The sequence below is a fragment of the Urocampus carinirostris genome, chromosome 9 (assembly GCF_059441175.1).
Source record: "Urocampus carinirostris isolate Australia breed hairy pipefish chromosome 9, RoL_Ucar_1.0, whole genome shotgun sequence".
NCBI lineage: Eukaryota > Metazoa > Chordata > Actinopteri > Syngnathiformes > Syngnathidae > Urocampus > Urocampus carinirostris.
In genome coordinates, this window is record NC_142357.1 from 42,260,268 (window position 1) to 42,311,555 (window position 51,288).

At 41.4% G+C, this 51,288-nt stretch overlaps 2 protein-coding genes across 2 annotated transcripts; both read left to right on the forward strand.

The window, feature by feature from the left end:
- Window positions 1–5,661: 5,661 nt before the first annotated feature.
- On the forward strand, window positions 5,662–24,390 carry kdm2ab (lysine (K)-specific demethylase 2Ab). The gene is made up of 23 exons (XM_088343946.1): window positions 5,662–5,847; window positions 6,231–6,271; window positions 10,508–10,646; window positions 10,820–10,898; window positions 10,972–11,018; window positions 11,997–12,175; window positions 12,266–12,372; window positions 12,444–12,537; window positions 12,657–12,810; window positions 13,968–14,083; window positions 14,182–14,308; window positions 14,387–14,658; window positions 14,740–14,817; window positions 16,036–16,296; window positions 16,380–16,508; window positions 16,582–16,668; window positions 17,386–17,610; window positions 17,687–17,716; window positions 18,465–19,405; window positions 20,507–20,670; window positions 20,732–20,878; window positions 22,461–22,676; window positions 23,540–24,390. The coding sequence occupies exons 2-23, from the start codon at window positions 6,233–6,235 to the stop codon at window positions 23,719–23,721; spliced, it is 3,813 nt and encodes a 1,270-aa protein (XP_088200072.1). The 5' UTR covers window positions 5,662–5,847; window positions 6,231–6,232; the 3' UTR covers window positions 23,722–24,390.
- A 114-nt stretch (window positions 24,391–24,504) lies between these two features.
- Window positions 24,505–47,741, forward strand: ankrd13d (ankyrin repeat domain 13D). Its single transcript, XM_088343945.1, has 16 exons — window positions 24,505–25,015; window positions 25,085–25,223; window positions 25,289–25,413; window positions 26,656–26,701; window positions 26,997–27,140; window positions 27,268–27,457; window positions 29,098–29,164; window positions 32,107–32,188; window positions 33,417–33,478; window positions 39,559–39,689; window positions 40,891–41,048; window positions 41,137–41,250; window positions 42,539–42,711; window positions 42,776–42,855; window positions 45,516–45,737; window positions 47,322–47,741. Exons 1-16 carry the CDS (start codon window positions 24,932–24,934, stop codon window positions 47,383–47,385), a joined length of 1,881 nt encoding a protein of 626 aa, XP_088200071.1. The 5' UTR covers window positions 24,505–24,931; the 3' UTR covers window positions 47,386–47,741.
- Window positions 47,742–51,288: the final 3,547 nt, after the last annotated feature.

Below are 51,288 nucleotides of genomic sequence, written 5' to 3' on the forward strand. Positions count from 1 at the left end.
GCTACAATCAGGGTTGGGTTGGGTTACTTTAACTTGATTACATTCAATTACTTTTGGATTACTCCAATACCAAATATGCTAATAAAAGAAACTAAATATGAATAAAATGACTCAATTTTGTGCAGGCTCGGGGAGTAACGGAACACATGGAAGGGCAAAAATGATGTTGGAAAGCTGTTTGGATTTCTTTTTATTTTGTTTCCGTCGCATTTGATGTCCGTTTTGCCGGAGATCAAAGCCAGGAGAGAAAGCTTACCACGTGTTGTGAGTCATCATTTTATTCATATTTAGTTTTCTTTTGTCTTTTATTAGCATATTTGGTATTGGAGTAATCCAGAAGTCATTGAAAGTAATCAAGTTAAAGTAACCCGACCCAACCCTGGTGACTCACAAAGACGATTCCAAGCTAAAATGTGTATAATTTTCCACTAGAGTAGCATTGTTGTAGGCAGGACCGGCCCGCACCTTCATGGGGGCCTAAGTCAAATGAGATTTGGGGCCCCCACTTATATGATCATTTGCATATCTACTGTTGGGAATGTAAATATTAAAATGTATTGTTGACCAAATTGTTCGAATTAGTTATCTGACTCCATTAACCAAACACAACCTACATTCACCCAACAATGAGCGCTCGTTTCTTAATGGAAAAGATGGACAAGAGACTGGCATTTCCACACGGGGGCAGATTTAATTTCTTTAACCATTTAACTAAGTGAATTCCATCGAATATGGCAGAATTGGCCGAATTAGTGTCGCTCGGGTTTCTGTCAAGCCCCCTCTCTCGATCTTCTGCTTCCTTCTCTCTGACCACTTTTTTTCCGCAAGCTGGTGTGCCGGCTCCTCCCATGGGCGTGCCAGGAAAGCCCCCACGTGGGGTCCACTCCCTGGCCTCGATGTCTGGAAAAACTCAACAGCAGAGAGTTTATCAAAACAATGCCTGACGTCCTTCGTCAGAGTCCTGTTATCAAAATTCCCCAGCCAAAATGTTCCGCATTTGGAACAGCATGACCTGAAGCCCACTCAGTGAAAATCTTCATTGCACTCAAAAATGTAACTTATATTTAATTTTATAAAATCCTTTATAGTAAAATGTATAAAATCCTTCACTACCAGAACTCATTCCATGTTCCACTCTTGGGTTGGTCAACTATTTCGAGTAAGGGGCCGCATATGACATGTTATACATTCATTTGAATAGATTGGGTTCATTAAATTGGTTTTGAAACGACAAACAATTAGAGAAAAATTGTATATTATGTGTCACGACCGGTACAAGCAGGGGACCCAAATGCGTAACGTTTCACACAATACTTTATTAAGGGATCTGGGAAGTCAGGGGGAGAGGAAAAAGACAGAAATCTGGTGCTCGCTGGGCAGAATGAGCGGGAAGCCCTAGCGAACGAAGCGTGGTCTGACATTGGAACAAGTCGGGCAGCCGGGACGGGAGAATGGAGCGTGGTCGGAGATGGGAAACAAGTTGGACAGCCGGGATGGAGAACGGAGCGTAGTTGGAGATTGGAAACAAGTCGGGCAGCCAGGAAGGGAGAAAGAAGCGTGGTCGAAGATCGGAAAGAAGTCGGGCAGCTGGGAAGGGAGAAAAAAAGCGTGGTTGGAAATCGGAACAAGTCTGGTAGCCGAGACGAGCGAGAACCCAGGGATCAGGGATCGTTCCAGAAACAGAATTGGGCAGGATACCTGGGACAGGAGAATGGAGTTTGGATTGGGGATCGATACAGGAAACAGGTCGGGATCAAAACGGGAGCCAGAGTCAAAACTGCTTGCCTTGCATGCGTTGAGGTTCGCAGACGGACTGACCAGGAGTGAACAAAAACGACGTGTTTAAATAGGAGGAGGAGTAATTGGGGAACAAGTGGCAGCTTGGGGCTGAACGAAGGAGAGCAGGTGAGGGCAATTGGCAAATCATGACATGTGATCCCCATTTTAAGCACTTAATTCGTTATTCAGTTTTGAAGTATTACTGTAGGGTTTTTTCTTCTCCCATTGTGCTTTTAGCACTTATTTTTCGGTAACACAGCAGAATACAGCGACATCTCGTCTGCAAATGATGCACGCGGTCCCTTTTCGTATTAAGGCAGGGTTTGCAATTGGCCTCTGGACCCCCAGTATGAGACCCCTGATTGAAGGAGAACATTACTTGAATATTTTTCTAAAAAAAACAATTATAAAGTAGTACTTTCTTGTCACTTAGTGTTCAGGAAAAAAAAACAATCATGGTCTATGAAAGGAACACGTTTATTCAAGTAGATTTTAAGGACAAAGAAAAACAATTCATTATTGTATGGGGGTTAAAACGCACCTTATTACTTCTGGAAAGGAGAAAAATGGGCAAAAGAAAGCAGAGAAAGGAAAAAAATCCAAGATAAAGGGAACAAGATTAAAAGTAAAGTTTAAGAAAAAAGGAGGGGCAAAATGAAAAAAAAAAGTAAATTATAAAAAGAAAGATTAGGGATGGAATTTCATTTTTCTTTTTTCTTCTTTCTTTCTTCTTATACTTCCTCTTTTTCCTTTTATTCCCGGTCTCCTTTTTCATTAAACACTGTCCCTTTATGGAATGTTTTTTGTGGAAAAGCCCCTTTGGCCCTACCTCACCCGGACCCTTGTTTTCAAGGCCCCCCGACTCGATTGATTTAGTTCCTCGGCATCCGTGACGTCACCAGACATGAGTCTTCTGATTGGTCAATAAGCATTTTGTTGACTTTCAAGTATTGAGTACACAAAGCGTTAAAATGGTTTTGTTTATCATGTTTTATTTATTTGTAAACATTTTCATTTATGATTCCAGTGTTTTTTCAGGGTTAGATAAACATTAATACAATTAGCATTTAAAATTTTATTAAAACAAATAGTAGAAAAAAACGAATTAAAAATAATAGATTTTATCCATAATGTTGTTACTGGTAATATCCTTTTTAAAGGGATCCCCCAAAACCTTTCTTTTTTCTCTCCTTTTTTTTAACTTGTTTTCCGAACTATTACTTATTTTTTCTCGCTTTTTTTCTACTTTTTTCCTCCATTTTCCTTCTTTGCTATAGATTTTACTTTTGTTTCCTTTTTCCGAGAATTTCACTTCTTCTTTCTTGCTTTTCTATAAAAGTATTTTGGTCTTTATTTTCCCCTTTTTTTTATTGTCTTCTTTTATTTGTTTTTTTTTTATAGCGTTTTCGTTTTTCATGCTTTTTCCTGTTTTTGTTCACCTTCTACTCCCCCCTTGCTTTTTACTTGTTTTTTTTCTTGCTGTATTAGGCTTTTCTTTTTTCTCCCCTCACATTTTTCCATTTTGATTTTCTTCTTTTGTTTCGTTTTCATTATTGTCTTCGTTTTAATTTTTTTTGTAGCATTTACCCCCTTTTTAAGTCATTGTGTGCATAAGGATACTTAATAATTGGTAATAAATGGATTAGGGCAAAGGCAGCATGGCAGCTGAGTGGTTAAGACGTCTGTTACACAGTTCTGACGTCATGGGTTCAAGTCCAGCTACCAACCTTCCTCTGCAGGGTTTGCATTTCGGGTTAACTGTCCCTTGCTGTGAATGAGTGTCTCTGTGTCCCCCTGACCACTGTCCAAAGATGGCTGGAAAGAGCTCCTGCGACCCTGCTAAAAATAAACTGTTCAGATAATGGATGGATGGATTCAAGCAACAAAAACAGTCCGAGGAGCCAATCGGAAGCCGAAAGAGATAGCTTCTTTTTCCCAGCCTGAGCTGAAAGAGCTGCTTCTCTAAAAGGGACGGAATTCCCATCACTACCACAAAGGGATATACTGAGAGGAGGACAACTGAGGCACACACTGTTGCAGGAGAGTACACATGAGTGTCCGCTCAAAAACACATGACTGGGGATAGTATGTGCACTGCACAGACTGCTGTCACTACTACATCCCCTTTTCTTTGGGTGGGCAGAGAGTATCCGCGGGTGTGCTCTGCCCCCTTGACCCACCCTAGGTAACGCCACTGTTCTGCATTAACCATACCTGTCGCGCTCCAGGGCTCCATGCCCTTACAAACTGTCATATTTTCCCTTTCTAAATACAAAATAATCTTACACAAGATTTTTTTTCAAACGCGTTTATGTAGTTCAACATGTTATATCGTACATGTGTTTCGTTATATTACATATATTGTTAATTAACATTTTGTTGTGAGTAACTGAGTTGCTCGACATGAATGAGGTTGATTATAAAAAAAAGTTCAAAAATGAAGTCGCTTGGACGTTCACTGTAAAAGGAAAAAATACATGCAAATATAATTAAGTAGAATAACACATTTTCTTATTCAAATTTTGAATTCATGTTCTGCATTCAATTATTGTTGGTAATATACTGATTTAAGGGATAACCACTTCCCGTTTTGACAACTACACTATGGATAACTTCTATCCTATGGACATGGGTTTTAGCGCACAAAAATGCGTCTAATCAAGGAATCAACTCCTTGCCCTGAAGAATTCTCGTGCCGGCGTGATGAAGGGGCCTATCGTGGAAGAAGAGCCGGAGCTAGCGAAGCGGCTAGCGGCGTTATAAGTCTTCGGTACCATCCGTAATCATGGTAAATGCGAACTCACGACCAAATAAGATCATCGAGTGCTGGTGGAAAACATCGAAGCGCACAGGGAGCGCAGTTGCTGTGTTTTGCGGAAACGTGGCTCACGTTTAGCATTGCAGACGCTAACGTGTAGCCACCCGGAGTTACCCGGAGCTATCCGGCTTCAACGCTGCTATACAGAGACACGAAAGCCCGGGGGAATTGGAGAGGAGGCGGACTTGCTAACACGAGGTGGTGTATCCCTGGATTTTCACAAAGAAAAGATTTCCATCTGCCGCAGGGATGTCGAACTTTTGGACTAGCGTGACGTCATCCACTCCGCTACAAGCACCCCTAGGGCATCATGTTCATCTGTTAATAAACAACGGGGTAGACTGCTGGAAGTGTGAATTTCCCTACGGGGATGAATAAAATATCTAGACATCTATCTATCATGAATCTGTCTTTTTTTTCATTTTCTCCTTTTATACTTCCTTTTTTTCTTAACTTCTTTATACAACACAATAATTCGTAATATAATGCATCAAAGCAAGTGAGCCGCATTGAGAGCCAGCTCTCTTTAATGAGTTGAGCCGAAAAAGCCGCTTCTCTAAAAAGAGACGGACTTCCTTTCACTAGACAACTACCACAGAATGATGCGTGATGGGAAATCCCTAGGCGGCAGACGCATATGCACAGTAGCATCAAACTGCTCGCTTCGTTAGCAACGAAAAAAAGACACCGAGATAGAGGCTACCGCAGCGAACTCGTTTGACTTGATTGGTTTGCCGTTTGGTGATAGTCGGTGTATACCGGATGGTGCCCATCATTAACAAATTTGCGTTTTTCCGTACAGATTTTCTTGTACACGTCTTAAAATGCATAATAAACGTACTTTGTACGGAAAAAAACGTACAGGTTGACAGGTATGGGCATATTACGATCTATTTTTAAATCGTCGTCAACGGCACGGAACGACTCCCAAATCAAACGCACCTTTAGGGTAACACGTACTAATCTTCCTCAAACAGTACCAGCCCCGTCCAATAGGAGCACGCCTATGCAAATATATGCAAATAAGATCGTAAATAGGGGGTGTGGTCTGTGTTTTTTTTTCTTCTCCCGAGTTGTGTGTTTTATCGGACCAGCTGAAAATGGCGGCTCCAAGCGACGAATCCGTCTAACTTTATGGGGGAATAAAAGAAGGTGACCGTAAATCACATTTTCGCTTCCAGAACATGGAGACAAACTTAACCGAGAAGACTTAAAAGACCGCAGCGAGTAAACGACGTCCGAAGGCGGAGGTAAACAAAACCCTGAGAAAGCTTACAACTGCCGATGCTAACATTAGCTTGCTAGCTAGCCGCCGATCAAAGACATTTCAACTACGCTAGCTAACAACGCTTACTGCTAAACCAAATTTCTCGATTTTTTTTACGAAATAACTTTAGGCTTTTGGATATTAACACACGTAACTGTTTTATTGTACGCTATTTTTGATAATTTGATGCCAGGATGCTAGCTAGCTTTAGTTTCCTAGCGCAAACAACACTGTTGGCTAACAGTGGCTTCCTATGTATACAAAAATCCTCATTGTTCCTCTCTTCGGCACCGAACAGGGAAACTGTGTAAATCATATTTCGATTTTCCCATTTTAGTGTTTTCATGAGTTCTTCTGTCCTTTTAGAGATGATGGAGGATCCTCATACGCGATACAGCAAACGCCTGGTAAGTCAACCGATCAGCGACTTTGGTGGCAGGCAAAATCAGCTGATTGTAATAATGATCATGGGGATTTCCTATGAGATCGTGATATTATTTTAAGATCCATAGAAATCGTGTCCATGCGCTCTCGCTTGTTTGTTGTGGTCTGGGTCATAAAACTGCAGCAGTCAAGGCGTCTCAACGACTCCCAGTTCATCAAACGGTCAAGTTCATTGTCTATGACAGCCGTCAGGAACCTGAGAAATGCATCCCTATCGAGATTTGCATCCTCTAGCTACTATAACCACTTTTACCTGGTTTATCCCACTTTTATATCACTTTTCGGGAATGTAATGGCGAACATATAACCCAGTTTGTCTTGCATTTGTTGGGAATGTAATACAACTTAAACCATTCCGTCTTTGTATTTGTTGTGAATCTAACCGCACGGTAATATACAAATCACTTTTGAGCAGGTAACATGTTTATTTTTCCTTTTTCTACTCAAATCACTCGTATTGAAACTGTTACGCACTCTACCATAAAGCTTATATTAAGCTCTATGCAGTGTTCACTTTACCTGTGAAAAGTGATGGGTCCCGGGGACTCGCTTACTCAAAAATCTATGGGTCCCAACAGAGATCTATGGCTCCCCAAAATTTTGTGTGCTCCATGCCCTTACAAACTGTCGTACTTTCCCTTACAAAATACAAACAATTTTTTTTTTGCAAACGTGTTTATTTATGTAGTTTAACATTTTATATTGTACATATGTTTCCTTATATCATATACATTTTTAATGAACATTTTGTTGTGAGACACTGAGTTGCTCGACCTGAATGATGTTTATTATAAAAAAAAGTTCAAAAATGAAGTCGCTTGGAGGTTCACTGTAGAAGGAAAAAATACATGCAAATATAATTAGGTAGAATAATACATTTTCTTATTCAAATTATGAATTCATTTTCTGCATTAAATTATTGTTGGTAATATACTGATGAAAGGGATCACCACAAACCTGTCTTTTTTCATTTTCTCCTTTTATACTTCCTTTTTTTCTTAACTTCTTTATACAACATAATCATTCGTAATAGAATGCATCAAAGCAAGTGAGCCGTTGGAGAGCCGGCTCTCTTTCATGAGTTGAGCCGAAAAAGCCGGTTCTCTAAAAAGAAACGGACTTTTACTACACAACTCGAACTAGAGATCGGCGTGCAGACGAAAATTCGAACCGCGAGACCAAAACAACATTGGCGGATCTGCCTCACAAAAAGTTTGGAGTGCGGTAAATCTTCTAAAATGAGAAAAATGATCATGACAATTTCGTGTCAAAAAAGTTGTGTCCCGGGTGACGCACGATGATTTGACGCGGTACGTTCCCAGCTAAAATAATGCGTCTAGGACGCAGGGATGCGGGCAAACGAGAACACTGTTTATGGTAGAGTGGATAACAGTTCTCAAAAGTGATTTATATACGGTGTGCATTACCGTTCAATTACATTCACAACAAGTACAAAGACAGAATGGTTTAAGTTGTATTACATTCCCAACAAATGCAAGACGAAGTGGTTTTGGTTATATGTCCGCCATTACATACCCGGAAAGTGATATAAATGTGAGATAAAATGAGGTAAAAGTGGTTATAGTAGCTAGGGGATGCAAATCTCAGCAGGGATGCATTTCTCGGCAGAACATCGCAAAAGCAAAATTATTTAGATAGTTTTTTTAGAGCGCCTTACCATATATTAGAAGACGAAATCGGCAAACCTGCTTTCCAAACTAAAGCTTGATTCTTCAAGTCAAGTCATTTTTATTTGTGACGCCCTTAATCACAAATAGTCTCAAAGGGCTGCACAGGTTATTACACGGACAATTTTTCAGACTATTATTATATCATCCCCTGATCTGGAACCAACATGAGGGCAAGGAAAAACTCAAAAACCTCAACATGAGAAAAATGAAGAAACCTTGAGAAGGGACCTCACATGTAGCATCCCCCTTTCAGGATTACCAGACAGCAAAGGATGTTGCAATCATAAATAATACAGAGATATTGTCCACGAAAAGTATAGGTTATTCATATGCTATAGAGTAGAAGTGTGTTTTAAGCTTCGATTGAAACATTTCCACTGAGGTTGCAGATCGGATCTCAGGGGGGAGAGCATTCCACAGTACCGGTGCTGATATGCTTATTAAGTGAGAACTAACATAAAATTAAAGAAAACCCACATTTTACTTAGAAAGTACAAAAACACAAAAGTGTAAGATGCAAAAGTAAATTGTTTTGAGCTTTCACACCCACTTAAAAATAATATCTGAATATGTCTTCCAGTATTCTGTTGTGGATGTTTTATGAAAAGGGGAATAAAAGTATGATGTCGAAAATAATGTACATTTTAATTATGGGGAGGGGAGTGCAAGTATGTAATTGCAAATTTATTGTCATGATCCTTCACACCCATTTAGAAAGTTCTGAATGTTTTCTTCAGTGGTTATTGTGTAGGTACATTTTCTGAAGTGGGAAATAACATTATGACAGTGTAAAGTCACGCAAATTTAAGAAGGCAAAAATGCAACTGCGTATCAAAAGAGAGACTAAAGAAATTTCTCTTGTTACTGTTGGTTGGTCGGACCACTTAACCACTAGTGTCGTACGGGTACCAATTCGTGCGGTGTGTCTTGGGCAAGTACAACCTGGTGGCGCCCATCCCTCTCCAGGCCAAAATGTGTTTCCACCCGGCCTCGAACCGGGGACCTTTTGCGTGTTAGGCGAATGTGCTAACCACTGCACGACGGAAACATATTGTGTGTAAAATAAAACCCTCGACATTTTCTACAGTTATTTTTGTGAAAATATGCTTCATTAAATGGGGAATGAAAACCTGACATAGAAGAAAATGCACATTTTTATTAGGACATACAAAATATTCCAACAGCATGTTGAAATCGAATAAATATTTTCTCAGGTTTTTGATACTGTATGTCAATTTTTTTAGAATTGAATTAGAATCATCTTTAACAATGTAGTGAACAATAATGAGAATGAACATGTGATAAAAGACTTAAAAGAGGAAAATATGATTTTAAAATACTATAGAATAAATAAGCAAACAATAACTGTAGACTGGCCGAAATTGTAATTGGATCAGAAACATGGTGCAATGAAAAGATATTGCAATGGAAAAAAAATATGAATATGGATTTTTTTATACATAGGCAAGATATAGTCATATTTTATCAGTTTTTCCTGCTTGTTTAAGATTGTTATGGCCCCGGAAAGCCTGTTAGTCCTTGTATTAATAAAAGGTTTTACATCAGGATAATTCATTTTTCAAAACAAACCGATACAAGCTTTTAAGAAAAAACGTTTGGATAACCCTTACATGCTGTATTTTCACACATGTTCAAAATATTGCAACAAAAAAAAAAAGAGTACAATGTTTATTTTGTTCTGCCACAAAATTGAATAAATACGTTTAATTCCGTTTTTAAAATAGCAGCAGTGCAGTTTTCTTGCATAAAGAAAAGAGTGGGGGTAGGGATATGTCATGTATTTGTTTTTGCGACGGATCCATCTGTCTCGCCAAACAGTACATGTGTTGTATGGCAGAGGAAAAAGGGGGGCAGGCGTTATTGGGGAATCAAAGGAGGGGGGGGCAATGTGTAGAAGATTAACCCCTGCTCTTTTGTCATGCTGTCTATTGTTTTGTTCACTATTTTTAAAACATCAAATTACCCTTAGTTATGGTCTTAAATCTATATGAAGTTATTTCACTTCACTGATCCGTTTAGCACATCCGCCTAACACGCAAAGGGGTCCCAGCTCTAGTCAGGGTGAAACTATATGTTGGCCTGGAGAGGGATGGGCGCCACCAGGCTGTTCTTGCCCAAGACAAACCACATACGACCTTAGTGGTTAAGGGGTCCAACCAACCAACTAGTGCAACAATCAAGATGTGATTTTGTGTTAGAAGTTGGCACCACTAACTGTTGTTAGCGGGTATAACACAGTCCTGACCACCAAAAAGAAAAGAGTATCACTCAATATAGTTAATTCAACATCCTAACAAACATCACATGCATTTATAACCATATGTTCCGATTGTAATTTGATTTTATGCCCCCTGAGACACATCTGTTATTACATTTTATAACCTTAAAATCAGTCAGTGAAGACCCTAAGCCAACATAAGAGTAAATAATAATAACTGTTCTTTTGTATCTTCCTTTAAAATGTTGTTTTCATATTTTTGTCACTAGCGTACCGGCACGCGACGGCGATACCAGGACGACGGAATCTCTGACGATGAAATCGAAGGGAGACGTATGTTCGACCTGGATGAGAAGTTACAGTGTAGCAGGTTTGGCTCGGACTTGGTCAAACACATGGAAGGCAAAGGTACTAGTTAGTATGCTAGTTAGAACGGTTGATAACCTAGAAGTCCGGGTAGAAAAATGGATTGTATAGATTTTTTTAATGCCTTTACTTTTTAGACAAGACACGCCAATAACAGTTCTGTTTCATATATCATTCAAAAAGAATAAAGGTTCGGGATGTTTGTGTTTTTGCAGATTTCAATTTTGAATACATCCAACGAGAAGGGCTGAGGGATCCCCTCATCTTTGAGAAAGATGAAGGCCTCGGAATACAGTCAGTTTCCTCATCGTATCACGTTCAAGCAGATGTTGATTAGAAATGACATTTCTTGTTTTGCTTTTACCAGAATGCCTGACTCTGACTTCAGCGTGAGTGATGTGAAGGTGTTCGTTGGTAAGCTTCTCGTGATTCTCTTCAACTCTACAAATCTGAAAGTTCTTAGGGGTCATAACAGACAATAAATTAAGTTGGAAAACACACATCAGACACATACAAACTAAGGTATCTAAAATCATTTCAATAATCAATAAAGCAAATTCCTTTTGAACTATAATGCATTGTATTTAATATATTGTTCTCTAGTACTTCCATACTTAACATATTGTGCAGGAGTCTGGGGCAATCATTACAAAAGTTGACTACAGCCCCTTTTTATCCTCCAAAAACGTGCAACTAGAACCATACACAGGGTAGGATATCGAGATCATACTCATATTTTATTCCTGCAGTCCAAATTATTAAAATATGATTAAATTAATTTCTTCACTGCACAAGTGCTATTTAAGGTCAGCAAAAACATAGTGCCAGAAAACAACCATAAATTATTCATTCAGAAAGAGGGAAATTATAATTTAAGGGGCTGTAGTGAATTCATAATCCCAAGGGTGAGATCCACCAGGAAAAGTATGTGTGTGTCTGTGTGCGGAGTCAAACTTTGGAACAATTTACAAGACCAGATCAAACAATGTCCAAGTATTCATGTGTTCAAATTTAAATACCAAAAAACATTACTGGTAAAATACAGAGATGTAGAAAATGGGATATGAGTGATACGAGAGATTGCGAATACTGCGTTTACAAACTATAGTTAACTTTGATGTTATTGTTACTATTATTTTATCATAACTGTTATTATTGCTATTGTTGTTATTATCATTGGTGTATTTAATAGGGAAGATGAAGGGGTAGGGAATATAAACATCTGCTTCTTACTACCCCTTTCCGAACATATTTTGTAACGCTATTTTGTTGTTGAGTTATTGTTTTTGTTCTGTTTTTTTTTTAAATTATTATTTTGATGTTCGAATAAAAAGTTTTTATTTATTCCTTCATCTAACCTTACTCACTCAACTGCCGTTTACGTTATCCCAGGCAGTCGGCGTATCGTCGACGTGATGGACGTGAACACCCAGAAGGGAATCGAGATGTCAATGGCGCAGTGGGGCCGCTACTATGAGACGCCGCCCTCAGAACGAGAAAAACTTTACAATGTTATCAGCTTGGAGTTTAGCCACACCAAACTGGAGAATCTGGTGCAACGACCAGCTTCTGTAAGAACCGTTTAACAATGCATGCAAGACACACGATTGCCACGGAAATATAAAATGCCGACGGTACGTGTCATTTTTTTTTTTTTTCAGGTGGATCTGATCGACTGGGTGGACAACATGTGGCCCCGTCATCTCAAGGAGAGACAGAGGGACTCCACCAATGCAATTAATGACATGCACTATCCCAAAGTTCAGAAGTAAGTTGAACCAATATAAAAGGCGCATGGATTAAGTCCCAAAATGTTTTCATGTCTGTCACGTGCCATAGGTATTGTCTAATGAGTGTGCAAGGCTGTTTCACGGATTTCCATATAGACTTTGGAGGCACTTCGGTCTGGTACCACATTCTTCGAGGAGGAAAGGTTAGTTTTTCACGCTCCAACAATGTCTGAATGTAGCCTAAAACTAAATATTTTAATATTTGGTACCATTAAACAATCAGCTGTCTTGTTAGTTACCCTTCTCACGTTTTCTCCTGCAGGTGTTCTGGTTGATCCCCCCCTCCCCTCAGAACCTGGACATGTATGAAAATTGGGTTTTATCAGGAAAACAGGGAGATATCTTCTTGGGTGACAAGTGTCACGACTGCCAGAGGATTGAACTCAAGCAAGGCAATACCTTCATGATTCCCTCAGGTCTGTGCACGACAAATACACACATGAAATGAATGTTCGGCGGTAGTTTTGATCATTGGACCTAGTGATAGAGACTATGACGGAGCGATCTACTTCAACCACAAACAAATAAAAGCAGTGCCATTCTTTATTAACGGGAGTATCTGGCACAGAGTCAAATGTTAGATTTTGCAGAAAGAGCATCATTTTTACAGCAAATACTAATTGTGCTTATTGTAATTTTCCGAATTGACTATTGATATAATAGAAACTAACCATTTTCTTATGTCATTATCAATTTGTTGATACAGCCCCTTTTTATCCTTCAAAAACGTGCAATAATAACCATACACAGGGTAGGATATTGGGAACATACGAATATTTTATTCATGCAGTCCAAATTCTTAAAATTGGATCATTTAATAAAAATGTTCACTTCATAACTGTTATGGAAATGACGGTAACTGTTAAGGTCAACAAAAACACGGTGCCAGAAAACATCCAAAAATGATTCATTCGGAAAGAGGGAAATTATAACTTGAGAGGCTGTAGTAAGTTCATAATCCCAAAGGTGAGAACCGCCAGGAAAAGTATTTGTGCGTCTGTGTGCGGAGTCAAACAACAATTTACAAGACGAGATCAAACAATATCCAAGTATTCATGTGTTCAAATTTAAATACAAAATAACATTAGTGGCGAAATACAAGGATGAACAAAATGGGATGTGAGTGAGATTGGAAATACTGCGTTTAAAACTATGGTAAACTTTGTTGTTATTGTTGCTATTATTATGTCATAATTGTTTTTATAAATACAATTTTTATTTTTATTGTCGTTATCATTGGTGCCGCAGTGATGTTTGATAACTAGTGGCATTGTGACGTTGAGGGTATTGCGAAGATTAGTGTATAAAATATGTGATTATTGTAATATAATTGTTGATATCTGACCTATGTAATAAGTATATCCATGAGATATTGTTATATTAGACACAAGAGGAGAAGAGGATTTGTAAAATGTATTTAATAGGGAAGATAAAGGGGTAGGGAATATAAGCATTTGCTTCTGACTACCCCTTTTTGAACATATTATGTAATATTATTTTGTTACTGTTTTTGTTCTGTTTTATTTTAATGTTCTAAATAAAGTTTTCATTCATTGTGTGTGGCTCATTGCAGGATGGATCCACGCTGTGTACACACCAGAAGACACCCTGGTGTTTGGCGGAAATTTCCTTCACAGCTTTAATATCCCCATGCAGCTCAACATCTACAGCATTGAAGATCGCACTCGGGTGAGTATTTTGACTGATAACTGTTTGACAATACTTTGTAAAAAAAAAAAAAAAAAAAAAATCCTCTGGAAAGTAAGTGTTTGGTCTATCCATTTTAGGTGCCAGCCAAGTTTCGCTATCCCTTTTACTACGAGATGTGCTGGTACGCCCTGGAAAGATACCTCTACTGCCTGACCAACATCTCCCACCTAACCCCCGAGTTCCAAAAATACTCCCTTGGGATAGGTGAGGACTCCTAACACACTTTTTACATCCACGCTTTGATATATTCTGCATCCTTTGACAGTAGAAAACTCTTTCCAGGTTTGACTCGAACGGACATCGGGGTGGACAAGACTGGGAACGGTACTTCTAATGGTGTTGAGAATGATGTCGACGTTAAGTCGAGTGAGTCCGAAGAGGAAGAATTAAAAAAGGAAGAAAACAATCAAGGGATCAGGCCACGGCATTTATTGACGGTCTTTGAGCTTGAGGGGCTTTGGACGCTCTTGGAAAAGCTTGAGGATTTGCCTACGAGCAAAAAGTGCGTCCCTTCCGGGATTGAGAACGCCTCAGCTCTGTTAGAAGACATGAGGGTGAGTCATTAGTGAAAATTTTGCCGCACAAAACAAAGGTCTCAATAGGTCTGTGTTAACTGTTTCTTCTACCTTTTTTAGGCGGTCCTGAAAGAGCAAGCTACGGATATCCCAAAACTGTCTTACACCGGAGAGCCCATTGTCAAGTGGCCTAAAAGAGTAAGTACGGAGTTCCCTCAGTTTTAGCTTTGGGGACCAGACCCACCAGCAAAAAAGTGAAAATCCGCAAAGTAGCGTCACACCTTTTATAAAAACAACCAAGCGTTAAACTTACCTCGAGATGACGTCGTGACTGACTGAGAGTATGCGATTGTAACAAAGTTACAACTATAGATCTAATAATAACACACGACACATAATTGTAGTTGAATGGATGATTTTATCGTCATTAAAACCACATTGGAGGGCTTCTTTTAGTTTAAGAAAAAAATCTAGAGAGCGCCGAGCTAGCTGCGCGCTAGCATCTGGTGTCCTTGATTTGAGCCAAGTCTCTGCAATGAATAAAATACAACCATCCCAAATGTAGCGGTTTTCCATAAGTTTTAGTTCCAGGTCGTCATCGCTGTATGGTGAGATGGAACTAGCGTTGTTATTAATACAGGTTCCTCAGGGGTTAGCTTGTGGGGGTTGCTACGTAGCTTAGCCGTAGAAGGCCACGCCTGCAGCACCGCTCTTGCCTTCTTCCCGACGCCTCCTCAGTCGTTTCTTAAACCTGATAATAATCCACGGAGCGCCCGCTGGTGACATCCATTTATTTGTGATCTTTTGACTTTCCTCAGAGTCAGAATTAATTGCTGAATTTCATTTCAATGTAAAGAGCCGCTAAAATCTAGCAGTCACCATGCTTCCCAGTTGGTTTTGGGAGGCTGGTGTATGCGATCAGTCAATCGCACACAGTCACACCCAACCAACATGGGGCGCCCTCTAGAACTATGGTTAACTTTGTGTTATTTTTGCTATTGTAATATCATAACTGTTATTATTAATATTATTACAATTTTTGTTATAACATTGGTATATTTGGTGGGGAAGGTGAAGGGGTGGGGAATATAAGCATCTGCTTCTTATTACCCCTTTTCAAACAAGTTATGTAACATTATTTTGTTGTTGAGTTATTGTTTTTGTTCTGTTTTTATTTTAATATTTGAATACAAGTTTTCATTCATTCATAATTAAAAAAAAAAAAAGACAATAAAAACAATTTAATTCAAAATCTGTGAAACAGTAAACCAGCAATAACCAAAGCGCAAAGAAGCGAGGGGTCTCTATAATGTTTTAGTTTAAAAGTTTAAACCCTCATCTCGTAATATGATGCACGACATTACTAAGTGCACCGACGGGGCCCAGTTGATCCTCACGCAACTTGATTTCATCTAGCCGTCGTGGTACCGACCACCATCCCCACCACCGGCGCCACCCGTCCGTCCCCGCACGGCTCCTACCCAACACAAGTCGTCCAGCCAGACGTCCCACAAGCGATCGCGCTTATCCGCTCTGAGGCGCCGGCGAGTGCGATGTAAGACTTGTGCCGGCTGCTGCCGGAAAGAGTGCGGGGACTGCCAGTTTTGCCTCGACATGAGGAAATTCGGGGGGCCCGGAAGGATGAAGAAGGGCTGTCAGATGAGGCAGTGTCTCATGGTTAGTTTTACGCGATGCGGGGGAAAAAATACATTGCTGTTTGCATCCGCATATGTTTAAGACGCACATTTGTGTCCGTGTAGCCCGCTCTGCCAAACACAGCCCGATGCGCCATCTGCGAAGCGGGTGAAGAAGACGAATCCGACCCGAGCACCCACACGCTCATGGAGTGTTCCGTTTGTATGCGGATCACGCATCGGCGTTGCATTAAGGTGAGTGCGCTTCACAAAAAGCAAGTCAAACGGTTTGGTTTTCTCGGTGGCTTCCCTCATCGATTTTTCTCAGGATCCCGGCGAAGGGAGAATTAATACAGATCTGCCCAGTTGTTGGGAATGTCCCAAGTGTTACAACAGCAAAGAGACGGATTCTGAGGTACGCGCTCAAATAAGTTCTGTTTTTGTTTCTGCAATGGTCTACTTCAGGGGTAGGGAACTTATGGCTCGGTAGCCATATATGGCTCTTTTCATGAGTACATATGGCTCCGAAATAAAATGTAACTATTGCGCGTTTCAAAGTCAAGTGATTTCTTCCCGATTTTGGTCCATATAAAGCCGAAGCAACTTAATGCAGAAGTTCGATAAGAAACCATTTAAACCGATAAATAAAAACGCTGGCAAACGACTTTGATTGGGTGAGCAGTACAGGTAGGCGGGTCCGTCTACACCCAAAGTGAATATGACGATATGCTTATCGTTTGCAGTCATTTGTGACATCTTTACAAAAGAACTTTGCATGCACATTGTTTTGAAACCGTTAAGGACAGATTTCATGGAAAAAAATTGCCTCGACACTCTTAACGTGAGGTGGAAATCAAATTGTAAATAGCATATTTACATTGATTTGGGACACAGGATTTGGCATTATCGTCATTTCATACATTTGAATAAATCATCAAATGAAACACAGTGAAATAAAATGTGCTGAAGAATTAGTTTTTGTCTAGAGAGCGTGTTTGGCAGTTTTTTCAATTTTGTCTGAAAATATATGATGTGGCTCTCTTAATTTCTTTTTAAAACATGTTTTGCTTTTATGGCTCTTTGGGTCAAAAAGGTTCCTGACCCCCGATCTAATTTATTCGTTATGCAATAGTCTTCCAGCGAAGAAGAAAGCGAAGCGTCCGAAGAATCAACATCCCCGCCTCCGTCCAAACTCGCGTACCGGGAAGGTATCGGCGTAAGTGAAAGAGGGGCGAAGGCACGGCGCGGCAGAGCCACTGCGCGACCCACTGCCCCGCCTCCTTCTCAGAAATTGCTACTGCAGCATCGTCAGAACCGCAAAAGAGCAAGTCTGCTGGAGCTTCGACTCAAGAAAAGGGTCAGCCTTCGGCACGATGTATTTACGTTTCGTCATCTTTGCAAAGGGAATGAACTTGTCTTTTTCAATGTTACAGATAAAGCTTGAGCGCAGCAGAATTCTTGCTGTAAGTTCCACACGCACCTGTTCACTGAATTCACACTGTTCACTGTTCTAAAACTGTTGTGCAGAAGAAGCATCTTATTTGCAGAATAAGTATTTAATTGCCAGCTTTAAACAAGCTCGGTGGCCTTGGGGGTATGGCGCCCGCCCCGAGACTGGGAGGTTGTGGTTCAAGCCTCGGTTAAGTCATACCTAAGACTTAAACATTGGCACTCGTTGCCTCCCTGCTTGGCGTTCAGCATTAGGGGTTGGAATTGGGGGGTTTGGTCACCTAATGACTCCCAACACCTCAGTTGGGTTGAGCGAGGGGGCTGGGAATCCCCTCCTCTGAATCAATCTCCCAAAAAGAGTCAGAAATGACTCTAGCCAACTCCCACTAGGGGGTTATGGCTGTGGTGTATATATATATATATATATATACATACACACACACACAAGTATTTAATTGCAGAAGAAGTATTTTACTTATATTTACGTAGTGTTAAATGTTCTTACATCTTACTGTTTTTGATTTACATTTAACTTCATTTCCATATTTTTGTGCAAATGGAAAACGTTTTCATTTGACTTGTTACAGTTTTAAGTGCAATATCCTGGTTGAGGATAGTTTGTTAGAGGTGAACATTTTTTCTTTATATTCTTGTTAGAGTTGGGGTTATTCTTGTTGCAATACACTGATCGAGGTTATTTTGATTCTAAGTTTGGATGTAAAGCCAAGAATGCTTATGTTGTATATTTCTTTCCATTCCTAGCAAAGACAAGCAATGGAGCGCGCCAAAATGCAATCCCGCCTGCGCTCTCCAGGGAGCACACTTTCTCAGGGAAGAGGTCGGGGCACCTCCTGGCCGAGTGCCTCCTCTCAGCCCGGCTCTTCCAGGCCACCCGGGTCCCTCCAGCAACAGTCTACTTCCAGTTTGAGTTTGGAACCCAAAGGAGAGGCCCGGAGAGGGCGAGGCCGAGGCGTGAGGTTGCGTGGAGGAGGAGCAGGTAGAGGAACCACGGGGGGTCGCTATTATCCGGGCTTCGACTTTGAAAGTGACGACAGTAGCAGCAGCAGCTCAAACAGCAGCACCTCGGACGACGAGGAAGCGAGGGTGCGAAAAGGCGGGCGGGCGGGAAATAAGGAGAATCGGCCTCAGTCCAGAGTCGGAGGACGACCAGCCAAAGACGGAGAAGAGGAAGAGTGGCAAGACGCCAACCAAAACGGCGCGGAGGATAACGGCGACGAGACGGAGCGAGGTACAGTGAAAGTGACACTCCAAAGGTCGACCAATGAGAAGAAGGAGCATTCGGCCATTCTTCCCAAAATGGAGGCAATCAACCCTCAATGCGCTGCTCCGCCAAAACACAACCCAAACAAAACCCTCATCAGGCCACCTATCAGAAACACAAACAAACATTCCAATAGTCACGTGCCAGGAATCGCCCGCAGCGGACACTCCGACGCATCCCACCACAACCTCACCAAACGAACAGAGCCCAGCGCTGCAGCCAAGCTGAGCAACGGCGCCTCCTCTTCTTCTGCGCTCCCACAGCGGCGCGTCCCTCTGTCGGCCGTGCAGGGCGGCAGCGACAAGGAAACCGGCGGAAGCGGGCCGAACTGCGAGAGGGAAGTCTGGGTGTCCGTCTTCCGATATTTGAATCGAGCCGATCTCTGCGTGTGTATGGCCGTCTGCAAGAACTGGTACAAATGGTGAGGGACCATTTACTTCACTTCACTCTATGCCACTCATTGACCCTTTAGGCACATGTGACGACATCATGACAGACGGCAGTAAACTGTGGGTGAGGCCGGTAAACGGTAGACAACAACAATAAAGCTACCATTTACAATGACTAGTCAAACCAATATTGTACAGCTTTCTGATGAGGTGGCTGTGTATCCTAATGTGTTTCCTCCAGGGTGCTGCCTAATCTCAACTCGTCTGTAACCAATAGTTGCTTAAATGGTTTATCATTTTTATTTTATTTTACATTGATCGTATTATGTAAATGGTCTGCATTTATATAGCGCTTTTCAAGTCACTGAAGACCTCCCAAAGCGCATTACAATGTTCTTCACACTTACCCATTCTCACACACCTATAGCCAATAGGGAGTCAGCCATGCAAGGCACCGACCTGTTTATTGGGGGCATTAGGGATTAGGACACTTCGACATATCACACGGAGGAGCCGGGAATCGAACCTGCGACCACTTGATTCCAAGACGAGTGCTCTACCTCCTGAGCTAATGCTGCCGCTCATGTGTGGCTCATTGTGGCGAATTTCCACTTCCCTGCCGATTCTCACCCCCTTCACGCAAACGCCAAATTGTTTTATCGTAAGTTCTAATCACGCCAATAAATATTCCTTAATAAATACATCATCCAACCTACGATCGTGACACTCGTTCTGTCGGAAACTCAATGCTAAGAAGCAAAGGGGAAAAAACAGGTGCGTGTTCACGTTAAGGGGAGCGAGATTCTTCTGCAGGCGAGTCGAAGTTAGCCACAACACACTTATCTACGTAACGTAAAATTGATTGGAAATACATCAAACGTGCCTTGAAAAAATGCTGGCTGCAAATCCTGATAAAATTCTAAATCGGGCTAAGAACCTTGCCAAGGTGGTACAGCCCAACGCAAAGCAATAAATAACCATGGTACAAAGCGGTGGTTATATTCTTCTGTGGTGGTTATTGGTATTTGTTTGACTCAAGTGCTGCGGTGCGTTTTGCCGTCTGTCATGGCTCTCATTCTGCCGCAAAGGGCAACGTAATGTCAATAGACGTATCATATTTTCCTTGAACGCAGGTGCCTGGACAAGCGACTCTGGACACAGATCGACCTGAGCATCAAACGCGCCATCACGCCTCAAGCTCTAACGGGCATCATCAAGAGACAACCCGCTTTGCTCGATCTTTCCTGGACTAGCATCACCAGGAAACAACTCTGCTGGCTCATTGGTCGCCTTCCAGGTATGCTTACGAAGCAACGTGGTACGCCGCGAACATCTTGTGAATTCGATTTTCTTGAAAGGTTTGAAGGACCTGATGTTGGCGGGTTGTTCGTGGACATCCGTTTCTGCGCTGTGTTCTTCCGCTTGCCCTCTCCTCCGCACTCTGGACCTGCGGCATGCAGTCGGAGTCAAAGATGCTCAGATCAGGGACTTGATCACTCCTCCAGGTGTCTATTTTCACCTTTTTGATACAAGTCAAGTCAAATCATGTTTATTTGTGACGCCCTTAATTACTGAGTCTCAAGGGGCTGCACAGACCACAGATTATTGCAAACCACAGACTATTATCACAGCATCCCCTGATCTAAAACCTACATGAGGGCAAATAATACACAAATATTGTCAACATAAAATATAGGTTATCCTTATGCTATAGAATAGAAGTGTGTTTTAAGCTTAGATTTAAAAATTTCCCCTGAGGTTGCAGATCAAATCTCAGGGGGAAGAGCATTCCACAACATCTGGGCCCGAATGAAGACCGCTCTCAAACCTGAGAATCTCTTCTTGGCTTTTGGGATCATGAGAAGACCAGCATTTTCAGAGCGAAGGCTCCGGACCGGAACATAGGGGGAAATTAAATCAGAACGATATGAGGGAGCAAGTCCATGCATGATTTTATAGACTACCAACAGAACCTTAAAATCACATCTTAAGCTAACAGGGAGCCAATGCAGGTTAGCTCAAATCAAATTCATGTGATCAAACTTTCTTGTCTTAAAAGCCTGGCTGCAGCATTTTGTACCAGCTGAAGGCTTTTGATTTTGGACTTTGGGAGACCGGAGAGTAGTGCATTACAGTCATCGGGACGGTAATAAACGCGTGAATTATCATCCACGCATCCGACTGAGACGGTTTAGGGCGAATTTTAGCAATGTTGCAAAGATGGAAGAAAACTCTTCTAGTAATATTCTTAACGTGTACTTGAAAGGACAGATCGGGGTCAAATATGACACCTACCTATTTGACTGAGTCACTCTGGGTGATATTACATTTGTCAATGTTCAGAGCCGTTTTTGAGAACAAGTCACGGCATTTAGATGGACCAATAATTAACATTTCGGTCATTTCAGAGTTAAGGCGCAAGAAGTTGAGTGACATCCATTCTTTTATCTCAGTGAGGCAGGCCTCCAAATTTCCACAGTTTAGTTTGGCAGAATCTTCCTTCGGAAGATATAGTTGAGTGTCATCTGCATAGCAATGAAAACTGATATTATACTTGCGAATAATATCACCTCATGGAAGCATGTAAATGCTGAAAAGAAGGGGGCCAAGTACTGAACCCTGCGGAACACTAAAAGGCTCAGATGTCATTTCACCATATTTAACACAGTGCTTCCTATCTGAGAGGTAGGATCTGAACCATAGGACGGTTCCTGAGAGACCAATCAATTTTTCCGATCGTTCTAGTATGGTCCACAATGTCAAATGTAGCACTAAGGTCCAGCAGCAGCAAGAGTGATGAAGCGCTGGAGTCCATTGCCAGATCACATTGTTTTTGTTATGCACATTCAAAATATTTTATCCAATTGGATATGTTGCTGTTGGATGTGAAAAACAAAAACGCAGCAGCCACAAATGCACTCTGTTACTTATTAAACAGGATTTAGTCTAACACAACTACAAAATGAGAAGGCTTCCAAGGACATTGGCTATAACTACATTAACAAGGGTTCCATGTTATTCACGTCTTTTTTTCATAGTCCTCAAAGCATGCATACTAGTGTGTTCTCCCTCCCGGTGGCGTTCTAGGCTGCGACAATCGCAGCCAGTTGAGGACGGTGCAATGTCTGCGACTGGGTGGCCTGGACATCAGCGACTCCACACTGCGCTTGGTTATCCGCCACATGCCCCACTTGACCAAGTTGGATCTTTCCCACTGCGACAACCTCACCGACAACTCCATCAACCTCCTGACCGCCGTGGGTTCGTCCACCCGGAATACGCTCACGGAACTCAACTTGGGAGGTGAGAAAAAGAATGATTCTGATGAATGGTGTGCAGTTGTACAGCGCTTTTCAAGTCAATGAAGACCTCCCAAAGGGCTTTAGATTCAGATATACTTATTGTCATTCTAGTACACGTGTATACAGAACGAAATGTCGATACATCTGACCCGCACAGTTTCCTTGAATGTACAGATATAAATAAAATGTTGTATTGAGTTGGAGTATTGAAGTGATGTCTGGAAAACTCAAAACAGCACCAGGCGTTTCTCAAAACAATACCTGTCGTCCTCTGTCATCAGGGCTTTTTTGCGTCGTCGGATGTGCTGATTATCTTATCAGCCTTGTGTCCCGTTCCCGCCATTGTAAACTTGTAAACAATATTTCCTACCAGGGTGCCCTGAACTTTCACTGCTCATTGAATAAAGGCACAGTCAGTAAATAACTGCAGCATTAAACTCACTAAATGTAACTTGTATTCAATCGTATAAAATCCTTTATAGTCAAATGTATAAAATCCTTCACTAGAGAGTAGAAGTGTGTTTTAAAAAGCTTAGATTTCAACATTTCCACTGAGGTTGCAGATCCAATCTCAGGGGGAAGAGCATTCCACAGCACCGGGGCCCCAATGGAGAACGCTCTCCAACCCGTGGATTTCTTCTTGGCTCTTGGGATCACGAGTAGACCGGCGTTTTCAGAGCGAAGGCTCCAGACCGGAACTTGGGGGGACATTAAATCAGAAAGATATGAGGGAGCAAGTCCATGCATGATTTTGTTTAATACCAACAGAACCTTCAAATCACATTTTAAGCTAACAGGGAGCTAATGCAGGTTAGCTCAAATCGGGGTGATGCCATCCACTGTGTCTCTGTTTTTGTGCCACAGGGAGCAGTAAACTGACCGACACCAGCCTGAAGTACCTCCGCCGCCTTTCCTGCATCTCCCTGCTGGACCTGCGAGGCTGCAAGGGCGTCTCCCGCAAAGCCTGCGAGGATTTCATCTCCGAGCTCTCGGTGAACACGCTCTACTGCCTGTCGGACGAGAAACTCATCCAGAGGATTTCCTGAAGCCGGTCCTCGGACACTTAAGAGGAGACCCGGGAGTCTTTGTGTTTTTTGTCTTTTCAGGGGCAGGGAGGAAGCTTGTGTGATGAATCACTCACTTTATTATTTTTGTTTTCTGCTCGATGCAAAGCATCCACGGGTTCCTCTTCGGAAATACAATTTCTAGGTTGTAAATATAACAGGCAAGCATGCGTGAACTTCGGGCGGGGTCATCTGTATCAAGCCAAGGAGCAGGTGTCGGAAAATGGTGCATTTTTCGACCACCGTTTGATATCAGGTGCTATGATTTTCCAACACTTCTTTGTTTTTGTACAGAGACTGTTTAAAGGAATATAGTCTTTTCTCCACATCTCTGATCTATTTTTCTGGGATTCCCTTTTTTTCCTCCACAACACAATTCATTGTCGAGATGTAAAATGTATTAATTCCAAGAGGGCGGGGTCAGGAAGTGGAATCGGATTGTCTCGTTTGCACCCAACTCAAAGAACTTTTTCCCGATCCAGGTTTCTTTCCAGTCAACAAAATGAATAAATGTACATTGTTTTTTTTCCTGCTTAGGTGTTCAAGAATGGGGAGACTTGTAGCACTATAATTATTTTCAGATTTTTTTTTTAATACTCGGTTATGTATTTTTCAAGGAAAATAAAAAGCAGAATCTCGCTGTAGGTGAAATGTTTTCGCCTTGGTTATTTTACGTCTTTGAATGCAGCCAATCGATGACGACAACGATCGATAATCGATTGATGAGCAAGCTGTCATCTGGTGGGCGTGGCTTCCTCCCACAACCAGGAAGAGAAACCACGGTAAATAAAGTCTCCCACTGCCGGCGTTTTTTCTTTTTTTTGACATTCCTTCGCAACCTTTTTGTTTGAATATGAAACAAGTGTACTATTAGCGAGTCTTCAAATTTAGTTTTCATAATGGAAAATGTGGTGAAAGAAGTGTATTTGCCACTGTACACTGGTTAGCTTAGCTCGTTAGCATCGGGGCTATATCCAATTTGTGGGCTGAGCTTGCCTGGCAACTCGGTCTACTTATTTAAAAACTCGGAATTATATATTGTATATATTTTCGTGGTCGCGTTGACAAACGAAACACTTAAATAAATAAAAATAGCTATGTGTTTAGTCACAGCTCCCTTGTTAGCTAGCTAGGTATCAGTTGCTAACTTACAGTATAGTTGTCTTCTCCTAATACAAATTGGACTCCAAAGATGGCCCAAGAAGAGTTCCCTTTACATTTCCTAGTGTGGCACAATGACTATCAGCAGCTCGACCGTGAGATGCAAAAAACAGAGGTTAGCTTTCTTTTTGCCTCTTGCTGCCTTCTGCATTGCACTGACATTTCTCGCGTGCCGGTTCTGCAGCATCAGAACCTGAAGCGTTTGGATCCGAGAGGGCGCACCCCGCTGGAGCTTGCAGTGTGTCTGGGTCACCTGGAGTCCGCCAGAGTCCTGCTCAGATACTCCGCAGACCCCACTCATTGCAACGCGCAAGGATGGACGAGTGGGTGATTGCAAGAGTCACGAAGGGAAACGAATGATCAGGGATGAAATTGTTTGGGGTTTCAGTTCTGCAGGAGGCGGTGAGCACCGGGGATCCAGAGCTGGTTCAACTGGTGCTCCAGTACAGAGACTTTAAACGGGCCACAGAACGCCTGGCGGGCATCCCGGAGTTGCTTAGCAAACTCAGACAGGTAACATACAACACAAATGCAGTAGGCTCCCGGGATATATACTCCTCACCTTACGGTGTTTTCGATCTACAGTGTGGATTTTTGTGCGCCTCTTTATGGCATTTTTCTCACTACACGACGTCAAGTCATGATTATTTGTGACTCCCTTAATTACAATAAGTCTCAAAGGGCTACACGGACCCATACCTGTCAATCTCCAGGGCTCCGTGCCCTTACAAACTATCGTATTTTCCCTTACAAAATTCAAACGTGTTTATGTAGTTTAACATGTTATATTGTACACATGTTTCGTTATATCATATGTATTGTTAATTAACATTTTGTTGTGAGCAGGGTTGGGTAGGGTTACTTGAACTGGATTACTTTTGGATTACTCCTATACCAAATATGCTAGTAAAAGACAAAAGAAACTAAATATGAATAAAATGATGACTCACAACACGTGAGTCTCCTGGCTTTGATCTCTTTGATCTCCGGCAAAACGAACATCAAATGCGACAGAAACAAAATGAAAATAAATCCAAACAGCTTGCCATCATCATTTTTGCTGTTCCGTGTATTCCGTTACTCCCCAAGCCTGCACAAAATTGAGTCATTTTATTTATATTTAGTTTCTTTTGTCTTTTATTAGCATATTTGCTATTGGAGTCATCCAAAAGTTATTGAAAGTAATCCAGTTAAAGTAACCCTAGCCAACCCTGGTTGTGAGACTGAGTTGCTCGACATGAATGAGGTTTATTTTTTTTAAAAGTTCAAAAATGAAGTCGCTTGGACATTCACTGTAGAAGGAAAGAAATACGTGCAAATAGAATTAAGTAGAGTTTTCTTATTCTAATTAGGAATTCATTTTTTGCATGAAATTATTGTTGGTAATGTACTGATTAAAGGGATAACCACAAACCTGACTCTTTTTGTCATTTTCTCCATTTATACTTCCTTTTTTTCTTGACTTCTTTATACAACAATAATCATTTGTAATATAATGCATCAAAGCAAGTGAGCCGTTGAGTTGAGCCGAAAAAAGACGGTTCTCTAAAAAGAGACGGACTTCCTTTCACTACATAACTACCACATGAAATCCGAGGCGGAAGACGCATGCGCACAGTGGCATCAAACCGCTCGCTTTGTTTGCAACGAAAAAAATTATTCAGAGCTAAAGGCTATCGCTGCGAACTCTATAGGTATGTGTTGTGTATGGTTTTATATTTATTGATTGACCGTTCAATCCTCTCCATTTTCCAGGCGCGGGACTTCTATGTGGAAATGAAGTGGGAGTTCACCAGTTGGGGTATTTATTTTTCATTATCTTTTACCATTAGCCGTACCACTTATCCTCATTAGGGTCGCAGGGGGGCTGGAGCCCATCCCAGCCATCTTCGGGCAGTGGGCAGGGGACACCCTGAACTGGTTGCCAGCCAATCACAGGGCACACGGGGACAGACAACTCATTCGCTCATTCACACCTAGGGACAATTTGGACCGGCCAATTCACCTGAAATGCATGTACCATCTCTTCAAAAAAAATGTGCCTTATACCCGAATAAATCCGCTACTTACAATGAGTTGTACGGTTCTTTTTCCAGTGCCTTTGGTGTCCAAAGTGTGCCCTAGCGACATTTACCGCGTATGGAAAAGTGGCTCTTGTTTGCGGGTGGACACGACCCTCCTGGGATTCGAACACATGACCTGGCTGAAAGGACGGAGGAGCTACATCTTTAAGGGTGGAGGTTTGTGAAGTTCTGCTACTTTCTTCAATATTCACAGTACCCACAAATCGAGCAAAGCCCTTGATTTTTGAATCCAAATTGAACACGGCAAATTCGGTGTAGTGGTAAGAATCCGTTTTGTGTCCAGACAACGGTGCGGTGGTGATGGAGGTGGACCACGAGAAGCAGGTGGTGTACACGGAGCCTCTGGTTTTGTCCCCACGGGACGCACCCTCCTTGCTCGCCGCCATGCTGCCGTCGCAGGAGAACACGGCGCAGAGGTTGACCTCGCCCGTCGTCTCCACGCACATCAACACCAGGAACATTGCCTTTGAGAGGTGAAGAGAACATTGCTAAAATTCCTTCTATACTGTCTCAGTCTGATGCGGAAATTATAATTCACGCGTTTGTTACCTCCCGTCTCGATGACTGTAATGCACTACTCTCTGGTCTCCCGAAGTCTAGAATCAAGTCTCTTCAGCTGGTACAAAATGCCGCAGCGAGGCTTTTAACTAGGACAAAAAAGTCTGATCACATCACACCGATTTTGGCTAACCTGCATTGGCTCCCAGTTAGCCTTAGATGTGATTTCAAGGTTATCTTAGTTTTATACCAAATCATGCATGGACTTGCTCCCTCTTATCTTTCAGATCTGATTTCCCCCTATGTCCCGGTCCGAAGCCTACGTTCTGAGAGTGCCGGTCTTCTGGTGATCCCAAGAGCAAAGAAGTGTTCTGCTGGTTCGAGAGTGTTCTCCATCCGGGCACCGGTGCTGTGGAATGCTCTTCCCCCTGAGATCCGATCTGCAACCTCAGTGGAAATGTTTAAATCCAAGCTTAAAACTCACTGCTACTCTATAGCATATGAATAACCTACTCTTCTCGTCGGCTCCAGAGCAGGGGAATGTATAAAATTCTGAAAAATAGTCTGTGTAATATAGTGTAATAATCTGTGAAGCCCTTTGAGACTCTTCGTGATTTAGGGCGATAGAACAAACATTCTGTCTGGGGCCAGACTAGTAGATTAAAGAGAAAGAAAAAGAGAAAACTAAATAAGAGAAAGAGGGAGGCAAAAGGAGAGAGGTCGGGACAAAGAAAGAAAAAGCGGGAGAGAGCGTGAGAAACAAAAGAGATAAAAAGAGAAGTTGTGAGAGAAGGGGAAAGAAAGGGAGCGGAAGAAAGAAATCCAGAGAGAGAAATAGAAAGACAGAAGGAGAGAAAAGGGAAAAGAAAACGCGAAGAGAGAAAGAGAAAAGAGAGAAAAAGGAAGTTAGAGCAAAAGAAGTTAAAAAGACACAGAGAAAGAGACAAAGAGCAACAAAGGAAGAGAAAAAGAGAGACACAGAGAGTGAAAGACAGAGACGGAGAGTGGGGGTAAAAGGGGTGGAAAAGAGGGAGAGAGAGCGAGAGAAAAAGAAATACAAGTACAGTGTCTTTGTTCGAGGCACCTTTGTTTGGCAACATTAAGTTGACCTAGTTCAACCTGCAGCTTGTTTTTCTCTTGCGCTTCTCTGAGTGTTGTCTCGCGGGCCAGATTCAATCCCTTAGCGGGCCTGATCCGGCCCGTGGGCCGCCTGTTTGACACCTGTGTTGTAATGGAACATAAAAATACTGGAATAAGATAAATAAGATGAGATTGACAAATTAAAATGCAATTTTATTATGAGCACTTACCTTGTAGGAAGTTGGTGAGCAAGCACGAGAGACTGTTGATATTATTCTAGTGGTAGAATCTGGTCGAAACTTGGGATTTTCTCGATTGTCTGGCGAGATTTTCGCTCGAAAGACCTCTTATAGGTTGAATTTCTCCTTACTAGAGTAGTTTGTCAATGTGTTGCAAGCTATCCATTGTTTAACCTGAGTGACAGGAGGAAAATTCGATAGCCTTTTGAAAAAGCGAGAGACTGGGTTAAGAGCCGCCCGTGATTTTGTAGACTGTGTTGATGACTGATTACTCCTGTCTGCTGCCTATGTTTTAGGAACAAGTCCGGCATTTGGGGCTGGCGTTCCGAGAAGAGCGAAATGGTCAGTGGGTACGAGGCCAAGGTGAGACTTTCTCAAATTGACTCCAACGGAGGAGTATCGTTCCCAGATTCCGCTTATCCATTTTCCAAATCTATTTCAAGGTTTCGAAATTTACACTCGAGGTTTTCAATTTCCATCATTCGAGATTGTCTTTATTGTCATTGACGTAAAATGCCAATGACGTTTTCTTTGCAGTCTCGGTATACAGCGCTTACAAAGGAAGTTCACATTTAAAAAGGGCGTTCATAACAGGATAGAATGAAATATATGAATGAAAACTTTATTCGAAAATTAAAATATAAAACTGAACAAAAACAATAACTCGACAACAAAATAATGTTACATAATATGTTCGAAAAGGGGTAGTAAGAAGTAAATGCTTATATTCCCTACCCCTTCATCTTCCCTCTTAAATACACCAATGATATAACAACAATAGAAATAATATTGATAATAACAGTCATGATATAACAATAGCAACAATAAAACAAAATTAACCCTAGACGGACTATTCCCAATCTCTCGTATCACCCATTTTCTACATCTCTATTCCGTTTTTTTTTTTAATTTAAATTTGAACAAGTGAATAGTTGGACATTGTTTGATCTTGTCTTGTAAATTGTTCCTAAGTTTAACTCCACACACAGACACACACATACTTTTCCTGGTGGTTCTCACCTTTGGAATGATGAATTTACGACAGCCCCTTAAGTTATTATTTACCTTTTTCCGAATGAATCATTTATGGATGTTTTCTGGCACTATGTTTTTGTTGACCTTAAATAGCAGTTCTGCAGTGAAAAAAATTACTAAATCGTCCAATTTTAATCATTTGGACTGCAGGAATAAAATATGAGTATGATCTGGATATCCTACCCTGTGTATGGTTCTCATTGCACGTTTTTAGAGGATAAAAAGGGGCTGGAGTCAACTTTTGGAATGATTGCCCCAGACTTCTGCACAATATGTGAAGTATGGCAGAACTAGAGAACAATATCATAAATAAAATGCATTATAGTTTAAAATGAATTTGGCTTTATTCATTATTGAAATGCTTCTAGATACTTTAGTTTGTAAGTCTTTTCCAGCTTAATTTCTTGTCTATGATGACCCCTAAAAACTTACTTTCTGATGCAGTGTCTGTTGCAGCACCATCCATTTTTACTTTTACCGATTACCAAAGAATATTACTTTGGTTTTATTTAAGTGTAAAGATAATTTATTGATACCCATCCATACTTTTAGATTAATTAATTCACAATGAATACAGGTTACCAAATTAATATAGTTATCATTTGAATGGAAAATGTTAGTGTCGTCTGCATATATTACTATTTTCAATAGTTTTGAAACATTAAAAATATCGTTAATATATAAATTAAATGACTTTGGATAGAACCCTGTGGTACTCCGCAACAGATGTCCAAGTATTCAGTTGACAACTCTCCCATTTTTACATATTGCTTCCTCCCCGTCAAATAACTTTGAATCCATTTTAATAGTATATTATGATTAATTGTATCAAAGGCTTTTTTTAAGTCAATAAATATACTGTATATATATGTAACCGCGGTGTACGTGTCCCACCAAAGATCCACATTCATGCTGGACTGGATGATGAGGTTTTTATTATTACAGTTTCTGCAAATGGATGAGTCACAACATTAGCTTTTTCTGCTGGGTTTGATCTCTTTGATCTCTTTGATCTCTTTGTAGTACTCTGGTAAAACTGACAACAAAGCATATCAAAGAGCTGTCTTTTCACTTTACAGAAAATACATTTTATAATAATAATAATAATAATAATTTCCTTGTATTGTCATTCTGTGTAACAATGTACACAGAACGAAATGTCGATTGCATCTGACCCGATGCAGCCGCAGCCAAGAGAGGGCGCCGCCGACCACTTTTTAAGTCTTAGGAATGACTCGGCCGGGGCGCGAACCCGAACCTCCCAGTCTCAAAGCGGGCGCCTTACCATCTAGGCTACTGAGCTGGTAGAATATCACAATACATTTATAAATCTTTGCATTTTAACAAGATACTTTTAACAAGAGATCGTATAGTGGATTTTTAACGTTTACAATGAATTCAACATGTTTTTCTTTACTCTGAATTTTAACCAACATCATCCTTTTTTAATGTATATGAAAAATAGGAATAAAAACAATAATGAGTATAAAAATGGGTACAATTTACCTGCAAATGGATGAGTCACAACATTAGCTTTTTCTGCTGGGTCTGATCTCTTTGATCTCTACAAGGGGAATTAATATTTAGTAAAACAGAAACAAAACGAAAATAAACCTAAACAGCTTGACAATATCAATCACATTACTATGCATGGTGAGAGATTTGTCAGCTGGGGTTATAAAGTTTAAAATTAACTTATTTTGTGGAGCACCAAAAGATATGTCTTACCTTTGTAGTACTCTGGTAAAACTGACAAAAAACCCCGCCTCCTGGTCACATGTTAGAAGCCAAAACCAAACCCCACCCCATACCAGCAGATGGCACTGTTGGACTCAGCATTGCAGGACATTTACCAAAAACTATACACATATTTTAGCAGGAATTTCAATAAAATAAAAGTTATTATTACACCCGTTACATATATATATAAACACAAAAATAAAAGCCGGTGTACATGCATATACATTTTTTTTCAAGATGATTCTGAGTTGTACATGTACACCACGTTGCGACTGAGAGTAAATATTGCGCAGTTTTGGAAGACATCTGCAGCTGTATTTGGCCAAATGCTGGATTTTGATATAGCCTCTTCTATTTATTTTTATTCGGTGTAGCCATAATGTATTCAATGAAGATAATGCTACTTAATAAGAATAAGTGATACATTTTTCTCAGAAAAGGCATATAATGACTTGTATCGTGATTTCATAGTAACATATTTTAATGCCGAATTTTTGATTCCAGCGACAACATTTTAAATTTATTTTCAGGTTTATAGTGCGACCAATGTTGAGCTGGTAACTCGCTCGAGAACGGAACATCTATCGGACCAGGATAAGTCTCGAAGCAAAGGTAAGCTTACAAAAAACGTTTATTATCATAACATGTGTAAAACACATTTTATATACCGTAAATTCCGGACTATAGAGCGCACCTGATTATAAGCCGCACCCACCACATTTTAAGAGGATAACCGCCTTTGTTCTTACACAAGGCGCACCTGTATATAAGCCACATGCGCCCACATTAAAACATGTAACACAATCACAAATTTAACCCAAACCCGATTTTGAGTTCCGCGATTGTAACTGAATATGAAGTACACAGTTCAAAAACCACAGCCGGCAAAATGAACGGAACATGATACCGGTAGTTAAGGTTTGATGCAGACCTGCAGAGTCCGGGTCCTGTTTAAAATAATCCAAGGGAAAAAAAAATATATTTCCAAAGGTAAGGGTGGGAAAAATATATATCCACTATTGTCCGCTGCGTCCACAAACACATCTCACCTTTACTCCACTACCCGTCAGCCCCCGTTGTTTTTGCCCCTTCTTTTTGATTCGCCCGTGGAAAACATATCAGAATAAGTCTCTAAAATAAATACATGACAAAAATATACAGTTGCAAATACATATTATACATGGTTACACATATTTTCAAAGAAAGTCGGTACACTGAGAGAGTTTTCAAAGATTTAATAATAATATTATAACTTTCATCCCAAACCGTGCCTGTGAAGGGTAGCAAAACGCTACTAGCAACAGGCTCGCAACACAGTAAACGGCTCTGTTAAAAAAAACATACCGTACTTGTAGTAATCGCGGTAAATCTTCCTCCTTATAACTGACGTCATCAAAGTCGTCTTCCCCAGTATGGGAAAGAGACTATGTCATATATACGTCGTCCCACGCTCCCTTATTCAGAAACACGCTCGCAAAGTAAAGTTTACGTGCAGCAGCTCTGTTTCCTTCTTTATCGGACTGCTCGATTGCGTTTAGCTTGAAAGCTGCGTCATGTGCCTTTCTTTTTGCAATTTGCATGGTGAGGATATTTCTACGCTAATTTAATTTGTGCACAAGCTAAGAAGTTGCAGTCTTCCTCGGCGCATATATTCCACCGGTCTAAATCTTACCTTTTGTACTCGAGCGCCGCTGGCGGCCGTTAGAAAGATTACATAAATTGGCCGCATCACTGAATAAGCCGCAGAGTTGAACGTTTGGGAAAAAAGTAGCGGCTTATAGTCCGGAATTTACGGTATTCATCTGATAACAATTTGTTTTGATTAATATTTGACCTTCAGGTTCGAAAACTCCGCTGCAGTCTTTCCTGGGAATCGCTGAACAGCACACGGCTCAAAATGGGGTAAGCTCCATTCCATACAGTTGGAATACCAGATCACGTTAGCCATTTAGCTCGCTGCTAGCTGCTCCGGGTGAAAAAAAAGCTCGCTTCCTCTTCCACGGCCTAGTTTTTTGATTCAAGATTTCGATGTTTCCTTTTGCAATATTATACGTGCCTTTTTATGTGTTTCTCCTGCTCGTGTGAAGTTCATAGTTTAACAGATGTTACAGTATGTCACAAAAGTAAGTAGACCCCTCACATTTCTGCTGAGATTTCATTATAGTGTTTAGTATAACAATACCAAAAAAACATGGCTTTGATACAATGAAAAGTCGTCTGTGTGAAGTGTCAATTTATTAGGTTCGAGGCACAAAACAGCACCCCTGCAGTGAAAGCGGCTCCAAATCAGGACGAAAGAGCACTCCACCTGGACTCATCTGACGTGAGGAAGACCCTGAGAAGGGTCAACACAAGGAAGGCTCCAGGCCCGGACAACATTCCGGGGCGGGTACTTAGGGAGTGCGCCGATCAGCTGGCTTGTGTACTAACAGACATTTTCAACACCTCGCTAGACCAAGCCAAAGTACCATCATGCTTCAAATTTGCCAACATCATCCCAGTGCCAAAGAAAACCCAGATCTTATCACTCAACGATTACCGGCCCGTTGCACTGACTCCTATCATAATGAAGTGCTTCGAGAGACTGGTTAAAGAGCACATCACCTCCAGTCTCCCCTCTTCATTCGACCCCTTTCAGTTTGCCTACAGGACAAACCGCTCCACCAGGGATGCCATCTCCTCTGCGCTTCACCTGAGCCTGACACACCTAGAGGAGAAGAACACCCATGTGCGGATGCTGTTCCTGGACTTCAGTTCAGCATTCAACACCATCATCCCACAACATCTGGTAGACAAAATGGGGCTTCTGGGTTTCAACACCCCCCTGCGGAACTGGCTGCTGGACTTCCTCTGTGACAGACCCCAATCTGTGCGGATAGGTCAGAACAGTTCAGATGTCATCTACCTCAGCACGGGCTCCCCCCAAGGCTGCGTCCTAAGCCCCTTGCTGTTCACCTTGATGACACACGACTGCGCCCCTAGGTCCGCCACAAACCACATCGTGAAGTATGCTGACGACACAACGGTGGTGGGCCTCATCAGGGATGACAACGACCTGGCCTACAGAGAGGAAGTGGAGCAGATGGTGGGCTGGTGCAAGGACAACAGCCTGGTCCTGAATGTTGACAAGACTAAAGAGATCATTGTCGACTTTAGGAAAAACCAGCCCAACCATGCCCCACTTTGCATCAACAACAAGGCTGTGGAGGTTGTCAGCAGTATCAAGTTCCTAGGGGTGCACATCACAAACAAACTCACCTGGTCCGTGAACACTGCATCTCTGGTTAAGAGGGCACAGCAGCGCCTGTACTTCCTGCGGAGGATGAGGAGAGCCCACCTGCCCCCACCATCCCTCATCACATTCTACAGGGGCACCATAGAGAGTATCCTGACCAGCTGTATCTCTGTGTGGTGTGGAGGCTGCAGCGCTACCGACTGGGGTAGTGTGAGGAGGGTAACGAGGACAGCGGAGAAAATAATCGGGACTACACTTCCCTCCATTCAGGACATTGGCCAGAAGCGCTGCTTATCCCATGCTAAGAACATTACCGGGGACCCCTCTCACCCCCATCATGGACTATTCACTCTGCTAGCCTCTGGGAAGAGGTACTGCAGTGTGCGGTGCAGGACCACCAGGCTCCGCAATAGTCTAGTCCCCCTGGCCATTAGACTGTTAAATGGTCAATCTAACATATAGTTAACTAAAATCTAAACGGCTGCTAATTTGACTTTTGCACTAGTGGCAGTTTTTTTATAGCTTGCCACTCCTTGCACATTTGATCTCTGCACTATTGTTACTTACAGTGTTATTACTTACAGTGTTATTGTTTACAATATAATGGTACTGTGTACCTGACTTGTTAACCTGACTGCCCATCTTGCACATCTGGTTAGCGTCTCTTCTTGCACTATCGGCACTATGGTAAATAACACAATACAGCTTTATTTATATCTGTACACTGAAGGACACTGAGGGAAACTGTGGGAGTCAGATCCATCGACATTTCGTTCTGTATACACGTGTACTAGAATGACAATAAAGTAGATCTGAATCTGAATCTGAATCTGAAAAAACTGAAAATGGAGCTATCAATAACTAAACCCTTTGCAACAAAAGAGAGTATATCCTAAACTGTAAGTTACTGAAGTGTATGGTCTGAGTACTTCCAGACTGTATCGTGGAGCAGCTCGAGCAATATGTCCCAAAATATGTAAAACAAGATGCAGAGGAGTCTTGGCGTGAGAGGGAGAGCTCGTTTAATTATCTTCATCAGCGTACAAAACAGAGATCTCATTCGTTTTCAGAGACAATTGGCTTTTTATATCCTAAGACAGCATCTCGTATTACTTTAGCCCGTCCCCCTCGCGATGACGCACGTGTTTATCTCAAAATGCACGCTACCAGACAGAATGTTTTGTCCTCTTTCGATTCTCCCAATTTCCAATAACTTTTGGGGTCGGCTTGACTGCATGTTCCCCCCCAAGTAGAACTTGGCAAAGAAGAATGTTATTCCTTGGCAGCCCAAGGCGATTAATAATAACATTCACTGACATTTACACTCGGGAGAAACAAGCCGGGAATTTCCCATTTTCAATGCGTTCTCCTTATGCTCGACTCCAATAATCCACAACAACTGACCCCCCACGCCTTCAATCTCTGAGGTAATGCTGACACGACTTCTGCACCTATTTTATTTAGATAGCATTTGGATGTGACGCTGTGCACGTTCACTCTGCTTCTTTGGACATCCAACACAAGCCTTGTTGTGACTGCATCCTGCCTGTACGGCAGCTCAACTCCAGGGTGTTGGCAATCTTCTTCTGGCCTTGGGCTGCCTTGTGTAGTGCCACAATTCCTTATTAAAATCCCCAGGGAGTTCCTTGCCATGGTTTGCCATCTTAGGAGTTTTAGTGACCTGTATGACCGCGTGTACTACAAATTGAACACACTTGCCCCCTATTCATACCTGAGACCAAGTAAGAGTAACAATTCACATGGTGTTTTAGAGGGGAAAATGACGAGCAGGACTTTGTTTAGTGTCTTTGGGGTGTACTCAATTTTCTTGCCAAGTGTTTAGTTATTGATGGCTATATTTTGAGTGTTTGAGAGTAAAAATACATTTACTTTTCTCTATAAGCTTTACACAGACTTCTTTTCTTTGTGTCAAAGCGATGTTTCTTCAGTGATGTTCTATTAAACATAATGAAATGGGAAGGGTGTACTCACTCTTTGACATACTCTAAAATAAAGCGAGAAGACACCAGTAATGAATTTTGAGATGTGAAGGAGAACAAGGGAGCATATAAATCCTGTTTTAAAGGTCCACCTCTTTGGGGCCCGTAGTAGTTATTAAGAATACCCTAGGTCACATGTGTCAAACAGGCGGCCCCCGGGCCAGATCAGGCCCGCTAAGGGATTGAATCCGGCCCGCGAGACAACACTCAGAGAAGCCCAAGAGAAAAACAAGCTGCAGGTTGAAATATGTCCACTTGATGTTGCCAAAGCCAGGTGCCTCGAACAAAGACACTGTACTTGTATGTATTTTTCTCTCTCGCTCTTCCTCTTTTCCACCCCTTTTCTCCCACTCTGTCTCTTTCACTCTCTGTCTCTGTGTCTTTTTTCTTCCCTTGTTGCTCTTTGTCTTTCTTTCTGTGTCTTTTAACCTCTTTTACTCTAACTTCCTTTTTTCCTTTTCTCTCTTTTCTCTTTCTCTCTTCCTACCCTTCGCGCTTTCTTTTCTCTTTCCTCTCCTTCTGTCTTTCTATTTCTCTTTGGATTTCTTTCTTCCTCTCCCTTTCTTTTCCCCGTGTCTCACGACTTTTTATCTTATCTTTCTCACACTCTCTCCCTCTCTCTCTTTTTCTTTCTTTGTCCCGCCCTCTCTCCTTTTCCCTCCCTCTTTCTCTTATTAATTTAGCTCTCTTTTTCTTTCTCTTTAATCTACTAGTCTGACCCCCGACAGAATGTTTCTTCTATCGTGTGGCCCCCGAGTTCAAATGAAATTGACACCACTGGCCTAGGTTATGTAAAGTAGAGCTGCTCTAAAAAGTGTGAAAATCAAAAAACAGGGGGCGTGATTGTCCTCCCTTAATAGAATAGAATAGAATATAGCTTTATTGTCATTGTTACAAAATGGGTTGAACATATTGTGAAAACGAAATTGGACGTGGCACTCCAGTTTCACATTTTACAGTGAGGATGAAAGAAAACAAAGAAGATAAAGGAACAAAGAAGATAAAGGTTATAATTTACAATATTTTCACAAGAAAGTGTGGGCATGTAGGATGTCACATACAGTTTTGGGATCGTATTAGTGCGACCACTATGATGAAACCAGTGACCACGAATAAAACAACCTAAGCATGATAAGCATTCTTCATTGCAAGTGATGATGAAATGAAATGATCTGCATTTCTCTAGCGCTTTTCAAGTCAATGACTTCCCAAAGCACTTTACAATGTGCTCCACATTTCCCAATAGCGGCCTTGCAGCCATCTAAGGCGCTAACCTGCTTATTGGGGGTATTAGGGGTTCAGTGTCTTACCCAAGGACACTTCGACATGTAACACTGACAAGCCGGGATTCGAACTGGGATCCCTTGATCCCAAGACAAGCGCTCTACCTCCTGAGCTACTGCCGCCCAAAACATATGCAACACCGATTTGAACAAATGTATAATAAGCATAAATTGATCATCTTATCAGTGAACCACTTCCACCAGCTCTGACCAACCCCAGATATTGGTTCTTTAAGCCGCTCCGGCTGAAATGTATTCAAGAAAATCCAGAAGTAGGCTCAGGAGTCCTGCCAAGTGCTATCTTTCGGACTATTTTGGTGTGTCTTCTTCTGACGTGATGCAACTCCATTTTTCTTGTGCTGCTCTCAGTTGTGTCATACACGGCCCATATTTAGAGAGTTACCGTATTTTCCGCACTATAAGGCGCACCTAAAAGCCTTTATTTTTTTCAAAAGCTGACCATGCGCCTTATAATACAGTGCGCCTTATATATGGATCAACATTAAGTCGCAAAGTCTTCCAACTAACTTGCAGCCGCCGACTCGATTTTCCCCCGAACGCCAAGTTGTCCGCGGTGTATGCTGGGATTTTATTTACCGGCGTTTCATTGGCTAACCAATGTGTCAATCATCATTTGAATCGATCACTATTGGCTAAAGTTATTCGGAGGTCAAGGGGCGGATCCTTTTTATCATTTACAGGCTGGCAATGGCTTAAACGGCAAAACAAAGCCTGCAATTGGCCGAAAAAGATGAATGTGTATAGCACGTGGTTGATGGCATACAGAAAGCATTTTTTACTATACTGTATTTGTAAATATTTTATTCTCCTGGATTTACTACATTCACGGATATAAGAGGACCATGGCGGCACATTATTATTAAACACAACGACTTCGGTGAGCTACTCCGGCTAAATATTATCCCTGTATCTGGTTTCAGACTGAACTCGATGTTTTTGTGATAAGCGGTGCAGATCATGGATGGAATGGAGTGTCTATTTTTAAATTAAACTCAATTCCAAGTGTTTATTGTCATATGCACAGTAAAGTTGCGAGCGAAAAAGAAAATAGAAACTAAGGAATGGTTGGCATTTCTTGAATCCCAAGACTTGAACCTTCCGAATGATGGAACGATGCATTTGAGTGACATCGTACGGACACCGCATCCGCACGTGTTCTCGACACGTATTTGCGTCTTTGCAAGCTTTGGGAATGTTAAGGGGGTAATAAGTTGGACTGAACCATCTGACTGTTTTGTCCACGTTCCCATTGTAGCACCTTATAATCCGGTGCGCCTTATGCATGTCAAAAATAGGACCAAAAACTATTTTTTCGGGGTGCGCCCTATAACCCGGTGCGCCTTATAGTGCAGAAAATACGGTAGATAAAAACATTTTTGATTGGGCTTTGAAATTAAAATGAGAAGACACAGAAAAGGACTAACTTCCGGTTTGTGGCTGTAGAGCAACGTGTCGCAGCTCGCCAGCCCACACAACCCCACGGCCATCTCGGCCCAAGAATACTTCGATCCCGACTTCGACCTGAACGGCCGTGACATCGGACGGCCCGTTGAACTCACCAGCAAAGTTCAGAGGTACCGGAGGCTGTCAATAGAGTCATGTCATGTTTATTTGTTTGGCTCTTAATCACAAAGAGTCTCAAAGGGCTGCACAGATCAAAGACTATTGCAAATCACAGACTATTATGACACCATCACCTGATACTGTGAACATAAAATCTAGGTTATTCATATGCTATAGAATAGAAGTGTGTTTTAAGCTTAGATTTAAACATTTCCACTGAGGTTGCAGATCCAATCTCAGGGGGAAGAGCTTTCCACAGCAGCGGGGCCCGGATGGAGAACACTCTCGAACATGCGGATTTCTTCTTGGCTCTTGGGATCACGAGTAGACCGGCATTTTCAGAGCGAAGGCTGCGGACCGGAACATAGTGGGGAATTCAATCTGAAAGATATGAGGGAGCAAGTCCATGCATGATTTTTGTATACTACCAACAGAACCTACAAATCACATCTTAAGCTAACAGGGAGCCAATGCAGGTTAGCTCAAATCGGGGTCATGTGATCCAACTTTCTTGTCTTAGTTAAAAGCCTGGCTGCAGCGTTTTGTACCAGCTGAAGGCTCTTGATTTTGGACTTCGGGAAACCGGAGAGTAGTGCATTACAGTCATCGAGACGGGATGTAACAAATATGCGAATTATAATCTCTGCGTCTGACTGAGACAGCATTGGGCGAATTTTAGCAATATAGCGAAGATGGAAAAAAAGCTGTTCTAGAATTATTCTTCACGTGTGTTTAAAAGGACAGATCGGGGTCAAATATGACAGCTAAATTTTTGACTGAGTCACTCTGAGTGATATTGCATTCGTCAATGTTCAGAGCCGTTTTTGAGAACAAGTCGTGGCATTTAAATGGACCAAATAAGTAACATTTCGAAGTTGAGTGACATCCATTCTTTTACCTCAGTGAGGCAGGCCTCCAAATTTCCAGTTTAGTGTGGCAGATTCCTCCATCGGAAGATATAGTTGAGTGTCATCAGCAATGGAAACTGATTTTATACTTGCGAATAATATCACCTCATGGAAGCATGTCAATGCTGAAAAGAAGGGGGCCAAGTACTGAACCCTGCGGAACACCACAGGTCACACTCAAGGGCTCAGATGTCATTTCGCCATATTAAACACTATTTCAATTTGATTAAACTAAATTGAAACTATGAAATATTGAAATAGAGGAGCGAGACTGCGAAGACAGACTGGTGCCTTTCCTTTCCAGGTTCAAGGCCAACCTGTGGCTGAGCGAGACGCACCCGCTGTCCCTCTCCGAGCAGGTGACGCCCATCATCGACCTGATGGCCATTTCCAACGCCCACTTCGCTAAACTGCGAGACTTCATCACGCTTCGGTTGCCTCCGGGATTCCCCGTCAAAATAGGTGGGGGCGCCGTCCCCCTCCACCGGGGTCCCCCACCCCCGGGGTCCCCCTCTTTACTTCTTCTGACGCCGCCGTCTGGTTCCTTCAGAGATCCCGCTTTTTCACGTGCTGAACGCCAGAGTGACTTTCGGGAATCTTTGCGGCTGCGACGAGCCCGTGGCTTCCGTCACCCTTCACCCGCCTGAGAATTCCGAAGAAGCCGGTACGTTCGCTCACCCTCTCCGAATTATCTTAATTCCTCGCCAAATCGCGGTTTGACTCCCGTGTCCTCGGTGAATCTCAGATTATGATATCAATACTGTTCTCCCCGGATAGAAGTTCTAGCAGTATCTTGTAGACCGGGGGTGGGGGGTGTCAAACTCATTTTAACCCGATTGAAGAGAGAGTGTGAGAGAGTGAGAGTGAGAGCGAGTGAGAGAGAGTGAAGGGGAAAGCGAGAGAGAGATAGAAGGGGACAGCAAGAGAGAGACAGTGAGAGTGTGAGAAATAGAAGGGGACAGCCCTGTGACTGGCTGGCGACCAGTTCAGGGTGTCCCCTGCCCACTGCCTGGGGGTGGCTGGGATGGGCTCCAGCCCCCCCGCGACCCTGATGGGGATAAGCGGTATGGCTAATGAGATGAGCAAGAGAGAGACGGTGAGAGCGTGAGAAATAGAAGGGGACAGCAAGAGAGAGGGAGACATAGAAGAGGAAAGCAAGAGAGAGGGAGACATAGAAGAGGAAAGCAAGAGAGAGGGAGAGACGAAGAAAAGGAGGAGGAAAAGAAACAGAGAGAAAGAGACAAAGTGGAACAAATAAAGAGACAGTAAGACAAAGACTGTGAGAGACAGACAGGGAGAGAAAGACAGTAGAGAGACACAGAGAGAAAGACAGTGAGAGAGAGAAAGACAGTGAGAGAGACAAAGAGAGAGGGAGACGGTAAGAGAGAGAGAAAGACAGTGAGAGTGAGAGAGAGTGCAAGAGAGACATAGATGGGTGAAACGAGAGAGAAAGAGAGAGAGACATAGAAGGGGAAAGCAAGAGAGAGGGACGAAGAAAAGGAAGAGGAAAAAAAAACGGAGAAAGAGACAAAGAAGAACAAATAAAGAGAGAAAGAGACAGAGACAAAGAGGAACAAATAAAGAGAAAAAGAGACCTAGAGAGTGATAGAGAGTGAGAGAAAAGGGGAGAGAGAGAGAGAGAAATACGTTTGTGAGAGGCACCAGGCTTTGCCTACATCAAGTGGACATATTTCAACCCCCAGCTCGTTTTTCTCTTGCGCTTCCCTCAGCGTTGTCTCGCAGGCCGGATCCAATCCCTTAGCGGGCCAGATCTGGCCCCCGGGTTGCCTGTTTGACACCCCCGGCCTAAAGAGAACGTCGAGGGATAAAAACGCCATCGATTTCTGAGATTCCAGCTTTTCTCGCGTTCCAATTATTCTTTAGCTTTTTCTGAAGCAATAGTTCTGAGCGAGTGACTAGAGAGGGAAACCCATTTTGACTTTTCCCGGCAGGGGAGTGTCCCCCCCCGTTCCGGTGCGAAGTGGACCCTTCGGTTTTCGAGCCCCCCGCCGACTACAGCACCCTGGGACCGGGTCGCAGCGAGCCCATGAGGGACGAGGACGACAACCTGCTTCAGTTCGCCATTCAGCAGAGTCTCCTGGACGCCGGCACCGAAAGTGACCAGGTACCGTTACCCGAGTTCCCAATTCCGCAATTTTGGGATCCCGATATCGGCCGCATGCCCGCAGGTGACCATCTGGGAGGCCCTGACCAACAGTCGGCCCGGACCTCACTCGCCCCTCTATGAAGAAGACACGCAGCTGGAGAGGTCAGCTCTGATTATTTCATGTTTTTTCATGTCTTGCTTTCATGTTTTGTGCTGTTAGGGCCATCACATCATGTTCCCTGCTTCCCTTGTTTGATCTTTACAATTCATTGGTACATCCAACATGTCCAGCTGCGTCTTTCTTCCTTGTTGTACGGTTGTATCCGTGTCTGAGTGTGATTCTTTTCATGTTTTGTGCAGTAAGAGCGAATTAATGTCTCAACATATTTAGTGTTGGCTTCAATTCATGTTTTGTTCAGTTAGAGCCAGTTAGTGGTCCAGCGTTACATTTCAAGGCCTCATTCTTACGGCGCTGTCATTATGTTTCTTTAACATTTAGTTCTGTTAGCTAAGTAATGTCCCAATTTATGCTGTGTTCTGGGTGCTTTCATGTTTTGTGGTGTTAGGGCCATCAGATCAGGTTCTCTGCGTCCCCTTTTTTGATTTTTACAATTCATTGGTACATCCAACATGTCCAGCTGCGTCTTTCTTCCTTGTTGTACGGTTGTATCTGTAACTCAGTGCATTTTCCTTTCATGTTTTGTGCAGTTAGAGCGAGTTAATGTCCCAACATCTTTAATGTTGGCTTCGTTTCACGTTTTTTTCAGTTAGAGCCAGTTAGTCATGGCCTCCTTTTTCTTATGGCGCTCTCATTATTATTTTTTCCACTCGTGAGGACCTATTCCGTGTTTCTTTAACATTTTGTTCTGTTAGCTAAGTCATGTCACAACCTGTTCTGGGTTCTTTCATGTTTTGTGGTGTTAGAGCCATCACGTCATGTTTCCATGCATCCCCTGTTTGATCTTTACAATTGATTGGTACACCCAACATGTCCAGCTCCGTCTTCCTTCCTTGTTGTACGGTTGTAGCCGTGTCTGAGTGGGTTTTCTTTCATGTTTTGTGCATTTATAGCGAGTTAATGTCCCAACATATTTGGTGTCGGCTTCCTGTCATGTTTTTTTCAGTTAGAGCCAGTTAGTCATGGCCTCCTTGTTCTTATGCCGCTCGCATTATTTGTTCCACTCGTGAGGACCTATTCCGTGTTCCTTTAACATTTAGTTCAGTTAGCTTTGTCATGTCCCAACCTATGCAGTGTTCTGGGTTCTTTCATGTTTTGTCCAGCATTGTATTTCTTGGTCTCTTTGACATGGCGCTCTCTTGTTCCGTCCACAGGTGGGAATATTTCTAGCGTCATCTTATTTTCATGTTTTGTTTAGTTAGAACATTTTGGTGTTGCGACATTATGTAGTGGTTCTATCCACACATGAGTGTCCTCTTTTGTGTTTTGCTCAGGTAAAAATAGTGTGTGAACCAAAAAGTTCTGCGTCTCCTTCTTTTGTGTTTTGTTCAGTTTCAGTTGGTTAGTGTGGCAATATTATGGATGATGGTCTTTCTTGTTATTGTATCAGTGTGTAGAAAAGTCTTGCATCATCTCCATTCATGTTTTGTACAGTTTGAGCCAGTTTGTACCCCAATATATGTGTTTTTGGCTTTCCTTTCACGTTTTGTTTAATTAGCACTTGGTAGCGTTCCAAGACTGCGGTTTATGATCTCGTCGTCATTGTGAGATTTTATGTTTTGTTCTGTGAGAGCGGGTTGCTAAGGTAGTTACCTTATCCATGCATGATTTTGTATCTTATGTTCAGTTGTTGCTAGTTAGTAACCCATCAAATGTCGCGTTGTCTTACTTTAATATTTTGCTCAGTTAGATTTAGTTGGTGTTGCCGCAAGGATGTACAGTCGACTGTTAGTGGAACTCTGTTGTCGTTCAATTCTGAAGATCCCAATAAACGTTGTTGTTTGTTTCTGTTCCAATACCAATTCATTTTCTTTCATATTGTGTTCCTTTAGATTTAGTCGGTTTTTCAACACGTTGTTGCAGGAATGCATCGTCAAGCTTGCGTTAGTCAATTTGATGTCTTTGAATTTCGTATATCTTAGTAAATTTCCTTGTTTTGTTTCTGTACACTATCCGATACAATTCATTTTCCGTCATGAAAACCTAGGCCTCCTTTCTTTCCTGTTGTGTTCATTTAGATCTAGTGGATGTATTAACAGGTCGTTGCAGGAATGCATCGTCAAGCTTGCGTTCAGAGTCAATTTGATGTCTTTGAATTCCGTACATCCTAGTAAACTTCCTTGTTTTGTTTTTGTACACTATCCGATACAATTCATTTTCCGTCATGAAAAACTAGGCCTCCTTTCTTTCATGTTGTGTTCATTTAGATCTAGTGGATGTATTAACAGGTCGTTGCAGGAATGCATCGTCAAGCTTGCGTTCAGAGTCGATTTGATGTCTTTGAATTCCGCACATGCTAGTAAACTTCCTTGTTTTGTTTCTGTACACTATCCGATACCAATTCATTTTCTTTCATGAAAACCTAGGCCTCTTTCCTTTCATGTTGTGTTCATTTAGATCTAGTTGGTGTTTCAACAGGTCGTTGCAGGAATGCATCGTCAAGCTTGTGTTAGAGTCAATTTGATGTCTTTGAATTCCGTATATCCTAGTAACTTTCTTGTTTTGTACCCGAACTCTTTCTGTAAATAGAACTTTTTCCATTTTTCATCTCCATTTACGGGATCTTCTTCTCCCGACATCACGAGGTTCTTGACCCGGTGCAGGAACACAGATTCCTTTCTTCTCTTCCCTTTTTCCCCTCAAGAGCCATCCAAGAGTCTCTGTCCATCTCGTTGGCAAGCGGGCAAGACGGCACGCGGGCCCCCGTCCGGCTCCCGGCCGACTCCCCGTCGGACCCCGGGGCCCTTTTGGGGGCGGGCACCGAGCCCCCCTCCACGGTAGGCCGCTTCCACCCAGCCGGCAATTTTGACGAGCAACTGCGGATGGCCATGGAGCTTTCCTGTCGAGAGCAGGAGGAAATCGATAGGTAAAGTCCTTTCTTTCTTTTTTTATCGAGGGTGGGGGATAATGGATAATAGATTTCGTTCTCTATGGCACGTCCCGGAGAAGAAAAATAGGGGGAAAAAATTCATCCATCAATCGTCTGAGGAAGGGGGGGTGACCTTTTTGTTTTCCTTTGTCCTCATGTAGGTTTTAGATCAGGGGATGGTGTCATAATAGTCTGTAGTCTGTATAGCCATTTGAGACTGCTTGTCATTAAGGGCGTCACAAAAAAACATGACTTGACTGTACTTGACTGAGGTTTTGAGTTTTTCCTTGCCCTCATTTCGGTTTTAGATCAGGGGATGCTGTCATAATAGTCTGTGGTTTGCAATATTCTTTGATCTGTGCAGCCCTTTGAGACTCTTTGTGATTAAGGGCCAAACTAATCAACATGACTTGACTATCTCACTACCTCTAGTAATAATAAAGATTGAAAATAATATTCCTATAATAAGGGTAGTTTTGTATGGTTTGCTCTTCTTTTTCTCATGTGACTTTGTTTTCATTTCCATCTTTATTGTTCCATTTCTTTTATTTTTTCCCTTTTTCTTTTTCCTCTTTCGAATCTATTTTTTCATCCTTTTTCTTGCTGTTGTCTCTTTTTTTTATTCCTTGAGTTATTTTTCTATATTTTTCTTTCTTTCCCTTTTCACTCTTCTTCATTTTGTTTTATTTTCTTTATTTTAGCGTCCCTTATTTTTTTTTTTTTGTAATACCTTCTTTTGCATTTTTTCCCTTCCCTTTTCTTTATTGTTTCTAATCCCTTTTCTCCTTTTTACATTTTATTAACCATTTATTATTGTTACTATTATTTTAAAAGCTTTTTTCTTTTTCTTTTTTGTTTGCTTTTTTCCATTTCTTTTTCTCTTTTCATATTTGATCTTTTTTCCTTTGTCTTTTTGATTTTGATGGATTCCCTTTCTTTTCCTTTTTTCTTTTCATGTGTTACATTATTTTCGTTTTTTTGTTGCTATATTTTCTATTTTTTGTTTGCTTTTTTCCATTTCTTTTTCTCTTTTCATATTTGATCTTTTTTCCTTTGTCTTTTTGATTTTGATAGATTCCCTTTTCCTTTTTTTTCTTTTCATGCGTAACATTATTTTCATATTTTTGTTGCTTTTTTTTCTATTTCTTTTTCCATTTGCCGTTTTTCTTTTTTTTGGTCCTTTTTTAAATAATATTTTTACCCTTTTCCTGTTTCTTTTTTTTGGTCTTTTTTTCTTATTTTGTGACATTCTTTTTTTCTTATTCTGTGACATGATTTTCATATTTTTCTTTTTCATTTTCTATCTTTGTTTTTCTTCCTGTACATTATTATTTTACTTCTTGATTATGAAAGTCACAAGATGGTCACAAATACCGGTAATGCCCACCCTCACTAGTCCTAATGGTTTGACAACATTACCAGTACTTGATATCGGTTCTTATCCATCCCTAGTGAATTTTATCTTTATTATAATGGATTTTAAGTTCGAGTTTTCCGATCCGTTCCATCCGGATTAGTCCTCATACTGAACCGTGAACGCTTCAGACGAGTCTAATGTCGATTTGCCGATTTTATCTGCAGGAAACGTAAAGAAGAAGAAGAGGAGCTCGAGAGGATCCTTCAACTGTCACTCACCGAGAAGTAATGTCCACACAAAAAAAAACTCTTTAATTTATTTCATTTTCATTTGCAAACACAGAAAAATCAAGTTATTGCAGATGTTTTATTTATTTCTTTACAAGTATGAAGAACGAGTCAGTTTAACTCGAGAATGAAGGAGACAAAAGGAAGTTTTTTTTTTTATTTCATAAATATGAATCCTTATGATATATTTTGCCGAGTGTGCTGTATTTAAAGAGCAACAAGAGCTCTTATTCTTTCAATCGATTCGAAATATACGGATGGGGGGAAATGAGTAAGAAAATATTGAAATATTTGTTGAATTGCTCGTGTTTTGGGGTGAAAAAAGAAACAATAATAAAAAAAAACAACAACAAAGAATCCTTTGAATGCTTTATTTAAGATCAATCGCTCATTCAGGATAACCCAGATGACTCCATTCCCCAGCCGCTTCCTCCAGCTCGAATGGATCCTGAGACATTCCCAGGACAGTTGAGGGACACGTGTCTCCTGCCAGTGCTCAAAACACCTCACCAGGGAGGCATATGAACCCGATACCCACACCACCTCAACTGGCTTCTCTTGATGCAAATTTCTGACTGATTTCAGATTTCACACCCCTGTTTTCATCCAGCAGCCCCAACAAGGGAATCCAGACTTCCCGATCCCCAAACACCTCTTTCACCTTATCTGATCCCAAAGCGCTTTCAGGCCACTCTCCACTGTGTCCTGGGTAGCCCTCGGAGTCTCTTACCAGCAAGATATGCCCAAAACACCTCACCAGAGAACCGTCCGAACCAAATGCTCAGGCCACCTTAACTTGACTGCTCTCATCGTAGATTTCAGCCACTTCACCCATGTCCCTTAACCCAGACTACCTGATATCCAGCCACTTCATCTACCTCATCCAACAGGATCTCAAAGTGCTCCCTGGTTAGTCAAGACACACACTCCAGCTTGTCCTGGGTCGTCTTCGAGGTGGGGCATACCCGGACGAACTTACTCGGGAAGCATCCCAACCAAATTCCCGAGCCACCTCAACTCTCAAAATTGATTACAGCCTTTTCTCCTTCCTTTTCATTTAGCAGCTACAGCAAAGGAACCCAGACTTTCATTACATGTAGCTCATCCGATCAGATCATGAAGTGCCAGGGAGGCATGCCTGAGCCACTTCAACACAGATTTCAGCCTTTTCAAGCCCCTTTTCCTTCATCAGCCTCACAAACCAGACTTCCCAATCCTCAAATACTTCATCTAGGTTATCCGACACCATCCTGAAGGGTTCCCATTGCAGTCCGGCAACACTTAACCATGTCCTGGTTTGTCCTCAGGGCGGGGACACGCTTGGAACACTTCACAGGTGAGGCATCCGAACATGGAGCCCGAGTCTCTTCAATTCGGATTTCAGCCTTCTGACACAACTTTTCATTCAGGAGCCTGAGCAATTTTGAAGTGTACCAAAGTGTCCTGGGTCGTTATTGGGCAGAACATGCCTGGAACATCTTGCCAGGGAGGCATCCGGACCATATGCCCAAGTCACCTCAATATGGAATTCAGCCATTTAGTCCCCTTTTCATTCATCAGTCTGATAAAGGGAACCCAGACTTCCCAATCCCCAGCTACTTCATCTGAAGGGTTCCCAGGCCAGTCCAGCAACACTACCGCATGTTTTGGGTTGTCCTCATGGCGGGGAATGCCCAAATCTGAATCCGATGCCTGAGCCACCTCAATGCAGATTTTAGCCTTTCCCACTTCTCATTCCATCATGTGGTCAGGTGGGTGAGAATAATGAACTGGTTTTAGGGATTTATAAACAAGGAAGGAGTAAAATATGTCATTGTCCCTCACTACTTCATGTATAAAAACAGTCAAACTCAAACCCTGAACAGGTAATAATTGAAAATGACAGAAATAAGGTTAATATATAATGTATATATTATGATTATGTATCAATATATACACAGCAATGGTGGGCAAACTATTCCCCATCCAAATTGAATCCAGTTCTCCTTACCATGAGTTTTTGCCTGTTTGTTGGAGTTTCCTTTAATCCTCAAGGAACGATGACAAGTTAATGCAATTTGGTCCATTAGCACAACAACAACCACCGAAGCCAACACAAAAAGACGTCTTCTCACATCTCTGTTGCATATTGGCACTATTCTCCACCTTCCGGTTGCCCTGTAAGTGTTTAGAAATCTTGCAACACATTTTATGTCACACTGCCCTTGTTCCGGTTTTCTTTCAAGGCTATAGTTGTAGAAGAAGTATTATCTGCTCGTCTATGTAATTGATACTTTTCTAGATCAAAGGTGGACAAACTACAGCCCAGGGACCACATGCCAGGCTTTCTTTATCCGGGCCGCCAAACGAAAATGGTTGAGATATAGTGACATATATATATATATATATATATATATATATATATATATATATATATGATAGTAGACAAATTACTACTAACAAAAACACGGTGCCAAACTCTGTCCCTATTGTACCTTCGTGTGTCCGCCACAAAAATACTACTACAAAACTAAATATCAAATTCACTGCTTTAAAACCGTGACTTTGTATTATTTTGCTTTCAATCCGAGAAGAAAAAAACCTAGAAATTCTATAAAATTACTACTACAGTGACAAAAATACTACAAAATTCAACTAAAGTTATATTATCAAAATAATATGTCAACAATTCTACAGAAATACTACTGAAATACTATTTTGGAAATGTATTCTATAAAAATTCACTTACAGTAATACTGTAATACTAAAAAATGTACTAGAGAAACATTACTGCAGAAATACTACAAAAGTATTATGATCAAAATACTGCAAAAATACAACTACAGTAATGCTACAAACATTCTACGAAGGAATTACTACAAAATAAAACTACAGTTATACAATGTTTTACTATAGAAATACAGAAATATTGTAGAAATACTACAAAACTTCTACTACTACTACTACAGAAGTATTATATTTTTATTATTTTTACCGTCATTTTCTCCTTTTTTCTCATTCATTTTTCTTTGTTTACTTGAGAAAAACATTTTTTCTTTATCCTTTTTTCTCTTTTGTCTTTTAAAAAATAGTGATTTTTCTATTTTTGGTACCTTGTATCATCCATTTGCTTTTTCCTCATTTTCTTTCATTTCCTCTTTGTTTTCCTATTTCTTTTTCTAATTTTCCCCCCTCCTTTGCATTTTTATTTTCCTCCTTTTTACATGTTCTTTTGTCTTATTTGTATTCCATATTTTTTTCCCTTTTCTTCATTTTTTGTTATTCAGTTATTCTTTCATTTTGAATTTATTTTCCTTTTCAATGTTTCAATATTTTTATGCTTAAGGTTGCATATAAAGCGGCATTATATACCCACACACAAAACAAACTGATGTGGTTCAACAAATACTAGTTCAAACTACAAAAAATACTTCCAAAAAGGTCCTCCAATTATTCTAACGGATTATCTTGTATTCATCAGTCAGCTTGATGAAACTTTTTCATGTATTTTTCTTTACCTTGTTATTCTTTGCCTTTTCATATTTTCTTATGAAATGCTTGTATGTGTCTCTATGGGATGTTAAGTAGTGATAGGGAAGTTATTTTAAATAGTAATAATAACTTCAAACAGCACTTTTTTTTGTTTTTTTTAATTAAGATTGCGATTTAATTGTCTACTTTCTTGTTTCGTGTCCCAATTCGTCAAACGCGGAGACAAAGGAAGTCATGATGAACGCTTAGAAAATTAAAAAGAAAAGATATTGCGTGCTACAATAACATATATCGTCAATATTGTTGTTATGCTCTTTTGATAACACACACTAGGAAAATCGCGTTAATCGTTTATGAGTAATTATTTCTGTAGTATTTCTTGTTCAAAGCTGCTGAATTATTAATGAGCTGGGCGACTGCCTGCAAGCGTCTT

Bases quoted from the DNA above. Each gene is read 5' to 3' on its own strand.
- kdm2ab (XM_088343946.1), top strand. From the start codon at position 6,233: ATGATGGAGGATCCTCATACGCGATACAGCAAACGCCTG. The intron at 16,297-16,379 runs GTTAGTTTTACG...GTGTCCGTGTAG, and splicing joins AGATGAGGCAGTGTCTCATG to CCCGCTCTGCCAAACACAGC. The intron at 16,509-16,581 runs GTGAGTGCGCTT...GATTTTTCTCAG, and splicing joins CGCATCGGCGTTGCATTAAG to GATCCCGGCGAAGGGAGAAT.
- ankrd13d (XM_088343945.1), top strand. From the start codon at position 24,932: ATGGCCCAAGAAGAGTTCCCTTTACATTTCCTAGTGTGGCACAATGAC. The intron at 41,049-41,136 runs GTGGGGGCGCCG...TGGTTCCTTCAG, and splicing joins GGGATTCCCCGTCAAAATAG to AGATCCCGCTTTTTCACGTG. The intron at 42,712-42,775 runs GTACCGTTACCC...GCATGCCCGCAG, and splicing joins CCGGCACCGAAAGTGACCAG to GTGACCATCTGGGAGGCCCT.